The following is a 72,089-nucleotide window of genomic DNA, read 5'->3' as shown; positions in this document are numbered from 1 at the left end:
GGTGCCTGTGTGCTAAGAATTTCATTACATTGCAGAATTACCACATAAAGAACATCTTTGTATTTGTCACAAACATTGCTACATACAAAAATAATTGCCACAACTTGACAACTTATAAACTTTTCTTTACAAGTTCCCACTTGAACTCACAGAGCCCTTGACCTGATAGAAACTGTTTTTCATCATGATTTATTCTTTCCAAAATAGATTTTTTAAAAGAGTAAAATTCAAGTGGATTTTGGATTCATCTTTAAGTCCTAAGCAGTTACTGATTGCCCCACTCCATGTGGTTCCATTAAAAAAAAAAGAGAAAGAAAGAAAAGAAAACCTTAAAATGTGGTCCTTGCCCTCCAGAAGTTTATAAGTTGGTTCTAGTTAATAAAATGGGTAGGGTTAAAAAATATTAGTGCTATTTACACAGCAAAATACAAATGAACATAATACAGAATCATTAAGTAATGAGAAAATAATTGGTAAAAGGATTCTTAGTATTTGATACTTGACCCATCAGGAGTAAACAGGTTAGTCAAGAAGAGTTGCTTAAAACCCAAAGTCACAAAATACTCCAAAATGAATGATTATATCATTATCTATTCGACAAATGATTACATACATTCTATGTGTTAGGTGCTGTGTTAGATGCCCTTGGTTGCTGCTGTTTTATTTAGTTTTGTATTTTGGATGCACATCAGTCACACAGAATCATTATCCTTGGTTCATGACACGTTACCATCGACTATTCAAAGGCCACAATCGGGTTGTTTCCAGTGTGAGGCACATGCATGTGATTCTTAGAACACACGACTATATATACATAAGGAAGTGGAATTGCTGTATCAAATGATATACAAATGCTCTAATGTACAAGACAACACAAATTTTCAAAAGTAGTTGAATCCATTTATATTCTTCCCAGCAATGAATAAGAAATCCAGTTGATCCACATCCTCACTAACACTTGGTATTGTTAGACTGCGTAAGTTCTGCTAGTGTTATTTTGTGTAAAATGATATCTCATTGTGGTCTTAATTTGTTTACCTAATTATAACTAAGTTGAGCATCTCTTCATACATTTTCTGATAATATGAGTTTTTTTCCTTCTCCATTTTTGACTCTGTTAATATGCTTAATATTACATAGCTACAGATAGAAATATACAATAGTAAATATATGATTCTAGCAAGTCTGACAAAATACAGAGGATCACTTAAGAGCTAAAAGCTTCTTGTATTCTTTTCTTCTTGAGGGATATGGGAAAGAACACTTGCACTTTGACCGAGTAATTAAGGGAAATCTCAGTCTCCAACTATGATTCACATTACATGACATAGGCAAGTCTGCATTAGATTCCTTAATTTCCCAGCCTTGCCCATGCCTTCTGTCATTCCCAAGACTTGTAAAATTCCAATCAAATCAAAGAGGAGGATATAGGGAGGAAAGCCCTGTTTTACACAGAATGACTCTGGGTGATCTGAGCCCAAGACCTTTACAGACAGGATGGCTCGAGAGTTCTGGTCAGGATTTGAAGACTGACTGACTGGTGAGGACCACAGAATTCTCAAGCACCCTGGAGCCACCCCTGGTAGCCACATCAGGATGATCTGGACTGAGAGACTATAGAAAACCACTTCAAACAAAAGTAGAATTGGAATATATGTTAGAGGCAGAGAAGCAAGGAACCTTTGCTTTGGGCACATGGCAGAATATGAATGAAAGTCATACCCTTTCATTTTTCCAATTTCCAAATATGAAAGATAGAAAAGAAAATGATGGCACAAAATGTTTTGCTTCACTAAGTGACTGATGCTAATTGAAAAGCATGATAAAATATTAGAGACAACTATTTTATAACTATAAAGACATGCCAAAAATACAGTCCACACAGTACAATGTATATTATTATTATATAGCTATAAAGCCAAACCAAAAAACATTTAATAAATTAGCATAAACATTTTAAAAAGTATTTTAAAAGGTGGAAAGAAAAGTTTACATATTCTATCCATATTCAGAATTGCTAAACTCTTAAGATCATGAGGAGTTTCTTTTCCTCAAATGAAAGCAAGAAATTACAAAGCTTCTGAATCCAGAGCTCCATAGTAAGCACAAAAGATGGTATCAGTCTCAAATGTAACGATCTTTCTTTGCACTCATGGACTATCTTTCTAGCATATTTTCTTCTTCAACATTTCAGTGTCTTTGGAATAGAGAGGTATTTAAATTTTCTTCTTTGTCAGTGGAAAAATTGAGTCAAAAAGAAATGAGATAACTTTCCCAAAGCCACAAGGGGTAACCCCACAAACAGACCTAGAAGTCACATCTCCTGCATCCTACTATGGCTATGATTGGGCAAACCTCTTTATGCTCTTCTTGTGATAAATATTTGGTTAGGGAAAAAAGATACAATTCTAATATTACAATAATTCAAACCTCTTTTTTAAAAAAGAGCATAAAAGTGACATGTGATCAGCTATTTTAATTCTATGTCTACACAAGGAATCTTTGGAAAGCTTATGCAATCAGTTCCCAGCCACCTCACCTCTTTTGTGCATAGCCTTATAAAAATCCCCAGATGTCACAATTGACACACCTACTTGTTAAACTGGAGAAATTCTTGAACCACAGTAAGCAGATGCTAGAACAGATGGAAATTTTCTTTTTGGGCTGAGAAAAAGAAATTTCCAATTAAGAAATGCCTGGACACTATTTTATCTCCCTTCTAGTTGACTGAACTATGAGATTTCCTTATGTCACAGCTTAGAATTTTAAAAAGCCTTTCTATTTCCCTCAAAATCTTTATTTCTTCATTTATCCATAAGCATTAGCTTAAAAATCTGCTCATTTTTATGTCCTTCTTATAGATTCTCTATGGCACTTTCAAAAAAATGAAATGAAATATTTTCACACAACGGTTATAGTTACTACTTTTATCCTCATCCATCTGGCCTCAAGTTTGCCACTTACATTTTCTCTTCATTCACTTATAGCTTTATATAGTATCTATTAATATTATCTGGCTAACACTAATATTTCTTCCACATATTATTCTTCATTAATTCAAATAAAGGCATTACAGATGCAAAATAAAATAGATCCTTTTCACAAGTATGGAAGCAGATGTCAGCTTTTCTATCAACTCTCTTCCCAGTACCCAAGTGCAGTCTCCAACAGTCAGCTTCATCAGTATCCTTCGTGGGGGAGAAGGGAGGTGGTCTCCAACCACTCCTGAGCCATCCCCCCGCAGCTGCTTCTCTGAAAGGTACTCTTGCCATGCCCTGATTCTTCCTGGCCTTTTCCATGCTTTGCTTTCCTGCCACCATCCCAAGCTCTTTATTCCCTCCAAATGACCACTAACCTCGGGAAACACAGAGCAGCCTTTGTGGAAGGTCTGAGACAGTGGAGAGGGTGTACATTTGCTCACAGCCTAACAAGTATTTTAAGATAAAATGTCAGTCCTGTTCTTTAGAAGTCCTCAGCCATTGTGTTAATAAACTTTATTCATTTTAGTTTCAAAGCAAAACTGAGCAGAAGATAGAGCGTTCATACAGCCCCTCCCCACGCCACATGCGTAGCTTGCCCTGTTATCAACATCCTGCCCCATAGCAGCCCATTTGTTACAATCAAAGGACCTACACTGACACATCATCATCACTCCAAGTCCATAGTTTACAGGGGGTTCACTCTTAGTGCCGTGGGTTTTGACACATATATACTGACATGTATCCACCACTATATCATACAGAATAGACTTACTGCCCTAAAAATCCTTTGTTCTCACCTATTCATCCCTCTCTTCTCCTTCTTCCTGGAAACTACTGAGCTTTTTTACTGTCTCCATAGTTCTGCCTCTTCCAGAAGGTCATAGACTTGGAATCATACAGTTTGTTGCCTTCTCAGACTGGCTTATTTCACTTAGTATGCATTTAAGATTCTTCCATGTCTTTTCATAGTTTCAGAGCTCATTTGTCTTTAGTGCTAAATGATAATCTATTGGTGTGATGTACCACAGTTTATCCATTTACTTACTGAAGGATATCTACTATCTTCATTGCTTTTAAGTTTTGGCAATTATGAATACAACTGTTATAAACATCCATGTGCTGGTTTTTGTGTGGACATAAGTTATCAGTCACTTGGCTAAATACCAAGATTGCTGGATTGTATGGCAAGAGCATGGTTAGTTTTGTAGAAAACTGCCAAACTATCTTCCAAAGTGGCTGGATCATTTTGAATTCCCATCAGCAATAAGAGTTCCTGTTGCTCCACATCTTCACAGAGTTTGGTGTTTTGGATTTTGGTCATTCTAAAAGGTATACAGTGATACTTCATTGTTGTTTCAATTTGCAATTCCCTAATGACATATGTTAAACAACTTTTCATATGCTTATTTACATCTGTCTACCTTCTTTGGTAAAGTAGGTCTATTTGGGTCTTTTGTTAATTTTGTATTGAGTTCTTCTTTTCTTATTAAGAGGGTTTTTTTTGGTATATTTTGGATAACAGTCCTTTATCAGATGTCATTTACAAATTTTTTTCTCCCAGTCCATGGCTTGGTTTGTGTTCTCATTCTCTTGACATTGTCTTTCATAGACAAGCTTTAAGCTTTAATGAAGTCCAGCTTATCAATTATTTCTTTCACAAATGGTGCTCTGGTGTTGTACCTAACGAAGTCACTGCCGTACTCAAGGTCATTCAGATTTTCTCCTATGTTATCTTCCAGGAGTTTCATAGTTTGAGATTCTACATTTAGGTCTATGATCTATCTTGAGTTAATAGTGAAGGGTGTGAAGTCTGTGTCTATATGCATGTTTTTGCATGTGGATGTCCAGTGGTTCCAGCACCCTCAGCCATTTTTTCAATGACTGAATTTTCAGCTTCCCTAAGCTCTCAAAATTCCTGCTTAATTTTTATTGTGAAATAGTTTTCTTATTGTTCATCTCACCAAGTCATTCCTGATTTTTCTAGAGGGCATCATTTTTATATTCACATTCACTGATTAAACCAAATAGCTAAGTATTTGCGATGTGATCTGACTGTATGTCCTCGATTGCAATATGTTAGTGACCATCTAGGGGGAAGGGGTTGGTCATTGACCTTGCCATAGTTTCATCCCAACTTCACATAAAACAGACCTAATACTATCATGGATGTAAAAATAATAAAATGTGCCTGACAGCTGAGTTTCATATTATATCTCATGCTACTTCCTTCTTGTCTTTCTTTCTTCTCTTTTTCTATGTTTTGTGAAACGAAACCACAAAGCAGCTTGATAACTAAATTCTGCTTGAAGAAACTGAGAGGGAATTACTTACTGTGAGATATACAGAGAGAGAGAGAGAGACAGAGTCTCCATATTTTATACTTAAAAACTTGTCAATATATAATAAACCCTCTTGATTATCAAATTTCAAATTTTACTCTTTTATCTTGATTCTGACAATTCTTAGCACTTCCTTTTCTAAGATGTATTTGAAATAAGTCAACACACTGTAAAAAAAAATTTAATAAGTGAGAAAAGCATCTTCCCACCTGTTTTCCAACTTCAATGGGGGCATTTTAAAGAACAAGTATTACATTTCTTGTAAGTATGTATACTATGTAAGAAATGATTTGAGGGACCAATTATGGCTATTTATAAAACATAAAAGTTTATCAATAAATTATGTATCATCCCTATCCTTGATAAAGACATAAATACGAGGAAAGCTAAAGTATAAGAGAAAGTAATAAATGGCTATCACAATATAACAGAACCCTTAGAAGTGTGAAAAGAACATTAAAACAAAGTGGCTGTATAATTAAAGAGGTGAGGATTACTCAATGAGCTCTTTTTCTTGGAATTCCAACTACATCAGGGCCCATTAATTTTGGGTAAATGAAGTTCCACTAATGTTCCTTAGAGTCTTCAGCTTTGAGCTTCTATAAAAATACACCTTAATTGATTTTGAAGATTCAGGAGTATTTCACAGACACTACTTCCTAATGAAATAGGAATAATCATTATTCATCTTGTTTCAGCATCACTTGTCCAGGCCTTTCGAACTATTAATTTCAGCCAATAGTATTTATAAGTATTTATAGAGAGCTTCCTCATATCCTGGAGTTAGTTTGTTGTTATCCTGCCTTGTATAAAAGCTAGTAAACAGAAACATGGAGAAATTAAATGCATTTTTATAGGCAAAAGAAAGCTAATCTAAACTATCTTCCCTAGAAATTATTTCCTTTCTACCAAGAGTCTTAAAACAAAAGGGTTTTACAATTTAAAAAAAGGCAAATATCTAAAATTTAACAAAGAAGGCAACATATAAATATCAACATATTATTTTCCTCTGACAATTCAAGCAATAAATTCAAGTTAAGGCTCTGAAAGACCAGCTCTAAATTAAGATTTAGTACCAATATAAAAAACTAAAACACAAAACTTTAACTTCATTACAGCGTTAAACTGTAGTTACTTCTTTTTCCTTTTAACCTCCATTTAATTTTATATACAGTTTTTAAATATTCTGCTATTTTTCAATAATGCCTTTGTTTTCCCCAAATGACATAATGATCTCACAATTCTTTCCAAATTAAAGTTTTACTGTAAAACTGCCATTACCTCTTTGTGTTCATTGCTTTTCTTCAGAAAACAAGTTTGAAAGTTAAATACCTCTATTACAAGCCAACAAAATAAGATCACTTCTTAAACTTGTGCCCAAAGCTGCATTTGGGGCCTCCTATGCAAGGGCCTGATTACATTTTCATGCAATGGAAGCAATAACAATTCTCCTCCAAATTACTTTGTATCCCTACAGCCATGTGGACTTTAGTATGTAGAAACAGAAGTTTACTGAGTTTGGAGGGATGGTCCTGTTCATAATCTTGGCTGCTTTAATTTGAAATGAACTCCTCTTCATTTTTTTACCAACTGCAAACAAAGAACTCCTGGCTTTTTAAGTAGCAACAAAGGGACACAGTTAAAGACTGGTGAGCAGCTTTCCAAGTTATCAGCCTAGCTGAGGAATTGGCTCTCAACAGCTGTGCTGATGGAATATGAGTCATCAAAGGAAGCCCATAAGAACCATACGGGGTGACGCACCACCACTTTTCACGTGCCCAAGGGAAACTCCCACAGGTGATGGCGTTCACACAGCTGTAGATTATTAAGAAGGAGCCTTGAATGAATGAGGGGGCCCGTTAGGGTCATTCACTATCATAATAATGTTAACTAAAACCTGCTGGTGGTGAAGCAACTTAGTGGAGAAGAAGAATATATCACTGTTTTTTGACAGCTGACATAAGCTATAGGGAGCTCTATCTCTTCTTTCTGTGTGTTTTGAGAAATTAATTTTATCTCTGAGTTTTATAGTTATCTCCGAGGGCTAATAAATGTGGCTTTTTATCTGACTTGTATAGCTGTTAAAATTCTAACATATGCCTTGGCTAAACAGATTTTTATTTGAATTATAATGCAAAACAAAAAAAATCATCTCTGAAATTTTTTTGAAAAGCTCAAATGAATAATAAAATAAAATTATAATTTACAACTGACATTGTAAAGTCAAGTTTTGAAATACCATTGTAAAGTTTTGAAATACCATCATGGGTAGTAAATGCTCTACCTTTGAAATGGATTTATAGGGCTAAATATACTTCTCCTATATTCTTTTTTTTTTTTTTCTTTTTTTTTTCCAGAGACAGGGTCTCACTCTATTGCCCAGGCTGGAGTGCCTTGGAGCCATCATAATTCACTGCATCTTTGAACTCCTGAGCTCAAGTGGTCCTCCTGCCTCAGCCTCCAGAGTAGCTGGGACTAGAGGTGCATACCACCACACCTGGCTAATTTTTATTTTATTTTATTTTATTTTTTTATTTTTTGGCTGGGGTGGGGGAGTCTCACCATGTTGACCAGGCCTGTTTTGAATTCCTGGCTCCAAGCAATCCTCCTACCTCAGCCTCCCAAAGTGCTGGGATTACAGGCATGAGCCACTGTGCCCACTCCCAAATTATTTCTTTAATGTTATTGATAACAAGTTAAAAATATATTACTTATTAGTAAAACTCAATCATTAAGTAAAAATAGCTGTAAGATAAACTCAACCTAAAACTGTCATTTTACAATAGAGAAGCCAATTTCTTTTCCTCCTTTGAATTTCAAGTGTGCATTTTCAGAAAAATTTCATGCTAAAATAAGGATCACATCAGAGTCTAAAAATAATTGATGACTTCCTCTATTGTTCCTTCAACAAACAGTATTAAATAAGCACCTGTTATATTCAAGAGCCTAAGATCCTCTGTGATTAATAATGGTGGCTCCATTTATAGAGCTTCTGTTTCTGGACGTGGCTAAGAGAAAAGAAGTCAAGTGTTAAGCCAAATGTCTTGACTTCTGCTTCAGTCTAAAGAGGGAATGCAAAAAAACCACTCTTACATTTCATTATAAGATAATGATCACATTTTTCCCATATGTGTACACTGCTTCACTCAATGAGGTAAATATTGTTGAATCTATAAAAGTATTTAATCAAAAACACAATTAAGAAACCTATGAAATACAAGAAAGTAATGTTTTTAAGTTTTCAATTGCAGTGCTTCTCTATAAATGAATAGCACTTAAATCAGTACCAATCCTAATAGAAAATTGATTAACACTGCGGTGCACATATAGAAGTGAAACTCAATGGAAATCAAGCAGGTGGGAGGAGGGAGAAGGGGATGGGTACAATGCACACTATCTGGGTGAAGGGCACACTTATAACTTTGGCTCAAACTACACAAAAGCAAATTATGTAACCAAAATATGTGTGCCCCTATGATATCCTGAAATAAAAAAAGAAATGTATTACTTCTTTTAATTTCACAATATTAAGGGGGTACAAATGTTTTAGGTTACATGGATCATTTTTATAATGCTTGAGTCCTGGCTATAAGTATGCTCATCATCCAAATATCATTCATAGTACCCATTCGGTTGGTTTATTCCCCTCCCCTCATTCCCTTGCCCCCCTAGTTGCTTTCCACTGAGTTTTACTTTCCTCTGTGCTATTGTGACAAATGGCCAAGAAACATACGAAAAAATGCTCAATGTCACTAATCATCAGGGAAATGCAAATTAAAGCCACAATGAGATATCACTTTACCCCAGTTAGAAATGTGTTACTTGCAGGCAATACCATTCTTCCTCTTTATTGTGCACAGTTGTCATTCTTCATCCACAGACAATAGCAGGTGGCATTCATGGCAGACGATGTGTTGCGGGTTGAGGGGCAAATTTAGCTGCTGCTGACAATCTGACATGTACATCTGAGGAGGACCTTTTGCTGCTGTTTTTTGGACGATGTCTCCAAAACCCCAAAATACTCCATCGATTTGCCATTGATTTTTAAATATTTCTGTTTTCAAAATTCTGGCCTTGGAATGAATCCCATCAAAAAAAGTTAGACAAAGAAAAACAAACCTTATGTTAATTTATTTTTTCACAAAAATAGTAGTAAATAGTGACCGCTTACACAAAACATGCTGTTTTGGGGTGCTTTAAGAAAACTGATGGTAATTTGTTCCCCATCCCAGATATTTTTGAGCAGCAATTTTTATAAGTCAGCAGAAAAGCCAAATAGGGACTCAGAAGTCCCCTCAGAAGTCTCAGCTTCAGAGCTCTCTCACTTTTGAGCTATGAAGTTCAGAAACCCCATTATTTTTTCTTTCATCTTATACTGAGTGATGGCTTGGGTATATATTTGTTTCTGTCTAAAAGGGAGCTTGGGTATATAATGTTTGTTTCTATCTAAAAGGGCCAACCAATTCTTTTGACACACACAGGTGTAGTACCGAGACTTCTCTGGCAGAAATCCAGATGTCACCAGAAGACTCAGAGCAAGGAATTTTTGAGGCCCACTTTGGCGAGGCTCCAAGTGCTGGGTCCTGCCCTCTTCTGATGTCTAAATGCATGAATGATTGTTGTTGGTGAAGTGGAAAGGGACTCACTATAAATTTCCACAAATTGAAGGATGTGAACACCCACCCACCAGTTACAGATTATGTCCACTAGTTCCAAAGTGATAAAAATCCTTGGAAGATTTTGCTTTCTGTTTGTTGCATGGCTAGGTGGTTACACATCTTATTAATAATTGGCCTGATTCCCTGCTGGCTTACACCTGTTCTCCCAGAGTGTTTTGAAGAGCATCCCATTTTGTTTTCAAGTATTCTGACAGCTTGAGTTTGGATTCTGGCTCCATTATTTTCTAGGAGAACTAGGACAAGTTGCTTGACCTCTATGCCATTTTTATCACGTGTAAATAAGAATAGTGGTGCCTACCTCATAGGGTTGCTGTGAGATCTGTATGTATGATACTAATGCCTGTGAGATGCTTAAGATAGTGCTTGGCACTTAGCAAGTATTCAAGAAGAGTTAGCCCTGATTTTATGAGATGGCATTTATTTCATGACTGTGAAAGTATCACGTAATGATTTCTTACATTTTGGATTCATCATTAGTTCATCTGGCTAAAAATATATGTGAAATAATTATCAGGAGGTATGTTTCTAGAGAGAACATATGCTCTCATTATGTATAAGGTATAATTTTTTGGCTTGGAAAAAACAGAAAATTATCAGTTAGCTCTTTAAAATTCGTGTTTTTTCTTCTGGGAAGAGGCTTTAAAAAACTGGAGTTTTGCATATAAAAAATAAATCCGCAATATTTACTCGACTGAAGTGTAATTTTTCTTTTAATAGTTCTCAACTCAAAAAACAATTTTTAATCAGTGTATATACATACTTCAGTATCCCCATCCTACAAATAACTTGTTTTAGGAATCATGAAAATAATGGCAAAGGAAAAAATATATATATAATATAGAGAGACACACATGTATTTATATGCATATATGTCAAATACCATATTTCCATATGTGTATGTGCATGTTTGTGTGTGAAGTGGCTTAATTCTAATAAAGGAAGATATTGATAAATTTCATATTAAAATTAAAGGATATTATAAAGAGAATGACTAGCCACAAAATGGGAGAAGATATTTACAACATATATACTGAAGGATTGGTATAAAATATACATAAAAAGTCATATAGATCAACAAAAATAAAAGCCCAATAGAAAAATGAGGAAAAGACAGGAATAAGTATGTTATACAAAAGAAATACATTTGGATAATAAACAGATGAAGTCGATCAATCTCATGAAAAATGTTGCAAATATATATCAGATCACAATACAATATCATTTTCAAGATATTTGGCAAAAATTAAGAAGTCTGGGCCAGATACAGTGGCTCACGCCTGTAATCCTAGGACTCTGGGAGGCCGAGGTGAGAGGATTGCCTGAGCTCAGGAGTCTGAGACCAGTCTAAGCAAAAGTGAGACCCCCATCTCTAATAAAAATAGAAAAATTAGCCAGAACCCACCTGTAGTCTCAGCTACTTGGATGGCAAAGGCAGGAGGATTGCTTGAGCCTAGGAGTTTGAGGTTGCTGTGAGCTAGGCTGACTCCACTGCACTCTACCCAGGGTGACAGAGCGAGACTCCGTCTTAAAAAAAAAAAAAATGAAATTGAATCCCCCTCTCTCCCCACCTTTCATAAAGAAAAAAAAAAGTCTGACAATACCAACTGTTAGAGAGTAAAGCTAAATCAGATTTTTAAAATTGATTTGTAAAGTTGTAAATCTTGTAAGTTTAACATTTTTATGCCCTATGGCCCTGCAATTGCCTTGCAAGATATAAACACAAGGGAAACATTTGCATGTGTGCACCAGAGACACACATAAGATAGCTCCTGTATCACAGTTCAGAATAACAAAAGCTTTGAAAATTCCAAATGCCTAGTGACAGGAAAACAGAAAAATAAGTTGTTGTGTATGTTTACCACATATTATAAAGCAGTAAAAAATGAATGAATTACAGATATAACAGCATGGATGAATCTTAACAACAATGCTAAATAAAAAGCAGCAAAACCAACCAAACAAAAAACAATGTATTGTTTAGATATTTGCATGTCTTTTTGTTTATGTGTATGTGATAAAACTAAAAAAGAATAATAGATACAAAATTTGCGATAGTCCTTATCTCTGCAGGGAGAGAAGGGGGTCAGAAAGTAGTGCACAGATAAACTTAAGAGATATATTTCAAATACACACACACACATATAAAGTATTCCAGTGGGTAGGTTGTAGGCTCATGGGACTTTTCATATTATTAAAACAAATAAATAAAAGATGGCCATTCTTAGTCAAATGATGATAGTGTATCCTGAACCAAGAATTATAATTAATCCAATTTCAGATATTGGGCATGCAGAAAAGATGGTGGCTCCCTTTAGACCTTTAGAAAGGTTACTGGTAAGTGGGTTATTTGCCTTTTTGTTTTGTTTTATTTTTTTTTTTTACAGACTTTGCACGTTGCATTTTATGTTGTACTTAGTATCTTGTGAGAGTCACTCTACATATCATTACTTCTTTTTATAGTAAATATAAAAAAGATAAAATTTCACAGAGTAGAAAAGTGTTTCCTTTTACACTTTACAAAATCTACTATGGTGATCACTGCTAAGTTGGTGATGAATGTTATTGCTGATGCCTTCAAAGATTTGCCTAGTGATCGGGGAATTTGATGAGATGGCAGAAATAACAAACATATTTGTTTTAAAAAAAAACCAAAAACTAGAGAAGCCTGTTTACTTTCTTTTTCTTCTCACCAATCATCTTTAATTCGCCTTTCATTAGCTGCTGCAGAGCCCATGTAATCCACATTCCTAGTAATAAGTACTATTCAGGAAGAGGAGAGTAAGGTCTGCCGTCAAATTTCAAAATCTAAATATATATATATATCTATTTGTAGATACAATCAGAGAAAATACATGGCACGAATGGTTTTGGAAAAGACTAAAAAAAAAACTTTTGAAGTTCATTAATCTTCTAATTGTTACTACCTACATTTAGATTAAAATGTTATAGAAAAGCACAGCTTTTAGGCATGTTATGCTTTGCACTTCATAATTTTAAGTTTGAAATTAAAAATTGCTACTGTGATCAACCAAATTCCTGGCAATTGATCAAAGAATACAGAATTTAGAGAGATTATAAATGTCAAGGAAATATCATGGGCAGACCCATATAGAGAATATAGAATCATAAACCCATAAATTTGAATCAACCTAACAAAACTGTTCATAAATATGTGCCTGATTATTCACTCGACATAATATGGTCATGAGTAATTCCATAAATGAAAGAGCAGGAATGTTCTCCCCCTAGAACTTTAAGCAGTCTATGACCACAGAGTTGGCATTTAATCATCATCTCTACATTGATGATGTCTAGTTCAGCTGAGAAGCATATGTGCGTTTGTTTCTTCACATGGCTGCTCCTGTAGACACGCTTCATGACTCATCTGGTTTTAGCCAGAGAGCTTTCTCTCGCTTATTTCAGAGGAGATTGGAGTGAGTAATAATGAGTAGGAGAAGGAGGAAAGACCTACATGTCATTCCTTCACTCATGCAAAAAATATTTATTCTCTATCCTTTATATGTGATGTATTGTGTTGAATGCCAGAGTGTAACTGTCAAGCAAAAATGCCTTCATGCAATTTACAGCTGTGTGGGGAATGCAGGCACGTGGACTGAAGAATGGGATGTGCTGTAAAAAGAGAAGCACTAAGTGCTACAATACTTCCAGCACTCTGGACTTTAAGAATCCACAAACACATCCCCAAATCCAAGTCTCCTTGTGTAAGAGAAAGACTTCCAAATTGAGTGGAAGAAGTCTCATGGCTTGGTGCTTCTCAGAAACTGCAAGCTTAGGTGGAGATGGGCTGGGCTGACCAGAGTTAGTCTGAAGAAGCAATGGTTAGAACATCAAGAAACTTCTAAATAGACTTCATCCTGAAGGCTGTGAGAATCTTTGCATGATCAACATGTGGATTGATCGCATTCATATTTTAGGAATATCACTCTAGCCATTTTGTGAAGAATATGTTAAAGGGAACAAGTTAGGATGCAGGGAAACCAGTTAGAAAACAATTACAGTAATCCAGGTAAGAGATGCTGGTCTGAACTAGGATATTGGGGAGAAGCAAGAGATCCAAGTGCCCTACAGAATCTACTGGACCAGGAGAGTGGTTAGAGAAAGAGAGTCACGGTTTCTAGCTTACCTGCATGTATAACCTTAAGAATAAAATCAAGTTTTGTCAGGATGTGGAAGAGGTATTTTAAACTTTGTTTAGCTTCTACTTACAGGGAAGCATGGAAAAACACACTGTGCCTAAAACACCAATCTGGCATATGGTAAAGAAATATATTCAGATATTTCTCCATCTAATAAGTATGTACATACATATATATGTACATCTAATTATACATAATTCACAAAATAATTTCTATTTAATGCAATTTATATGGTAATAAGACTGCATTTTGCAAACAAATACTTGTTATAAGATCTGTCAGAAAAAATTTTACAGAGTTGTTTTTGCTTTTTGTTTGGTTTTGGAGCACAACTGTCACATAATAGCAAGTAAGTTATAATATCAAAAAATGTATTTGGCTTTTTTTCAGTTCAAAAGTAGTCATTATGAGTAGATGTCTTCTTGTTTGAAAAGGCACAGAAATGATTCATGTTATTTATGCATTGACAGTCCACTGGAAGTGTTCTAGAGTAGTATTCCCAAACATCTGCACACAGGACCTTGCTGTGATCACACACAGAATGAAGGCAAGAGAGGATGAACTCAGTCAAGTCTCTTTATAATCCCATTCACCAAGGAGGAGCCCTCATGGCCTAACCACCTCTTAAAGGCCCACCTCTGAATACTACCTCATTGGCAACACCTGAATTTTGAAGAGGCCTATTCAAATCATGAGGACCTGGGAATCTTTTAAAAACCTTGCAAAACCCAGTTCACACTGTAGATCAGTTAAAATGACAGTCTCTGGGGATGGGATGCAGGCTTTGGTAGCTTTTTGAGCTCCTCAGGTGATACCAATGTTTAGACAAATTTGGGAACCACTGATCTAGAACAGGAAGATAAATAAAAGAGAACTGAAAGTGCTCTCTATATATGGGAGCTGGTATAATTTTCAGGTCACAAACCCAATGTGTAAGAATTATGTCTTTCTATAAATGATTGCAATATCTCTTTTAAGCTCCCTATTCTGCAGGGTGGCTGAAGTTTGTTCTTGGTCAATCCAGGGCCTCTCTCCCTTGTTCCCTCTGTCATTTCTTAATTGGGTCTGGGATGAGGGGAGTTATAAACTACTAAAACAGGAGAGTGGGACTGGCAGGGATGAGCATCCACCTAATCCCCAGCTTCTGAGCATCCTGCACGTAGCCTCTCCAGGTGTCAGCTTCTGAGGTCCCTAGAGCAGCTGCCCCCTCCCACCCACAGGCCCTCTGGGGTCCCCAGGCTGGCCAGTCATAGCCTCACTGCTCCTGGCCACACAGCAGGCCTTCTGACCCTTCCCCTTCACACTGAAGTTAGGGAATGGAGGTAGTATTTAAAAATCATGTAGAAAGGGATTATTGAAAATGAAGAACACCATTTAATAACATATTGAAATGTAAATCATGATACTTATTGAATACTTCTCCTTATTATCTGCCAATAATGCAAACAAATTTTTATGTTTGTTAAAATTTGCTTGGCTTTTGTTGTTAGCATTATCTTCAACCCTTTCTTTCTTTCCTGAACTCTTTTTATGCTACTTGTCCACTTTGTGAGGGAGGGTGAATTTTTTTTAATTAAAAAATACAACCCACAAATCTACTTAACGCACAAAACTGTATTATTATGTAATATATCAAAAACTAACAGTGAGGAGGATGGACCTGTTAAGCCTCTGCACTTTGGAGAATTTGCAGTATTCCCTCAGGAAACCTCCTGAAAAAAACTCCTCACCTATGTGTGACTTATGACTGCCTGATATAGCACCAGTGTAAGTTCTTTTTTAAGAATACTCAAATTTTTCACAAATACAAGCTAAACCTATCAATATTTAAAGACAGATACTGGCCAGCGCCTTGCAATATTTCTTCAGCTCCTATACAAATCTCTAATCTGTATGCTCATCTCAGCACTGGGTTTCTAGCATCAGCAAATAACAATACGCATTGAAGTAAGAGCCTATATTTATAGTGGGAGCCTAAACTGTTAATTTATGATTTTATAATTTTTCTCTTGATTCCTAGAAAAATTGAATACTTCAAAATATACATATTCAGGTCCTAGATCTCTAGATTACTTTCCATTCAAAGATGCAACAATCAACTAGAGTCGAGGGGGAGCATCTTTGTTGGGTTAGGAAATACTCAACATAGAAAAGCAGTTTAGCAAAAGTTTACATGAAGTATACTCAAAACTAGGTAACAGGTATTTGCATATTTGATGTAAAACTGGAAGGAAACAAGAAGAAACCAACTAATGATTATATGTTAGGTGGTTGGAACTTGGGTGTTTTTCTTTTAAATTTCCTTGAAACTGTTAACAATTATTTTAACTCTGAATAATTTTAATAGTCCCTTGATGTTTATTATGCTAGATATAAACTACAACTCTGCTCATTAGAATATAGTTTAGGGCATGTCCTGGGTTTAGTAAAGTTTCTTAAACTATAAATGAAGCTCCTAGCCTGGTTAGCCAGTAGAATAAGAGCGCTACTTCCTATAGAGGATTTCTTTGCAACTGCAGGTTGAAAGACTAACTACTGTGGTGGGTTTATATTTAAGTAGCAATATGCTGGCATAGGTATGCCAAAGCACTTGCCAGTCATCAATAAAAATGTGTTCAGGCTGGGCGCTTTTAAATATGCATGACTAAGTTCCCAATGCACTCTGCGGTCCTTTACTTGCTACGTGGCAGCCTGCCTGATTGCCTGTTATCTGATCAGTAGTTCAAAAGTTGATGTGGTATAGTAAAGAAAGTACAGGTTCAAAACACCAACTCCAAAGATTGAATGATATACATGGTATCTGAAATGGGAATTAAAAGGGCTTGAAATGAGAAGAAGAATGAGCAAATGTGTTGCCTCTTTATTGATAAGAAATAGCCACATAATGAACTTTCTATATACCAGATAATCTTCAAGTATAGCGATGCTTTTCCTCCATAAAGTAAGCAGATTCCATGTCACATTCTGTGCCACACAATGAGTTTTTACAGACACAGTGGACGTGGTAGGGGATTGGATGAACCACCTACTTTTGATAACAAGCAGATAGCCCGCAGTTTCTAAATGGAAATAAAAATGCTCAAATACACAGAATCTTCCATTCCATCTTTGGCAAGTTCAAAATCAGATGTATTGAGCTTCAGCTATATTTAGGCTCTTGTTGCAAAGACTGCGGGGTCCCAAAGATGGTCTGGCCTCATACCTCTCACAGTCAAGTAGGAGCATATACATATAAACAGCTCACACGCAAGGCAGAGCGGAGGAGGGGCTACAAAAGAGATGACTCAGGAAGTTTGTAAGAAAGTAAGATGCCTGGCAAGAGGGTCAGGAGAGCTTTTCAGAGGAATAAAATTTAAGGCAGATCATGACAACAGGTAAGTTTTCAGTAAACTAGCCGTGAAGAAGGCTTTGCTTGAGACAAGAACTACAAGAGCAGCCATCACCGTAGGAGAGAGGTGGGGCATGGGACATAAAGCCCATAGAGGTGAAAGACAGAAACATTCCACACGGAGGGTGCAAACGTCAGACCATGAGCTTAACTGAGCCAACCAATGATGGGTTTGGCCCGCTCAATGTTTAGTTTTCTTTTCTAACTGCAGAAAGAGACTGAAAATGAGAGAATGAATGTCAGTGGTTTATTTGAATTAGCTACCATTATTTAAATCAGGGGTCCTCAAACTTTTTAAACAGGGGGCCAGTTCACTGTCCCTCAGACTGTTGGAGGCCATTGGAGAGTGCAGCGCACATTCCACACATGTGCACTGTGGGCCCAGGACAAGTTGGTTGCTAAGCAGGACAGGCAGCGGCGGCAAAAACACCCAGCGGGCTGGATAAATGTCCTCGGCAGGCCGCATTGAGGATGCCTGATTTAAATATTGGAAGATTACACATAAAACTCTGAATGTTTGGTTTTCTCTCAGAAAACCTAAAGTTCTGACAGCAATGCTAAACTTACACTCCCACATGTCAGTAATCACCAAACATGAAAAGTGAACTTCCGCATGGGGCATAAACTCTGCTGATGGCCACAGTCCCTGGCACTCCCTATGGCTTCTGCAAATGCCAACTGCATTAATTATTATTATTATTATTATTGTGTGAGGCTGGGTTTATGATTGTTGTTGTTTTATAGTAAAGACAAAAGTTTTTCTTAAACCTCTTAAACCTTACTTGCAGGAGGACTTGGACCTTTTATGTCCAATTCATCATTCAAGTAAGAGGTAAGAGGGTTGGAGTTTGGGAGGCATGAGAAGCAACAGAAAGAAAAAAAATGCATGTCAGAGACATTACAGACATAAAATCAGGTGACTTACTAAATTGGAAGAAAAGATAAGAAGTGACAGGCAATTAAAAATGACACTAAGATTGCAGACCAGGATAGAATGGTGGTTACGTCAACAGAAATAGAGGTGATTGAAATCTGCTGATTTTCCCAGGGAAGATTATCACTTGCTTTGGGGCTTGGTGAGTTTGTGTTGCCTGCTGAACATCCTGATGGAGAAATTCATCAAGAGGTAGAGCCATGCCTAAAAGTTAATAGAGCATAACAGTTAAAAGCATTGGTTTTAGGATCAGACAGAACTCAGATTCCTCATCATAAAAGGACTGTAATATTAATATTAGATCTTCCTTTCTTTGGGAGGCCTAATTGAGGAACTATGTAATGCATAGTACTGCTCAGTAAAAAACTCTTAGTTATTAGAGTTGAGAAAGAGATACATGTAAATGTTCACTGAAGCTATGAGAATGGAAGAAATAACCAAAGAAAAGACTGTAGAAAGCGAACATGTGGTATGTATAGCATTCAAAAAAACAACTGGAAATACAATAATAACTAAGGCAACCTTTTGGTGATTCTGGGTTCAGGAAAACCTGAGTGTCAGTGGTTGCAGCATTGAAGACCAAAACGCCCAGAGACACAAGATACCTGCCCTTAAACTCCCAGGTAGCCTCTGCTTTTCGGCACATTGACTGTTTAGCTCTGTTCCTATGTAGATGACTGGTGCACTTACCTCCTCCAGTAGTGTCTACTGACCTCAAGACACACCACTTGCTAGAAAGGACTGCAAAGCCAGGAAGCCTTAATGCCTAGATATTAATAAGTGGATGGATGGATGGATAAATATACAAGATAAATGGATGAAATAGTGTATTGCATGGTACTGCCTGAAATTAAAAGAATTCTGTCAAAAGATCTTATACTAGGTTAATTAATTTATAGATACAGTAGATTCCTGGCATTAGTAAATTTAACATTTATATTTTCAACCTCTCACAAAAGTCAGCAATACTCAGACAAAATTGGCAAGTCAAACTAAGCATCTATATCTCAACATATCTCTCTTTAAAAACAAAAAAATCCATTTCCTACCTCAAGATACTTAGCCTTAGAGCCAGAAATAGAAGAAGCCAATGAGAGCACAGATTGTAAGATCAGTGACTTAGTGCGTTACAATGCTATGAATGCTTCATGTAGACACAGGTAAAAGCAATGGATGAACAGCTTTCACCTAAACTCCAGTGAGCGCAAAACTATTCATTAAGTGAGAAAGAAAACTTTCTTCAAAGTTGAAGTTATTAAAATATGGTAAGTTGCACAAATGTTTTGCTTGCTAATTTAAGAATTCATGAGATGTCGTATGTCAAGGATGTGCAATATTGGTTGGTTATGGGCATGCACTTTTATAAAGCCCATTGCCTGGAAAGACAATTAATCATTAGGGAAATAGAAACCTAAGTCTCGGTTTGCCATTTAGCCAATTGCTTCTGCACCTTTTCACATAAATAAGTTTTGGCAAAGATGCCCTGAATCACCCGTCCTCAGTTTACTTCATGCATAAGAAAAGGAGGTAACTAGTTTGGACCAAGTGACTTCTAATTCTATGAACTTCCATGACTGACAATTTACAACTCTTTCTATGCATAGATATTACATATTCTTAAACAGGTATTATGTTTTTGTCACATTCTTGTTTTACACTCCTCGGGAATGTTACACTCCTCTAAAATGTATGTCTGGAATGAGTAAAAGGGTCTCCGCTGCCTTCACAGGTGACCTTAACTTCTGTTCATTTTCCCTAGTGCTAGGTTTCAGCTAAAATAGAGCCATCAGCTGAAGGCAATTTTCCAAGGCCTCTCCTTAGGGGTGAGTCTAGAGTAGGCGTCCTCAAACTACAGCCCGCGGGCCACATGCGGGTTGTTTATGCTCATTTGTTTTTTTACTTCAAAATAAGATATGTGCAGGGTGCATAGGAATTTGTTCATAGTTTTTTTTTTTAAAACTGTAGTCCGGCCATCCAACGGTCTGAGGGACAGTGAACTGGCCCCCTGTTTAAAAAGTTTCAGGACCCCTGGTCTAGAGATCACTTCCTAAGAACAAGACATAATTTTAAGGAATTTCTAACTAGCCAAGAGAAGCATAAGTCCCCTCCTAGCCACTCCTTCCACACAGGTGAGTTTAGCCTGCAGCCTGCTCCTAGTTCATCACCAGAGGCCAGCATCCACCTGGATTTTGCTGTGTTTGTCAAAGTTCCTTCATTTAAGCAAGAGGCAGTGGTGCAAAGGTTCTCCCCAACAAAACTCAAAAGTCCCTGAATTAGGACATATAATCTGTTTTTATAGCTCAGTTATAGTTCTGGGCCAAACCTTTTTCTAGAGAGGGCAACACTGGTTTTCCAGACCCCATCTCTAGCTTCCTCACACATACTTAGACTCAGATTGAACAAATCTAAATAAAATCTTCAGAACTGTTTTTTTTTTCTGCAAAGATACATTGATTGTTCTCGTTCCACTTAATTCTGTTCATCTTAATATACTGAAAAGTGGCTTGTAGTAAGAAAAAATAGATATTTCTCAACAATATTTTTTATACTTTTAAAGTTGAGGAACTGAAAATCTACTTTGAAATATTTAACCTAAATAGGTTAAGTTTTGACTAACTTTAGAATACACATTCGTAGGGCAAAGCTTCATTCTTTTCGGCTTCCACTACAAAAATGTTCACAATTCACAAAGCTCCAACCCAAGACCATTCAATATCAGACTCAGTAATCTGCTCTGCTCAGTGGATCTGACTGCTAACACAGAATTATATTCAATACACAAAACATTTTATTGACTTGAAAGGGGCAAGGATACCTTGGAGATATCACAAGGCGTGCCAAACTGACTTCAAACAATTAAGATCATAGTAAGAAGTACATCCAGGATTTATAAGAAGGAGGCATTTATTTCTGACAACTTTATGCCATTTACTTTTCATGAGTTCTGGTATTTCTTCCTTGACTAAAATGTTCACAGTGAAATTGGATAATCAGAATTACTCTCATCCTCTTTGCCTGGGTCACACGAGTACTTGTGAAAAGTTTTGGAGCAACATCTGAAAGTAGTGATGCTACTAAATACTCCCTTCAAGATTGTAGCCCTTTAAATTTAATACATGAATCAAGCAAAATAATTTGGAGGCTCCTGATTTCTCTTGCTTCTGTAGCTTATTTTATTCATTACCTCACTTCAATCAGGTTCTGGATGACTTGTTTCTGCACTAGGTAGGGCCTGTGTAAGAATGGTTTAATCATACTAATAACTATTGGCCTGATTCTCCCATCCCTCTGCCCATGTAACTTCCATAAAGTCAAAAATCCCTTTCAAAGTGCTTTCACCTTGAGAATTCACATGCTGTCCGTATGGGAATATCTGTACATCTTTAAGATGATTGCTTCTCTGTTGCTATTATTATCTTCTTCTCAAAACAAATAGAACAAACAGTGCATGTCATGCCCATTTTTTTTCAGAGAAGAAATCTCCAGAAAGTACTTAATGGTCCAACTGGAAAATGTTCTAACAATAGAATCTTTCCTGGTTTTTCAATTTACTACAGGTGGATAATCTCTGAAAAACCCAAGACAGTGAACAGATTGAATCACTTTTAACAATTTGAATCTTGAATGAATTCCAAAGTGCTTAGAGTCAAGCTGTTTCTGCCTTTCTTAAATTAATACTTCAAATAAAGATTAAATAATTTTTCTTTGAAAGCTGGCTTAAAGTGCTGGAAAATTGTGTGCTTTGAAAAACCACATTCATTATAAAATGAGCGTTTTGGCATTGTAATTACACTGATATTTTAATTGGTGTTGCCATAAATTTGGGGGGGCAGGGACTGTCTCTTTAAATCTTTCCTTGGTATGCTGATATTCTCTTAAAAGGGACACAATCCAATAAATTTAGAAATTAAAACATTATAGGAATATTTCATTATATAAATATAATGGGGCTTTGAAAAGAAAAGTACACTTTGAACACTGAATACACTAAAGTATTAATATTTTCCAATCTTGCAATTGGGCCTTAGAATTCTAGTTTGGAATAAAGTCCTCCAATAGCATGATATGACTACTCTAAATTTAGCACTGAGCATAGTTTTAAGCTGAATTTTCAATCAACTGAAACAAAGGCAGAAAAGTAAAAGTATGCACGTGGCATAAAAAGATGGCATATATTCTATTAAATTATGCATGTAGCAAAACAAAAATATAAAACTTGACCAACTAGCATGCAATCTCTAATAGATATCTGATTTCAGTATACTTGAAAATGATTTTTTTAAATGTACATGTAGATGCCTTCAAAATTTGCTTTGAATTTCCATTGTTGATGAGCATAGCCAAAACCACATCTTACCTCTTTAATTTAAATAGAGGAAATGCTAAGGAGAAAGATGACTGATTCTGGACATAAAGTTAGCATTAGCAAAAATGCGCAGGTTTATCATACTGTATGAAGAAAATGTTATTTTTATAGTCATCTTGTGTCAAGGAAAACCCTTCAACTGAGCCATACCCATTCTACCATCTGCACAGGAAACGTTTATCATCATAATCACGAGGGTCACTGGACACTCTAGAAACCATGTCAGGAGCTAAATGAGCACAGACTTTGCCATCACTATCAGGCTGGTAAAGTCCTGGCAAAACTTACATTGACTTGGAAGAATATGAGTTATCTGTGGAGAGGATGGGGCACAGCATAAAGATAATTTATCCTAGCAGTTGCTTTGGAATTTTAACATTTGGAAAAAAATCTAAAAATTGGCACCTGTGTTGTATAAAATGCATAGCTACTTAAGAAAATCTCATCCTTTTTTTTTTTTTGGTAAAAACTTCTGTTTCCCCAGTTGCACTATTTGAAAGTGAATCATGGTACCAGAAGGTTGTTCAGGATTATGAAACTTAATGCATTTTATCACAAGCAAATATAAACATTTTCAAGGAAAGCACAGGCAAGAGACATGAAAGACCATATGCTTTCAATGCTCTCCATGTCAAAACAATACAGTCTCCAGAAAATAACTACTAGTCATATTGAATTATTTTGCCAGATATCTTCCAAAAGTTACTTGGAAGAAAGTACAGCACACTCCATGTACCATGTAATGGATAAAAATAGATTTCCCCAGACCAAACATATTACATTCATGAATTATTTTATTGGCCATAATACTTTATAAGATTTCCCAGTTTTATTGCTCAGGGGTTAGTGGCAAAGTTAAAAATGAAATAAAAGAAAATAGAGGCTTAATTTTCTGGAAAATGTTTTTCAACAAGCTGTGTAAACTCTCTTTATTAAACATATATGTGTATGTGTGTGTGTATACACACACACACACACACACACACACACACACACACATTTTTTTGGGTAGGAGACAGGTCTTCCTCTAGTTGCCCAAGCTGGAAGGCTGGAATGCATAAACTGATATTCTTAATACACAGAAATAGGTCATTTTCCCTTCTCAGAAGCGAGATTTTTTTTTCCGTTTTCTAGTGAGAGCCTGTAACCATTTACAGGTTCACACTGCTCTTGCCATGCTCTACTTTGAAACACACACACACACACACACACACACACACACACACCCAAAAGCAAATCCGCCAGAGAAAGGAGAGGCTGAAATAGAAGTTCTCTGAGCAGCCTTCTGGCTTTAACATTCCACCAGTCTAACCTTTTTAACTTGTGTCAAAATACTGCACAGGTGATTAGATGAGACACTGCTAAATGATCTGTTCAACCTATAATCCTTTCACACTGCTCTCAGAAATGGCCTCTTGCATTGCCAAACAACTTCCTAAATAATTATAACAAAAACTTGGTGAATAACTCCTCAAAATAACCTTGAATATCAAAGGAACAAACCACGCCCTAGAAACAGCCACCCATGCTGAAGGGAGGAGCAGGGAAGGGAGATCAAAAGGTAAGGATCCCTCCCCAGTGACTCTGGTGGGATTATTTGTCCCTTCAAGAATGGTCTTCCTTATGTTTTTCTGTTTTGAGGGCCCACAATTTACTTCCTATAATCCCTCTATTTAATGAAGACCTACTGTGTGCCAGCCCCTTTGCTAGACGCTTACTGCCCCGTACCTCATTTAACCTTTTCAGCAACCCTATGCACATCTTGACGCACAGCACGGACTAAATGATTTGCAGAGCTCAACGCCAAGTGAAAATGTGGGGTCTACAGTTTAAAACGCATTTCAAAATTGTCATTACAGACACTGAAATATAAAGTGTTTGCTTTTTTTTTTCCTCCTGGTCTCTCTCTCTCAGGACATTCTTCATTTGCTATTTAGTGTTGCGCCTCTTGGGCATCAGAATATTCACCAGACTGGAGCAGAGCCTCACAGGTGCCCGGGTCCTCGCCCTGTCACGTGGCGTGTGTGCTCACCTGCGCACGTGCCATGCATCAGGTGCCAGGTTCCTCCTTTTCCCAACCGCCCGATCCACACGCTGTGCCCAAGCTGAGAGCAGGGGTCTCGAGACAGTCACCTTCCCTTCCTAGGAGCTCCACTCCAACCCAAGGCAGGTGGGATGCACCAGCTAGATGCTTGATTGGACTGGGTAAAAGACTCGCTTCCACCTGTACAACACCCCATGGCCCCAGTCCAAGACACTGCAGGGCTCGCAGGACCCTCCCCGCACCTGTGTCCTGGCCCCTGCCAAAGGAGGAGGGCCCCAGCAAGCCCAGGCAGGTGGGGGAAGGCCAGTCAGGGCTTGTGGGGACGGGGTGTGGTGTGGGTCTGGGAGCTGATAGCCAGGAACCCACCTGGGGTGGGTGGGGAGCCCCCAGCACTTGCACCGTTGTCATTTTCAACTTCATTTATAAATTACAGAATCAAAGATCAAATTACTAAGAATTTAGAATGGTGACAATAAACCAAGCGTGGAGCCCAGTGTGACTGCCCTGGTCACATGGTCGTGAAGCTAGCCTTGCTGACATGGAGAAGGCATCCAATAAATATTAGTTCCTTTTCTTCCCTCAACTATTCTCTCTGATAACCCTCACCAACCGCCCCAACTCACCCACCTGATTGAAGGAATGGGGTTTCTTAGACAAAAATATAGCAGATATATTTCCACAAAGGAAAGGAAGAATCATGTTTTTCTCCTTTTTCCGTTTTTACAAATGATGAAACTGATCCTGAGAGATTAAGTGATATGCTAAAAGATCCATCTGGCATGTATGTGGTAGACCTGAGTCTAAACCCAGAGTCCTCAACCTTTCATTACGTGCAGCTGTCAGGTAGAAGGAGTGGCAAACGCATGATGAACACTCCTAATACAAATTTTGATACCTGGCAATGTCACAACCCTACTTTTCCAATTGACTTTTAGGGGAAAAATAAAACATTTTGACACTTTGAGCAAATGTTTATGAAATGTCCCCTTTGTGTGTTATGGCTTTAATATGAATGCAACACTTATTTAGAAAAATAAAAGTCTCCTCCCCATAGATGGCCATCATTAACTTGTTAATTGTTCATGTATCGTACAATGTATAGATGATGTTTTTCATTGATTTATGCTTTAGAAATAAGAGGTAACTAATTGAAAACTTATTCTTGAAATAGTCTTGGAATGTGTTGTAAGCTTAATTTTGTAATAGTCTTGAAATGCACATACATGTCATTATGTGAGCCCATATATTTTAGATAAGTTTTTGTTTTATTCTTTAATTACTATTAAAACAGGCCGGGCGCTGTGGCTCACGCCTGTAATCCTAGCTCTTGGGAGGCCGAGGCGGGCGGATTGCTCAAGGTCAGGAGTTCAAAACCAGCCTGAGCGAGACCCCGTCTCTACTATAAATAGAAACAAATTAATTGGCCAACTGATATATATATATAAAATTAGCCGGGCATGGTGGCGCATGCCTGTAGTCCCAGCTACCCGGGAGGCTGAGGCAGAAGGATCACTCGAGCCCAGGAGTCTGAGGTTGCTGTGAGCTAGGCTGACGCCACGGCACTCACTCTAGCCCGGGCAACAAAGCGAGACTCTGTCTCAAAAAAAAAAAAAAAAAAAATTACTATTAAAACAATGATCACATGGAAAATTTGATTATAAGAAAAAGATAATAAATCACTCATACTTTTGCTATTCTCACACAACAGCACTTAATTTTGGTGTATTTTTCCAGTATTGTTACTGTAATAAAAATATTCGATTTACAATAATGCTTTCTTTTAAATAAAAGGAAAGTCTACAACCAAAAAGAAAAGGCCACACACCATGATTTTATTATTTTGCCAAAGGCAGAGATATGGACTAGATCTTTTTGAAAGATCTTTTCTATATTGGAACTAAAATTATAACTTTCTATTTTGAAAAATACTAAAAAGAAAAACGTAAAAAATCTCCCAAAGCTTACTTAAGAAGTAAAATTGTCTCCCTACTTCACCTATCCAATCCCATACCCTAGTCTAGACTACTCTTACAACTTGGTATATATATTGCTGAAAAGTTTTCCAAATCTAGATAGATATGTGTATATATACATGAATGTATGAATTATTATAAAATATGAATCATATTGTACATACTGGTCTGTAGCTTTATTTGTATGCTCAGTAGTTTATAACTATATGTGGTATTAAAATGTTAAATCATAATTTTGACCTAATGTATTTATTAAAGTCTATATAAATAAGTAAAACCTAAAGGGTAAAATATTTTAAAGTCAGAAGATAACATTTCTCACACTGGCATATCTAGAAGTCTTTTTAGCATGAAAATATTTTTATTGACCCATCATCCTTCCTAGGCAAAAATATTTTGTCAGCTACCTCCTAACTTCCTAGACCTTCATTTGTACCTCCCTGGTAAAACTTATTGTAGTCTCTTTTTATTCCAGTTAAGTACCCAAGAGTCAAATATTCTCAACTAAACTGCAAAGTATTGAGAAAAGAACAATGTATCTTGTTTCTCCTATAATCCTTAGAATGCCATCTTGCACAAAACATGTCCTTAATATTTGTTGCTCAAACAAGTACATAAATGACCAACCCATTTTACTTTGAGTTGTTTCACTAACAGTAGCATTAGGTTTGCACTAACCAATCTAGATGCTCATGAAGTCTTTCTTTGTGACCAGTATTTTAGATGACATGCCAAGTTCAGTGTGTGAGTACTGCCAAAACAACTAATAGAACCATATAACAACTAAACCCGAAGCCTCGGTCACATATCCTGACAATTATCAAGGAAATTTCATTATGTTGTAGCCTTTTAAAATATCCCTTCACACCTGACCATTTTGAATCTACTTGAATAGACCATGACAGTGATAAGCTTCTAACAACTTGAGCCTTTTTTGTCTCCATAAATAATCATTCAAATAAATACTTTATAAAGATTTGGAACTTAGTTTTATCAAATTATGCACACATGCCTTAATTTCTTAGTAAATACATGCATCATGTCTTCATATCTATTTTAGTTTTTCTATTCTTACACATATGCAACCTTATAAATAGTATTTTTCCTAATTGTGATTTCCAATTTCTTTTAGATTTTGATTATGCAAATTTTCAAATATATAAAAAAAGTAATAGTATAATAAACTCATCCCCAAATTAAAGTCCTAAGAGTGATTTAATTTTAGGACAATTCTAGGACAAGAAATTTAGGGAATTCTAGGGTAGTTTTTGTCAGACTCCATTTCAAACTCTACACAAAAGTAAACAGAAGAAGAGTCACCTAAAAACAATCTTCAGGAAGTGAAAATCAGAAGCACATGTGCACCCAAAACTGCAGCTTTCATTGCAGAACAAGCCTTATACTTAGCTCTTGTTTGCAAAATAAAGCAGTGGAATGAAGAGGTAAAAGCAGAAAAAGATGTATGTGATCAAAATGTCCTAAACTCTAGTGACTGTGCACCCAGAACTGCACTGGAGCCTGTAGAAGCAGGTTCACTTACCATTTCTAAATGATATATATACTCGTGGATTCATTTGATTTAGTAATGTTTTACATATAAATCTTGGGTTTAAAGACTAACCCTTTTAGCTGTTCTCCTTTAAAATTAATACTTGGAGATAAGACCTTTGATTTCTAGAAATCAATTAGAAGTCTCAGCTAGAAAAGAAAGTCATTTCACATTTCCATAATAAGCAACAGATTTATCTATGTTTCTGTGTAATACTTAGAAAGAGAAAGTGAAGAAAGATTAAATATTAAAGCCAAACATTAGACAGAATAAGTAGAAATCTTGGGGCATTAGCATACTCTAACCCAAGCAATTTTGAAAACACACACACACAATTTCACAGCACCTTCCATAGCTATTTCAGAGAGCAAATATGGATTTTGTCTGTAAAACCTTTCATTTTCTGAATATCTGCAAAATACTTTCAATTGTAGAAAAATGAGAAGGCTAAAGTGCTTTTTATTTTACTACATTGTCTCCTTTGCATTTTAGCAATTCTGAACTCTGGTGTTTAAAATTATTTAAACATGACTAAAATAAATGTTTTAGTCCACTGTTTCTACATATTAATATATTTGCATTTCAGCAATGTTAGATGCATATGGTCTCTTCTATCTGGGTTGAAATACATAAGTCATAACTGTCTTTATCAGTCTACGAAATAGTCAACAAACCTTTCCAGATTTATTACTGTCATTCAAAAAACACATATATGATTTCAATAAACTAACAAGTCCTTAGGAAAACTGCAATTTGATGGTGTAGAAATGAGATGAACTCATAGAACCATAGGTGAGTGTGGCTTTGGTGGTAAGTGAATGGACACATCCAGACATTAGTCATGTGGTCAGCTCTAGGGTGGGAGGAGAGGTGGTAAAGAAATTGAGACAACTCTCTTGCTTCTTCCTCCTCCTTCCCTTCTCCTCCCTTTCCTCCACCACTATCTCCTACACTCTTGTCTTCACAGATCAAAGACTTCTGTTCTCACCACTTAGGAAAGGCCAAGAAACATCTTATGACTGACTATTCCTGAAAATTAGCCACAGCAGTTTATTAGGAACTGTCCCCAAAGACAGAGAAATCTGGTAGCATCAGTTGTAAATTAATCACATTCATGTTTTTAACTGACACAAAATCACAGATATGATCTTAGTAGTTATGAACTCCCTTAACATCTTTATTAGGATGCATATGTACCCAATATTGAATCATTAACATAAGAGCAATTCAGCATCAGCCTTGCCAAAACTTAAGCTGCCTGAGAAAGAGATAAGGCAAACATAGGGCTAAGAAATGAAATTAACTTCATCATGGTTCCAGAGGATATGGGCAGAAGTCTAACTTAGAACCTCCAAAAAGAATATGGAAAGGTCAGCTTATGCTTGGCCCATATGTATCCATAAGCAATGGGATCCAAAACTGTGGTAGGCAGCAGAGCTGCAGGTAGGGGCAATCCCATAGGACAGCCAGGTGGTGGCATTCTTCTGAAATCTTTTTCTTCTTTTGTTGAATGATTCTATTCCCAAACTCTATAAATTGAGATCATATATTAATATATCTTCAATTTTAAATTCCCCATATTTTTGGTGAGGCTTTGCAAAGCCTTACAGGCTTATACAACCTAGCCAAAACTACCTTGCTCCTCTCCACATCTCAGTGGTGATAGAAATCAAGAAAACCCCTAGGAGCTACAGGGTTACTTCTAAAGCTTGGGGTACTCAAGTACTCCACCTTGAGGATCAGTGTCTACCACAGACACAGAACATCTTGGCAGCTGTCTCTATCACACAAATATCAATCAATGACAGGAAGAACAACAATATAGTCCATCAGAGTGTCTTTAACTCAAGCAAACAGGGTGTGGTTGATTCACACTCATAAGTACCACCCGCCATCACTGACAGTAAGCTGGGTGACCTAACTCGTTACACACCGTTGGGAAGAGGTGAAGACAGGAGGTATAGCCAAGCAGTACACCAAACCTGCTAGAACATTGCACAGGTAACTCAGGAACAGCAGTCCTCTCCCTGGAATGTTCAAGGATCAATCCTTGAGGACCCAGAGACAGGCTCATAAGCTAGGCCTAGGACCCCCAGGTCCCAATCAAGAGGCCAGATGAGAAGGAATCAGCAAAAGAACTTCAGAAACATGAAAAATCAGAGGAAAAGGACACCCCAAAGGAAAACTATAATTCATTACCAATGGATACCAACAAAATCGAAAAGACTGAAATGATAGATGAAGAATTTCAAATATGGATTATAATGAAGCTCAATGAAATATAAGAGAAAATAGAAACCCAACACAAAGAAATCACAAATGTAGTTCAGGAAATCAATAAAAAATTTACTAAAGAAATTGAATTATTTAAAAAAAAGTAAACAGAACTTCTGAAAATGAAAAATTTATTCAAGGGAATACAAAACACAGTGGGAGATCTTAAGAATAGGCTAGATCAGGCAGAAGAAAGAACCTCAAAACTTAAAGACAACACCTTCAAATTAAGTCAAAGAGAAAGCACTGAGAAACAAAAAGAATGAATAAGACCTATAAGAAATATGGGACTATGTAAAGAGGCCCAACATAAGAATCATAAGCATCCCAGAGGGTGAAGAAGAAAATACACAGGGTTGAAAAACCAATCTGGGGGGATAATTGAAGAAATTTCCTGGTATTGCTAGAAATCTAGATTTCCAGGTTCAAGAGCTCAAAGAACCCCTGTGAGACTCATCTTAAAGAGGCAATCACCATGACACACAGTCATTAGACTGGTGAAAGTAACCATGAAAGAGGCACTCCTACAAGCTATAAGGTGAAAATAGCAGGTAACTTATAAAGGAAAACCCATCAAACTAACTGCAGATTTCTCTATAGAGAACTTACAAGCCAGAAGTTATCAGGGCCCCATTCTCAGTCCTCTCAAACAGAATAATGCCCAGCCTAGAACTCTGTATCCTGCAAACTAAGTTTCTTTATGAGGAAGAAATAAAGTCTTTCTCAGACAAGCAAACACTGAGGGAATTTCTCAAGACCAGACTTGCCCTACAGAAAGTACTTAGAACTACATTATACATGTATCAGTACAATAAACACCCACCAATGTAAAGCCACCCAAAAGCTAAAAGTCAGAGGAAGGATGCCACAATGGCTTAAGAGGTTAAAAAAGCAATAATCATAATTATAATAAAGTTATACTCAACAGGACCAACAAAAATGTGTGCCATTTACTATTTCTTCCAGTAAATGTGATAGCTTGAACTCCCCACTCAAGATACATAGGCTGGCTGAATGGTTAAAAAAATACAAACCAAGTATCTAATATCTACAGGAAATACAACTAACCCACAAGGACTCATTCAGACTCAAGGTGAAGTTATGGAAAACAATATTCCATGTAAATGGAAACCAAAAGAAAGCTGTTGAAGCCATTGTCATATCAGATAACATAGACTTCAAATCAGCAAAGGTAAAGAAAGAGAAAGATGGTCATTATATAATGGCAAAGGGAACAATTCAATGTAAAGTCCTAACAATATTTATGCACCTAACACAGGTGTACCGAGATTCAAAAAGCAAACCCTACTTGATCTAAACAAAATGATAAACAGCAGCATGATAATAGCCAGGGACTTCAACACCTCACCGACAGAGTGGGACAGATCCTCCAAGCAGAAAATAAGCAAAGAAACAGTAGACTTAAATGATATTCTAGAACAAATGGGCCTTACAGGCATTTATAGAACATTCTACCCCAAAACCACTGAATATACATTATTCTCAGCAGCTCATGGAACATTCTCTAAGAATGATTATATCTTAGACCACAAAAATAGGCTTCAACAAATTTTTAAAAATATAAATTATATCATGTATTTTCTCAGACCACAGTGGAATAAAATTAAAAATCAATTCCAACAGAAACATTCAACTCTACACAAAGTTATGGAAATACCTGCTGCTGAATAGGTATTGGGTCAAGGAAGAAATTAAGATGGAAATCAAAAGATTCTTTGAAATAAATGACAAAGGGGATACAAGTTATCAAAATCTGTGGGATTCAGCAAAAGTAGTCATAACAGGAAAATCATAGCCACAAATGCCTACATCCAAAAGACAGAAAGATCACAAATCAACAATTTAATGAATCATCTCAAGGAATTAGAAAAGAAATAGCAAACCAATCCCAAACCCAGCAGAAGAAAAAAAAAACCAACTAAGGTCACAGCATAAGTAAATAAAGTTGATAACAAAAGAATTATACAGAAGATTAATGAAACAAAAGAAAAGTCCCTAATAAGCTCAATCAGAAATGAAAAAGGAGACATTACAACTGATGCCACAGAAATACAAAATACCATCTCTGAATACTATAAAAATCTCTATGCATATAAACTTGAAAATGTTGAGGAAATAGACAAATTCTTGGAAACATACAACTTCTCTAGGCTCAATCAGGAAGAAATAGAACTCCTGAACAGACCAATATCAAATAACAAAATTGAAGCACCAATACAAAAAATCTCCCAACAAAAAAACTCCTAGACCAGATGGTTTCACAACTAAATTTTACCAGACCTACAAAGAAGAACTGGTATCTATACTATAGAAATTATTTCATAACATAGAGAAAGAAGGAATCCTCCCCAACTTGTTCTACCAAGCAAGTATCACCTTCATACCAAAGCTAGGAAAGGACACAACAATAAAAGAAAACTACAGATCAATATCCCTTATGAATACAGATGGAAAAATTCTCAATAAAATCCTAACAAACCAAATTCAGCTGCACATCAAAAAAATAATCCACCATGATCAAGTGGGCTTCATCCCAGATATGTGAGAATGGTTCAACATATGCAAGTCTATAAATGTGATTCACCACATAAATAGAAGCAAAAACAAAGTTCATATGATCCTCTTAATAGATGCATAAAAAGCATTTGACCAAATTGAAACAAAAAGTTGATTCTTTGAAAAGATGAACAAAATCAACAGGTGTCTCACTAGATTAACCAGAAGCAGAAAAGAAAGGACTCTCATAAGCTCAATCGGGAATGAAAAAGGAGAAATAACTTTGATTCAAACTGTACAAAAGCAATTCATGTAACCAAAACATTTGTATCCCATAATATTCTGAATGCATGAATAAATAAATAAATTGTCTTTATTTGGAAAGTGAAACATGGGATATCCAAGGCTATGATAATAGTTTCTAATTGTTTTTTCTCCTGAGAAATATTTGGCATTGTCCTTCTTTTGCTTTGACTATGCCTAACCCTCTCATTTCTTAGTTTAAATACTCTTCTCCAATCTGAGATTATCTTGACAGGCTTGCATACTATAACGAGATGCTGCCTCTTCCTGACAGACCCATGTGTTTTTCATCATAAGCAATGGTATCAAAAAATTTATATTCTTCGTCATTATTTGTGAAGTCAGTGTTTCACTTCCCTTAATTTTCTTTCTATGCCACTCTTGACAAATGCAGGAAGAGTTATGTTTTTTAAATTGCACCTGTAAACTCAAACTTTTCCATTTCTACCTTAGAATTAAAATTTATAAGAAACACATTCTAAATATTTTTCTTGGTGGTATTACTTTATTTGTGTATTAACAGAAGCTTTTTGTGTATTCTTTGTGTATTAACATACATCAACTTTATGGTGTATGTAGAACTTGGTGGTTTGTAATAATCTCCATGCATCTCATGATTTGCCATGGAAACTACTTACAACAGGTGGTCTCCAAATAGCACTATGAAATTTTTTCTGTAGTGATGACATCAAAAATCGTTAATATTCCATAGACAATGAGAAACTTATGCCTCATCAAAAGTTCAGAGTTCATACTTTATGAGAAGAGCCTTATTTAACTCCATAAGCACTGCTGCTGCTTCATTTTTTTCTCTGTGGAATAGCATGTACATTCGTTTTCCTAGATTTTAACCCTAATATTTGTTTTCCTCTATCTCCTCAAGCTGTTTTATAATTTTCTTTTTGTTTCTGTTTTGTGTGTGTTAACACTTTGTCTAGGAGCTCTGCATCCTCCTAAATAAATTGGAGCAACACCAGCCATTCCTCAAGAGCTTTCTCAAAGTTTTGTTGTATTTTTTTCTACTAGGTAATAATAACATTCATTATATACTTCTATCACATTATGTTTTTATGCTTTCTATATATTTAAGCTTTTAATCTCTTCCAAAAGAGTATATTCTCCCCAGAAGATACTGCTTATTTTTAACTACCACCTTCACCCCCATCACCACCACTACACCTAACATATTCATGACATCAACTAGGAATCCAACAAGAGTTTACTGAATTATAAAACAGAAGAAGAACTGTTCCTTTGGTGGCCATTATTCCTTCAGCTCCAAGTGGATTATAATCCTGTTTCGTAGAACATAACTGCAAATTATTGAATGAAGCCAGTAGAGTTGTGGTTTGAACTCTGAATATCCATTCCTTCAGTCCAAAAGGTGTTAATCTTCTGAGTAATAGAAATTAGCACTGATGTGCATCACCCAGTGAGCCCAAGCTCCTTCAGTAACCACAATGGTGATGGAACAAAACTTTTTATTCACCTCTTCCTGCCTTTCTCTGTATCTCTTATTGCCTCTTGCTTTTAGGATATCAAATTCCTAGGAACACTGTTTTAAAGGTTAACTTCACTACTTTACAATCCCTTGATTCTTCCATTTAGAAGTTTTAAATTTTTAATTTAAGAATAAATTAAGTTCCAAAGTATAAGTAAAGTATATTTATGCCTTATATTTACGTTTTACTATTCCATAATCACAGCGAAATAGAAAATAAAACTATTTATCTTTGTGTAATATTTTGGCGGCTTTACCTTGGTTTTAAATATCTTTAAAAGCTTCATTTATAGTTGTATAACATCAACAGGAAAAAAATATTAAGAGATTCCTAAATGGATCAGAGAAATAGAAGTAAACAGTTACAGTTAGAATTAGAAATCAAATTCCAAGGAATTCATAACTCGATAAATACTAAATATCACCAACATACTGTTCACTGAAAGCTACTCATTGATCTATAAATCTTTACAAAAACTATTCATCTTGAAACCTCCAGGACCTATTGTGGCATCTATTATATAATAAGTTTAATTAACCTATAGACAGTAATGCATCAGATACTGAGGAGAGTTATGACAGAAGAGAAAACATTGACTTATTCTTACGAAATTTGTAGTTTGGCAAAGCTTCAATATATAACAAATGTAATACAAATATTAGAGAATATATATTTATAAGATTGAATATAAAATTAAATTAGTTTCTTTATTTAAAATGTACTTAGAACCTTTAATACATTTAAGCATCCTGAGAAAGGTGGCTAGAGTGAGCAGAATTACCCAAAGTTAGTTGACCACAACTTTCTTTCCCGACCTCTCCAAAGGAACATTTATTAACATGTTTCAAATAAGCAATATTCCATTAAGAAAAACCTTTCAGAAATTAAACTAATGTGGTGGCAGTGGCTAAAACAAGATATGACTAATTAGGAAAAGATTCATAGACAGGAGTCCTGAATTGTGTTTTTATTTTGTTTTGTTTTTAGGATTTTTTAATTTCAGCATATTATGGGGGTACAAATGTTTAGGTTATGGATACTGCCCTTGCCCCACCCAAGTCAGAGCTTCAAGCATGTCCATCCCCCAGATGGTGCACACTGCACCCATTATGTGTGTATATACCAATCCTCTCCTTCCCTCTCCCATCTGCCTGACACCTGATGAATGTTATTACTATATATGCATTTAAGTATTGATCAGTTAATACCAATGTATGGTGAGTACATGCGGTGCTCTGGATTGTGTTTTGAAGAAGGATGACATGTTTGGAGAAGATGGAAAAAGGTATGACAAGGCTAATACATGTTCTTTAACACTCATTTATAAGGTTGTGAATAATTGAATATGGATTAGCTTAACTTTGGTTTAACAGTAAACCAAAGATGCCAAGAAAGGAATATTTAGGTAGAATTTACTAGAATAGATGAACAACAGTCCCAATTTTTGAAAAAGAGGTTTCACAAAGATTTTCCTTAAGGGTATACTTATATGGATGTGATTAAGGGTTCACAAACTATAAAAATATGAAAATAAATGCAGTTTGTTAACTACACTAAGTAACATGAAGAGAGTACTGTGTCCTGCTGGTCCAAAAGTGGGTTCCATTTCTGTTTGAGGGACTGGGTATCATGTTCCAAAGTGCCCATTTGGATAAGTTGAAATGCATTGGAGCTTTTGTACTTTTTTACTGAAAGGAGGATTACAGAGGTATCTGGGGGTTGAGGATTGAAGGGGGCTAGGAAAAGATAGGAGAAAAATTATAAATAATGGGATGTCCTTGGGGTCATTCTGCCAAACAGTTGTAAGAATGGGTTGTGCAACACATGAGGAGGAATAATTAAGTTGAGAGCTAAAGATGCTGTTGGCTAGTAAAACTCTGAGATTATGGGCTCTGGTACCTAAGTACCTAGTTTAAAACTAATATGGAAAAAGGAACATTGCCACCTCTAGACTGAAAGGGTGACATCTGGCGGGGCCTACAGAGCAATGGCCATCAGTGGTAGCCACCCTTGAGATCAGTGGAGTTTACCAGCAGCTACTTTCCACAGGAGGGCATCAGCTGCAGTGGTTATGGTACAGTGCCTCCCTCAAAAGACTTGCTGGTAGTCAGGTAAAAAACATAAGTAGATTTTTTTTTCTTTTACACATATGCGATATCCTGGATACATGCAGAAATAAGTGGTGCAGAAGTCCTACAATCATATATGTAGAGTAAAAGAAACATAATTATTTCATTTTAATGTTAATGAGACTTTATTTGAACTTACAGGTTGGTCACACTTGCTGATATTTATGTCATGTAAAGATATGATGTTTTTTTCTGGGACTTGAAGACACACTTCTGGATTAGGGATTGCAAATGCTAGTATCTACAGGGGATGTGCTATAAACATAAATATTTGCAAGGTGCTAGGTAGCACACAGTAGGTGCAAAACGCTTATATTCTATCAAGCATTACTCTTGTCATGGGATATTACAATCATGGGATATTGGTGATATTAAAACACCATCCAGGTATAATCAGAAGGCTATATAAAGCTAAAAGGCCTCTACTATTTCATCTTTACTCTTGATGCTTCTTTTGATCCTTTAATTGATACTCTAGAATCCAGCTGAAAATACATGATGAATGGATAAATAATAAATACATTTCTTTCCTCACTGGTAGGAGCATGGAAGTGATAAAAATTAAATTACACAGCTTTTCATCAAGAGTTTGATGCTGTATTTCTCCATGAAATGGGTATAGACTATAGAACAAGAATATGACCTAATTAATGCTACAAGGAAAGGTAAGAGGACTTCTGATTCATTTGCAGTATGACACCATTTAACTAAGAGACTTACGTGCACCAAGATTCCTGCTTCCAACTGTTCACAAAGCTGCAAAACCTTCCAAAATGGCTCTGCATTCTTTTTTCATCCATTCAAAGCTGGAGAAGCTGGAGAGACTGGGCCTGTGAACAGACCACATAATATCTTCCTCATTTCAGCATAACCCTCTTCCATGGCCCCAATATCCAATGTATAAAACTTCATCCCTGTAGATCCTTTCTATTCTGTCCAAATAGGTCCATACTGAGGGCAATCACCATCCCCAAACGCCCGATTTCAATGCAGGCTGTATTAGCTACAAGTCTATAAAAGTAATTATTGTCAATTTGTTTCCAGTTTGCCTGAATTAATAATGTTAATGATTCCCATCTCATATCCTTCTGTCTATGCTATAATAGTTATTGAAATAAAATCCATGCACAATTAAAAAAAAAGATTGTAGCTTTGAACACATTCTGTCTTCATGACAGAAAAATACTACTACATTTTAGCCTTTCTTTTTCTTTTTTTTATTTCAGCATATTATGGGGGTACAAATTTTAAGGTTTCAAATAATGCCCTTATCCCCCTCCCCCACAAGTCTGAGCTTCAAGCGTGACCATCCCCCAGACCTTTTGCCAAAGGATATCAGCATGTTGTTTACAGTAGTGTTAAAAAATCAAGGTGTTTGACACTCATATGTAAGCACAGAGGTTTAAATTTGTATAAAATATTTTGAATTCCATATACAAATAATCATGTATATATAGCATGTTATATCCTTAGAAACATTTAATATTATTATAATATTAATAAATGAGAGAATTGCTATATCCATTGTTAACTCCATCTTTCCTAAATTTACCAAATAAAAATCTTCTTGTAAGAAATCTGATACAGAGAAATTTTTCTTTTTACTTGTGTTTTCTTTCCACAACTGTGAATCCTTAGTGAGAAGAAAATCCTAAGTGTTTAATGGCCTTTTCATGCTTGAAGATTTGCTAAGATTCCTGAAACATATTTTTTTTCCTTAAACATATGGATGTGAAACCAGAAATGCTAACTGATTTCCAAGTTTGAGAATCAAGTAAGCAAAATTTTTGTCCTAGTGATGCTTATTTTAGAGAATCTCCACTCGCATGTCTGGTGGGAGTAGTGAGTGTGGAACTGAGGCCAGCCACATGGAGAATTCTGTGGGTAACTGGAAGGGCCTCAGCCAAGTAATGTTTGGGGAGTTTTGACTTTGCGGGTTGGTTTTATACATCAACCATCTCACGTTACATTCACTAGTCTTGACCCTGATATGAACTCTTTAAAATTGAAGAGTAATTTTAAATAAGTATTTTCCCACTACACAAAGTATTCTGTTAGAACTCTGTAATCACAAACCACTTACTAAAATTGATGTGTTTGCAACTCTTCCCTCATATTGGTTGTTTTTCATTCTCTTAAGTCCCACTACCCTGAGTTATTCAAAAATAACCAACTCAGTACTTATTCAAGAACCTCAAATTATTTTCTTTGTTTTAGCATTTTTTAAGCCATACTTTGCTTTTGAAACTCAAATTATATATTACGTGATCACTAGAATTGGGGAAATAGATTGAGAAGACTAAGATTTAGGGAAATTAAGCAAAGTACTCAAAGTTATATAGTTAGTAAGGGGCAGACTTAAGCTCTGAAACCATGTAGTTGATCTTACTAGTTCTACTACACCGATTTTCTATTGTCTCTTTTTTATAGAATATGATAATCCATAATATTTAATATAATATTTAATCAAATTGTATATATTATATAAAACTATATAACTATACATATATATGCTTATATAAGCCAGTATTACATAATATATATGAACAATTATATATTATGTTCATATAGTATAACAATATGTGATATAATTTATCAAATGGATAATATAATTTATCAAATGGATAAATTATAGTTCAAAAATTATATAACATAATATTCAAATATATTATATAAGCCATACATGTATAAATATAGTATCTACATTCTAAACAATTAGTATGTTTGTAATAATCTGAAAGTATAAACTCTTGAGCACTAAAGTGCTTTTGTAAGGATAATTATAACACTGTGAGTCAGTGTACTTTAATCACATATCATATGTTGAAAACACTCTCACACCAGACCTATGTAGCACCTCAAATTATGATTACTTCTCCACACAGTTCAGTCTAATAATGACCTTGTCGATTATGCTATTCTAGAAGAACTATGACTAATTATTTCAGGCAATAGTAGGTGAAGAGATAATTTCTAAGGCAGCTTGTCTTGATTACATTGAAAAATTAGGATAAGATTTCACTTATTAACTTAGTCATTTTCTTGAGAATGATGTTAAGCCACGGTTTGATAACAAGGAAATATAATAACCCGCTGGCAAAACAAATGTGTTACTACTTTTTGCTTCTGACAGTGAGCTAATGGTGTGCACCAGAACAGTATACAGGGAAGTAACGTGTGTCTGTTAAAGTCGGATGTTGCCTGTGCTTTACTCGTCACTAAGTATTTTGAATAGTAACCCTTGTTGTATACCTTTATACAGCTTAAATTTTTCTGTTCTTGTGTTAAAGAAGATAAAACTTTAATAAATAGCTCTAACACTCATGTTTTACGTATTATAAACATTTGGTTAGAAATAGCAGCATGTGTTTTCTTTGTGGGCCCTTTAACTCACTTTCAAAGCACATGAGTTTAACTTAATATTTTGACAGGATCAACTTGTTTCTGCCAGATAAAAGTACATAGTCTGATGAAACATGGCATTGAAATAAAGGAGATTGAAGCAACAACATTTTAAAGAATCAGCTTGAAAAAGGCTGTTCGGTTTTTAACATGCATGCACCAGCATAGATGTACATATATGTGGGTTTGATAAATATACCTGCACTTTCTGTGATAGATGAAAAAGATTAGAAATTGAAATTTCACAGTTTGAAACTTTCCTTATATAAGCTGATGCTTGGATTTTTTTTTTTAAGTTGAGATCTTAACTTGCCAGGAATGAGCTCCTTTTTTAAATCTACACCATTCCTTAGTAGTATGGTACCTCAAACAAAAATGTCATTGTTTTCTGCATGGCTTTTGGTGGAGCAGGCTGTCTCATGGGGCTTAATCCAGGAGTGATGCAGGCAGAGTATAGGAAGTAAAACTAATGAGCTCTGGTATGAAAAAATTAAGTGTGAAGCCAAGTTAGCAGTTAGTGAGAAAAATATATATGAAAAAAATATAAGAGCAAGCACAGAAGATATGCAGGCATTAGTTTACTCATAGGTGTGAATATAACTTAAAATGCTTGTGGGGAAAAAAGTGTAAAACAGGGTGTAAAATAAATTAAGCACATGCTTAAAACTGTGATTCCTAAAAGAATTCTCACTAACCAGACTGAGTAGAGGTCATGGGGCTTTATAGATACTGCCCACCCAGAAATGGCATAATTTCCACAGTAGTAACAAGTAATAGTACTCCTTAAAAGGCTATAAGCTACACATCATCATTGGGTTACTGGCTGAGGGAAACTTGGAGTTTCCAGTTAGGCATTTTAATATCTTAAAACTGCTCTGTTTGACTTACCATTGAGCAATGAAGAATCACAGTATTCATTTCATTCCCAAGAGATAGAAAGTATGTCTAAGTGGGAAGACACAGTTTAATTTGCAATCTGGAAGAAGTGTGGGACACATGAAAAAAATGATGAGTAAATACTTGAAATGTTCGAGGATTTTCTCCCCCCCCCCAGTTTAGATTTGCCTTATAATTTTCATTATTAACAAAATCTGTACTTGCTCTTATGCAATTACTTAAATTTTTGGCTGTAAAATAGCTTATAATCCCTTGTGATCAGTGAAAGTCATTGTTTCTTATTTCAGACTCTTCCATCTTAACTTCACCATTCCATACATGTATCTTCTCTCTTTCTTCATTATGAATATTGGAAACATAAATGACTTCTGATAAAAAGTAAAAACTGGATTTCTGGGTTGACTGAATGAGTGACCTCTACGTGAGTTACTTAAATCTACATTTTGCTTCTAAAGACACCTTTCTCCAGTGACAATGATTAAGCAGTTTTCACCATGTGGTCTCCAAGGAACATAGGTTCCATGTCCCCCTTGATCACACGTGGAGGGCTTTCTTTTCCAGTTATCCGTCTACTATATTTTTCTGTCTACATAGAAGAGCAAAATTATCACATGAAAGGGACAGAACTATTTTTAGACTTTTCCACATTAATTTTCTGAAGATCTTCTGTGAGGAAATTCTAGAATGACATAGAACATAACTCTTCTATATGCTTGATGGTGTCCCTCAATCCATCCTTCACAGGGATAGCAGGGTAGCCTCTCTAAAATGGAAGGTGAGGGCTTAAAACTCTCCAGTGATTTCCCCTCTCCTCTTTAGAACAATATCCAGTCTTCTCACTTCAGAGATTATGCACCAACAATACAGTACTAACACACCATGCTGCTTGTGGGTTCCAGGGTTTGGTTCATATGTCTTCTTCCAACTTCCATTATACCTAAGTTCTCATAGTCAGACAGTTCGGTGTCTCCTCCCCAGGAATCCTTCTCTGAAACTGTGCTCTCCCTCCCTGTCTCAGGTGATACTACATTTCATTTTCTCCTGGATGTTCGAATAACCTATGTTGAACACTATCTGTGCTTTTGCCGTGTTGCATTTTAATTATCTGTGTATCTGTCTTCACCATTACGCTGTGATCTGGAGGGCAGAAACTTCATGAGTTCTTTTATTTTTAAATCCAAATATCTAATATTCTAGTAGACACTTAAAAATATTTCTTGAATGAAAAAAAATAAATATATTGAAAGTAAGCTCAGCTGAACCATCCAAATTTAAAGACAGTTAACTAGAATTCTTAAAGTTCCATGCCTTAGGTTTAAGTCTGTTATCCATTGTGAATTAATTTTTGTTTATAGCGGTATAATTCACAATCACAAAGATGTGGAAACAACCCAAGTACCCATCAATATATGAGTGGATTAATAAAATGTGGTATATGTATCCATGGAGTATTACTCAGCCATTAAATAAAAATGGTGAACTGATACATTTTGTAACAACCTGGATGAAAATGGAGACCAGCCTCCTAAGCAAAGTATCACAAGAATGGAAAAACAAACACCACATGTACTCACTATTAAATTGGAACTAAAAGATCAACACTCATGTGTACATACGGTAGTAAAATTCCATGGAAATCAAGCAGGTGGGTGGCAGGGAGGAAGGAATCGGTAAATTCACACCTGATGGATACAATGCACACTATCTGGGTGATGAACACTTATGACTTTGATTCAAACCGTACAAAAGCAATTCATGTAACCGAAACGTTTGTACCCCCATAAAATTCTGAAAAATAAAACAAAACAAAACAAGAACAAAAACCAAAGAAAAGAAAAATTTCTGCATTCTTAAAGCTGAGAGTTTTGTCAAGTTTTCTTCTTCAACCTCAAATTTTCATAGCTATCTTTCCCTCCTACAATTAAAGGATAGGGACAAACAATATACGTGAGGACAGAACATTTTGATTGTTTATAAAGTACCTGAGTAAATGATACCTGATCTGGTGATAGGATTAAAGCAAAAGATGGCTGTTCTTATGATAGTTTTTAGTATCGAAGGGTAAAAGTCTTCATCACATAAAAGTGTAAGGCAAAGGCTGTGCATATATTATACTGCAAAGCAAATAAAACAAAACACATAAATCAAGCAGAAAAATCCCACATCGTGGCACAAATAAAATACTCATGTATCCTCTTTGTGAGATATATATTTTACACATGCATATGTGGGCGTGTGTATGTAAGTATAAGTGTAAAGAATAATAGTTTGAATTAAATTTTAGTATGGGAATGCTAGCAATATCCAAAAATTAAAGTAAGACATGATCAATACCAAATTACATTCCTACTATATGCCTTAAATAATATAATAAAATGCATGGAAGGAAAAATAAATAGAAATACATCAAAATGTTAACAATATTTATCTTTGAGTAAAAGAAATATAGAGTTTTTTCTTCTTTCTGCTTTTCTGTATTTTTCAGTTTAAAAAAAACCTATTCAAATGAAAAACATAACTTCGATTTAAAAAAAGGAGCAAGGTCATGATCTTTGCCTTTCTAGAGTTCCACTTCAAGCTATAACTCTAATCATATACTGTACTTTGCAGGTTTTGAAGTATTTTCATATTTAATATATCATTTGATCTGCACAAGAAAGCAGAGTCCTACAAAATGAAAAACATAGGCTGAAAAATTAAAGAATTTTCTCAAGATTGCCCAGCTATTAAGTGGCAGAGACATTTTTAAAACAAATTCTGTATATATTTTAAGTACCTACTGTTTTGATGAAAAAGAGAATCACAGAACTGTGAAGAGAGCATAGTAGGGAGAGCGAAAGCCAGATACAGAGAACAGGGGAGCGCACTGAGGAGGAAGACAAGGAAAAGATCACATTTAATGAGTGTAGACCATGTGCCCCCTGACTTCTAAGCACTTGGTACACATAATGCCTTTAATTTTCTGTGAGATACTTAATAATGCCATGCCCATTTTACAAGTACAGAGAGGCTTAGTAAGTTGGTTGAAGTCACAGAGAGGTAAGAGGCAGAGCAGGGACTCAAACCCAGGCATGGGGCATCGTGACCCATCATCCCAGACTCTCAATCACTTCCCTACACTGCTCCAGCATGAGCCGCAGAAGTCTCCATCTAACAGGCTCCATCGAGTTGCAGCGTTTTCTGAGAGACCCAAAGGTCCAGAAGTGAATCAATTTTCAATCCTTTCAGTAAACTACAAATTTATCATTTTCTTAGAATATTAGTCTTAATTCCTTCTGACAGGTGAAAGAAAATCAAAGGATTAATTAGCAAAATGTAGTGTTTTAGCAATCTAATTTTTTTAAATCACTACTTTATGGGGAAAAATGCTTTTATTGCATGGAGATATAAATCATCTGGATATATTGATCATAAACTAGATCCAATAGCTAAATATCAACAAACTAAGTAAGAGAATAAAGAATTACCTAATACTGAAACCACAAGATAGAAACACCTTCAACATGCTCATTTTTCTATAAATCCAACATGCCACCTTTGGCTTTCCTTCTGCTGCTCAGAGTTGTAGCTGTGATCATTTTAAATGCAGGCAAGGTAGTAATAAACACACAGTCCTCCGTCCCGGAATTTGTGCAGGTATCCAGGACCCCACTCAGATACCCAAATCCATAGATGTTCCAGTCCCTTGTATAAAATGATGTAGCATTTGGTTTTAACCTACGCACACTCTTCCTAATACTTTAAATAATCTTTGGATTACTCATAATAGCTAATGCAATGTAAATACTATGTATTAATAAATAGTTATGCTATATTGTTTAGGGAATGACAGGAAGAAATTTATACATGTTCAGTATAGATGCAATTATTCTATATTTTCCAAATATTTTCTATCCATGGTTGGTTGAATACAGGGTTACGGGACCCTTACATATGAAAGGCCGTGTGTGTGTAACAGAAATATATTGAGAAAGATTTTTTTAGGAGTCTTGTCTTCTCACACTAAACCAGCAAGTGGAATAGTTTTAATGTTGGACTTTACTAGATTTTGTTGCAAATAAACAGATTTTCTCACCCATGACTACTCATTGAATCAAAAAGACATTTAAGTCTTTGAGCTCTGTAAAACTAGATTTGAATTTAACCACTTAGCCATTCCAGATTATATGACTCTGTTCCTACTGGCTCTAGACCAAGTGAATATAAATGATTATCTATTTCAGTGATACTTGCACATGATACACTTAGTATTAACTAGCATAAGCATAACGCAACTAAACACTAATGCAAATACAAAGTTTCAAGTTTATTTCATTTCCTTTAGGCTTTCTCATAGAATTTTGTGAATTAATTATTAAATATTAGTGTCACTCACTGAGCTTCATTGTTCTAGTCTTATCTATTTACTTCCTTTGTCTGGACTGATTTTTCACAGATAGAGACACAATATTAATTGCTTGGCTAGATTTAAAGCTCTTTACCTTTAGGCATTTTCTTTACTAGTCTTTTTTTTTAATCCTTGCAAATTTAGACACCATAGAAAACTGTTATTTGCCTCATAATGGCCTCTTCAGTGTGTTTCACAGTCTTTTGTGGAAAATAATGACATAATGATAGTGTTCTCAGACCTATATTTTCTACTTGATAAACTAGCAATTACATGATTAAAGCATTTTTAGAAACTCACATTAAGTATATGATACTCTAGAAACCAGTCCATCATGTAATTACACAGTCAGGAGAGAAATAATTTACATAACTAAAAACCATCTGAAACAGTATTCATGACCAGTATGTGACTTTGTAATGACTAAATATTTAATAAATATTAAATAATTTTATATATAATGTACCTTCAATGTTATTTAGAACTATAAATTCTGTATTTTATAAATTACGTTTAAACTATTATTTTCTGTCGTTAGTAAAGGAAGCTATGCTAGACTCTCCTGGAAATCTGCTAATGTGCTGGATAAATTAAGACAAACCCAGATAAACCTGATGATTTCTCTCCAGAAAACAGAGACAGGCAGGTAATGCCTGGGTATTTTAGCTGTGATGAACACAAATTTTGCTAAAGACTTTACTTAGATATATATTAAAGACAAATTTAACTATTCAATAGATCTTTGTGATTTTCTTAAATATCAAATCGTTACATCAGCAGCATTGTGATGAGTTGGAAGAGATAAAAATATATTCATACACATAATTTTCTTTAGAAAACACAAAGGACATTTAACAGGATGTGCAAGGTGTTCAAAGAGCGTGTATTCGGAGGACTCATCCTCAAAAAACTATACTAATAACTCTTTTCATTTTTTTGCTCAACTTTTGGAAAAAACAGTTACCATGTTTTCCTCAGTTCATTAAGGAAGACTGTGGAAAGTTACAGAAGTATAACTAGAACCAACCCTTCCAAGGGATAATCTCACACAATCATGTGGGCAAGTATTGCCTAAAAAAGGAAGCTTGAGTTACATTAAGTAAAAATTATCAAGGAGCCAAAACTTGTGGGTCTTTTTAAGAAAAAAAAAATATATGTATATTTATATTCGGTTGCAGCTATAAACAATATCTCTGTTAGAATACACAAGAAACCTGTAACAGGGGTTGCCTGTCTGTGGTCATGGTAGAGAAGGATATGTGGAAGTTAAACATGGAGGCAGGGAAGGGAAGAAGACTTTCACAGATACCTATACACTTTTTTGGGTTTTCAATCATTTGAATGTATTACCTACTTGAAAACTATGTTATTCTTAAATTAAAAAAAAAAAAAAGAAAGAGAAAGAGAAGAGTCTTGGTCCTTGTGTGGAGTAGGCACTCTGTGCTACATCAAATATATTCTTATGTTGCCCAATGATGATGAAGAGTGACAGGCACCACAGTTAGATGACTCTTGTTACTGGTTTATTTCACTACTATGACCACCCCTCAGTGGTATTGGCTTCAGTGTTTTCTACCTCAAGAAAAGTTAAAAAACACACTACATTTTATAGTATAATGATAGCATCATGATGGTAAGGAAACCAGTAATGGCTAACAACTAAGCGCCACCATCCTATATAATGCTTAACAGCCCTCAGTAGTGTCTCAAAACCTCCACCATTCAAAGCACTATTAATACAAGGGCTGAGAATGAAAACAAAGATATCTTACAAAATACACCAATACCACAACAATTTTGCTGATCTCACCAGACTTATTGGCAATTGTCTGGTTCTTCCAGATCTATGCTTCTGAGTCATTCATTTTGGAACAGGGGAATCATCCACCCTGATATTAGGAAACAAGGTAAAGGAACTGTTAATCTGTCAGTCCCTGTGCAAATGGTAAACATGATGGAGAGACCATGTGACTCACCATGTGAGACCATGTGACCAGGTGTAAAGCTTCTCAGAAGCATCTCACGCAGGATGTTGCGGCTCAACTACAGTAGTGGGAATTAGGCAGGGTGGGGATCGTTAGCTGTATGTTTCCTATCCCTGAGGGGTGAAGACCCTGTCTCAAGGCTAGCAGTGGCAGGACTAGGACTCCATCCCAGGTCTCTGAGCTCATGTTCACTGCTACAACATGCCATGTGTCCTCTTCAGTGTCTGAGTTTTCTCCATCTCCAAATAGCAAAGGCTTTCCACAATTGTGTTGCAAAGCCCCCACCAGAAGTGAGACATATAATATTTGATAAAACTTTCCTGCTACACTGAGGGAAGAGTCCAACAAGATTCAGGTTTTGGGTCTACAATATAATTTCTTTGTGATGGTCAAAACTATTAAAAAGGAACTAGTGTATTTTGCAAAATGAAACAAACATCAATCGTAACATTTGAGCTTTCAACTCAAAACACAAGTACGCTGCATCTTGTAATTTTGATTTTAGATAACCAACTGCAATTACTAATATAACTCCTGGCTGACCTTATCAGTTTATATGTACGGAAGTTTGAATAAAAACATATTGAATCATTTCCTTATCCTACTTCTAGCCGGCCATAAATTTCCCATCTTCCTAGCCATGGAAGCAATATGGCAGCATACCAATATCACACACTGTGGAAAAGAGTCAAACCTGATGGGAAATGTGAATCATACTATACTTTGGGCTATTCAAATATGAAAAAAACCCCACAAACTTGCGAGAGTTTTTTCTGATTTTGTTTCCACTGCACTTTGCTATATGCGGGTAGAGTGTTAATGCATACGAGTGCTGAGACCTTCAAAGTAAAAACGTGGAGGTCTTGTGGTCAGGCTGGCTACCCTGTTGTCACTCATTTCCTGTGCTAATATTATGCTGAAGAAAGTTTTAATGCTTTGCTGTAAACAAAACAAGATTAAAATGAAAGCTTTTGGAAAACAGACTTTCAGAAAATCAAAGGCAATAACTATTGCATTAAAAACTCCATCATTTATGCCTTAATAATATGACCTATCACAAAATGCCATTTTAATTGTTTTACCATCTATTTAAATGTTTGGTATTAATATTATTGTTATTCCCAGCAGCTAACAATAAGAAAATAGCAATGTGAAGCTCAGTTTGAGATCATTTTTTACTAGAAATCATGATACTAATGAGTATCATTTTCTGAAGAAAAATGATGTTAATCATATTTCTTTTGCAGTCTTTTCAAATAATTACTAATGCTTATGTATAAAGGATATATAAAGTAAATATGTTTGTGCAAGTGTATCTTGACAGGTGAACTTTTATCCTGCAAGCAGATAGTCCTATAGGTTTTGTATAATTGAAGGGTTCTGTGAATATGAACCCTGGGTGCTGGACTTAAAGTCAGAAAATCCAGGGTTTAGCCCTGATTTAGCCATCTACTGTATGCTCCAGAGCACTAACTCTCACCTTCATGTGTTAAAAATGGAGATAATTCCTATCTTATGAAGTATTCAGGAGAATTTAATTCAGTAGATAAGCAAAAACACCTAATAAACTATAGAATGATAACACAAATGTAAGGTATTCATATTATTAATAATACCTGAACTTTAATACCAAAGATAGTATAACAGATTAAAACAAATGAAAAAAATTTTAAGTGAGTTTAAATAAGACAGGATAGCATTTTAACTTTTATTTCATTATATTTTTGGAAATATAATACAGATAATATTTATATTTGGGAGAGAGAAAAAATCTGCACTTATTCTTAAAGTATGTATCTCATATTTATTTGACAAAACAGAAAATGTTCATTTCCTAATCCTACTTGCTAGACAAAATACAAACATGCTAACTTTTTTTTTTTAATTAGGCAATACAAGAGCTAGGTTCTAGAATCCTACAAATCTCTCAGCTCCGCCAACTAACTCTGTAACCTCCAGTAAGTTACTTAACCTGTTACAGTTTCTTCATTTATGAAATATGCGTTATAATAGTACCAACACTTCGGAAGACTGCCATGGATATAAATGAGTTATTATAGGTTTAGGACTTAGCACAGTGTCTGACACATAGTAAGAACTCGATAAACATTTGTTGTTACAATATGACTATGTATTTCCTCATGGGCATTTTGGGCATGCTGACCAATTCCCAATCTGTATTTGTAAAGACCAAAAAGATTAGAATTAGAGTCTATCCCAGATTGGTCTTTTTTCACGAGTCAAGGCACTTGGCCCACAGAGTCTATTCAAATGAAATCACAGCGATCCCCTCTTTCAAGTTCAATTTGATTACTCAAATTATCTGACCCAAAAAAATTCAAATGCACTTTAATAGCTTAAATGGCCATACTTTCTAGTCTTAAACAATCACAACAGACTTAGTAAAGATTTATTGCAAATTCTTAGCATGTGACTTCATTTTTTCACTTATCTTAAAAAAAAAAAATTATGGAAACCCTACCACAACCCAGGCACTATATTAGGTTGTGGGATACAAAGTTTCAAGCAAAAAATAAATACAACCTCTGAGTACAATGAACACTATTTAGGGTGATGATTACACTAACAACTCTGATTTAAGCATTATAAAAGCTATCCATGTAACAAAAACAGTTGTACCCCTTTAATATTTTAAAATAAATAAAAATAAACAAAATCTCTGCCTTCATGTACTAAGGAAGATAAATATTAATCAAAGTCATTACACAAAATGAATGTCAAATTGCATCTGCATTCAGTGATGTAAAAGAGAAAAGCCCAGTGCTATGGGAGTATAACTCTATGGGGAAAGAACAAATTGTGTTGGTGAGGGAAAGCTTCTCTAAGGAAGTGATAACTGAGTTGATATTGGAAGGCAGAGTGAAGCTAAGAGAGTAAAAAGTGTGAACAACAATGTTCAAGTATCTACATGTGGGTAAGAGGGAGCCTGGCGCTTTCCAGGCTTGGAAAGAGGCAGGTGAGATGGCAGCTCAGAGAAGGGGAAGCATGGAGTGAACGAACGTGCTGAGACTGGAAGAGGGAGCCGAGCCTTGTAAGCTGTGCTGAAGCATGTATGTTCTTATCCTTAGAACAAAAAGAAGCCATTAAAAAATTTTAAGCATGGGTCTGTGGTCAGTTTTGAGGAGAGGAAGGGGTTGGTATAATCTGATGTGAGTTCTGCACGTGAAGAACAATTTAGAGGGGGTCATAGTCATGGGGAAACCAGTTGGGAGGTTGCTGCCGGGGTGCAAGAGAGAGAATGTGGAAGCTTAGATGAGGGCAGTGGAGCTAGAAGTTTTGCAAGTTATGGAGGAATAGCTTGGTTTTCCATAAAACATAAATTCTTCTCTTTCCTTGCCCAGGTACATGTTTTTATGTAAAGACATTTCCCTTTAGAAATGTTCTGAAGAAACCAAGTATATCTTAATGGCAGGTAAAAAGAGTCCATCTACATCTGAAGTCATGAGGCTACAGTGAAAATGGCAATTTCTTAATAACCAGTATTTTTTCCCTCCAGGTAAAAGCCCTTGTTTAGTATTACTATAAAACATATAACACTGAAAATGAACCAAAGGAAACAATTTCCATTGAAACATGTTTTTATTATGAAAATGCCATAGATAAAAAAAAATCATTCATGAGAAATTACATCAAAAAGTAGTAATACCTTTGAATTCAAGTGGAAAGGAAGGAAAACACAGTCAGGAAGTTGAGAGAGTCACAGGCAACAAGTCCAACAGTAATAATTCTAAAATAACCCAAGGCATCATCTTTGTAACTGCCATAAGACTAGCTATTGCCTAAGGGAGCATATCTCCATAGTATGGCTACTAAGCAACCATGCTTTATGTGCAAAAGCAATATGTATAATATCCAAAGCACCTTCCTAGTACTTCACAGCAAATGAACAAGCGCAAACACACACACACACGCACACACACACTTACAAATAGCCTTAAAATATATAAGCTCACACATCTCTCAGGATTGAGCAGAAAAACAAAGGAACAGCACAAAACAGACATGTCCTTGCACAAAATACACATGCAGAAACATCCATAACAATTTTCTCTATGATAAATTGTCTCTCTCCCCTAAAAGGAAAAAAAAATGAAATAATTGGCAGCCTAGTTCTCCCTGAGTAGAAGTGAGACATTAATTTAGATCATTGTGCACATTGAAAAGTTATTGCACTGCAGGGATTTCCAATTACATAATGCAGAATCAGAACTCTGTTCGGGTGTCACTTGGCTGCCAGCATCCATGGGTGAGCTGTATAACACTCCTCTGTCATGTAGCTCATGTGAGAAAAGACTTCTGCTGTTCCAAGAAATGGCACTCATCTTGGAGACCTTCCCAGTTACACAAAAGAGCATAATTTCCACATTATCCCCAGGCATACTGTCTAGGATGATAAGTCTATGATAGCTTTATGTGTAAATTATATACACAGTTCTACTAATGACAGGCATATGGGCTGCTTTTTGGTGGTGGCAGTGCAGAAAAACAAAACCAATTTGTTTTTCAATTTTTATAAAATGACACCTGAGCTATCTATTATAATCAACAGAGATTATGTGAGGATTAGATGGTAGATAGGGCAATTGCACCGTGATTATCTAACAGATCAGGACTAGAGTTAGCAAGCAATGTCAAAAGGGTACAGACTTACCGACTGCCTTATAACTGGCTTATTTCAGTATTTTCATTTTAAGTTCTCCAAACTTTTAATTTCATCCTTATCTCGGGTTTCATCAGGAACTGTATTATTTTGCATCATGGTTTAATTTTCTACATATGAAGGAATACTTGCAAAAGAGAGAAAGTAAAAGAAGAATTAATATCTCATATATTTATTATTTATTTGGTGATAAAATTACATATGTAGTGCACACTGTGTGCCAGATATAGGGAATAAACTGGATGACAGGACAGTGTTCTTTTCCCATACAAGTTCACAACTCCTTTATTAAGAAGTCTAAAACATGAAAACTTTTATATACTGGTATCATTTACAAGATTTCTTTTTAGTTTATTAAATCCAACAATTTTAAACCAAATAAAAAAATGTAAACTAGAAAATAGAAGTGGCTACAATAATATTTCTTGAGCACTTACTATGTACGCAAGTTTTGCACAAGTTTAATCCTTATGACAAATTTATTATTAGATTTTAATCTTCATTTTGAAGAGGAGGAAATTGAGGCTCACACAAGTTAAGTAACTTGCACAACATCACGCATCTCACAAATTTAAACCATTGTTATCCGATTCCACGGTTCTCTGTCTTATTCATTATTCTCTACTGCTCCATTTTAACAGTTACCATAACCTCAACATTCAGGCGTTAATACCTCAGGTTTTTGTGTTTATGTAATTGTATTGCTTGATTTGGAAAATTTTCCTCAAACCATTCTCCTTTTCTCTTCTCTTGAGGATCCTAGTGAGAAAGTGTCTGGACTATTCCATTATAGTTGAAAATATAATCATGTAGCTTTCTCAAACTACTCTTGTCTTGCTTTGATGCTATAATATATTTACTGAGCCCCTGTTATATGCCAAGTGCTGTGCTAGATGCTTTAAGAGTAAAATGTGGTCCTTGACTTACACTTACAGGAAAACCAGAATCAAGTAATAAATAAAATAAAGGTCTGATGGATGACATGGTAGCAAGAGCACAGGGTGCTAAAGAAGCACCTGCCAGCAGGGGGCTCCGCTGAGGCTTCCTGTGGGGAATGGGATTTGAACTGCCACCTGAAACTTGTGGAGGACTATGGGCAAGCTTTAATCTTCATTTTTCCCAACTTGACCTCACCTCCCAGAATTTGGCTTCTATCCATACATTCAAATGAATTTGCATTCTCAATGGCTTCCAACCATCATCTAACTTCCAAATGCAACAAGTCATCATATGCCAATCTACACAGATCACTACTGCAGCTTCTCTAGATTTTCTCTTCCCTTTCTCTTCTCTGCTTCTTCACCAGTCTGTTTTCTCCATCTGTCCCTAACCACCTGCATCCAGTTTTCTTTCTCCTTATTGCTACCCTTCCTCTTTACACTTCTAACCAGGAAACTGTCCTCAGGTCCACTTTTTCTACTTTCTCCTAAACTCTCTCTTTTAAATTCATGGTTTAAATCATTTCGATGCCTTTTTATTTTTATGTTTATTTTCCCTTGAATACCATAGAGAATATTCATACATATTTGTATATAAGACATAATATATATTACATATATATTCTATATATGACATAAGTAAACCAAAGTATAAATTTGGTTTAAAATGATTAAAATTATATTGCTATCTTTAAAAAAAATCTTTAGTAAATTATGACTCATTTTTGCATTATGTGATAGAAAAATGGTCTCACTGTTTTAAAATTTACCCTGTAGCCTATTTTCAACACAGAAGCCAGCGTGACCCTTTAAAATTTGTCATATCCTATCACTAACCTTCTTAAAACCTTCTAATGGCTTCTTATTTCAAAGCGTAAAAGCCAAAATATATACAATGCTCTGTAAAGCCCTATATAATCTGTTATTTAGTACATTTTTTTTTTTTTTTGCTGCACCTTATGGTACTTCCTCCTTGCTCACTGCATTCTAGTCCCTCTGACCTCCTTGCTGCATCTGGAGTATTCTAGGAATGCTCCTACCTTAGAGCACTTGCTATTCCTTGTAACTGGAAAACTTTTCTAGGTAACTACATGGATCTCTCCCTTACCTCTTTCATATCTTAACTCAAATGTCATGTTTTCAGCAAGGCCTTCCCTGATTACCCTGTTTTCAATTGCAGCTCTTCCCATCCGCCAAGCCACTACTGGCTCACTAAATCTCCTTTCCTGCTTTTTTTTCCATAGTGCATAACACTATCTAATATACTATGTAATTTACTTGTTTATTTTGTTTAATGTTTATCTCCCTACTAGAATATGAACTCCATAAGCACATATCTTTATTTATTTTTTTGTGTCCTACAATATTCCTATCAATAGATTAGTTCCTGGAACATGATAGATATTTATGGAATGAATGAAGCTTAATGGGAAAGCAATAAACTAAAGTAGGTCACCTAGAAACCAGAACTTGATGGACAACATAGTAGGGAAGGCAAAAGAAAGTGGAAACTATTCCTTTATATTGCATAACTATGACACACAACTGGTCAATAAGGTCAGTGTGCCCAGGTGAATAAGAATTAAACCTTAATTATCTCTGACCTGGCTAGTGCAATCTGGTCTCTATTGAGAGAAGGAAAGGGCCAAGAGTTTAGATCATAAACTTTTAGAAACCAATCTTTATATGAAATTTCAGATATTAAAGTATACCACATTTTTAAATAGTCCGAGAGGCTAATCTCTCAACCCACATTCTAACAGACAGATAACCATGCAGGAGTAAACAAACAAAAAATCAGCACACACACTTGTTAGTTTTCTACCTGTGCTCTTATCAATTCTCAATATTTCAGGAGAGCTGGACTCATCATTAGCTAGCTACTAACTCACAGAATCTTGACATTTTTATACATATTCTGTTCTAGTTACTGTAACATTGGTGTATAATTTGATCTCAGGGAGTGTGATATCTCTAGGTGTGTGCTTTTTCCTCAGAACTGCTTTAGTTATTTGGGGTCTTTAGTGATTATGTAAAATTTTTAGGATTATTTTTACTATATTTGTGAAGAATGTCATTGGTATTTTGATAAGGATTGCATAGATCACCTTGGGTAGTATGGACATTTTAATAATATTAATTCTTCTAATCCATGAACATGGGATATCTTTCCTGTGTGTGGGGTGTGTGTGTGTGTGTGTGTGTGTGTGTGTGTGTGTGTGTGTATGTGTGTCCTCTTCAGTTTCTTTCATCAGGGTTTTATAGTTTTCCTTGCAGAAATTTTTGTTTGTTAAATTTATTCCTAGGTATTTTATTTGTATAGCTATTGTAAATGGGATTGCTTTCTTAATTTTTTTCAGATTGATTGCTCTTAGCATATAGAAATGTTATTGATTTTTGTATGTTGATATTGTATCTTTCAACTTTACCAAATTTGTTTATCAATTCTAGTAAGTTTTGGATGGAGTCTTTAGGTTTTTCTAAATATGAGATCATGTTATCTGCAAACAAGGATAATTTGACCTCTTCCTTTCTAATTTAGATGCCCTTTATTTCTTTCGCTTGCCTAATTGCTTGGGCTGGGACTCCAGAACTATGTTGAATAAAAGTGAAAATGAGCATCCTTTCCTTGTTCCTGGTTTTAGAGGAATGACTTTCAATTTTGTTCCTTTTCAGTATATTAATAGTGGTTTTGTTATATATGGCTTTTCTGTACTCTGTTCTATTCCATTGATCTGTGTATTTTCATGCCAAAACCATGCTGCCTTGATTACTATAGCTTATCTCCATCTTGAAATCAATTAAAATTAAATGCTGACCGTACCAAATGTTGACAAGAACGTGAAACAACTAGTGCTCTCATATATTGCTGGTGGGAATGAAAAATAGTACATTAGAAAACAGTTTATCAGCTTCCTAAAAATTTAAACATACACCTACTGTGTGATTCAGCCATTCCTAGGTATTTGCCCAAGATGATCAAAACATATGTCCATACAAAGGCTCGTATGCAAATATTCATAGCAGTTTTATATATAATGGCCCCAAACTGGAAGCAACTCAAATGCCCGCTAACAGGTAAATGGGTAAACAAATTGTGGTATATTCATACAATGTGATACTACTACTCAGCAATAAAAATGAATAACTTACTAATACATGTAACAACATGGATGAATTTTAGAATAATTATGTTGAATGAAAAAAGCCAAAGAAAGATTGCAAAATGATTTGAAATGGCTGTTTAAATTAATCTTGTTTATTTTATCATCTTTGTATTTTGTATTCTCTATTTTGTCATCTTGTAGCTATATCCCTAAAACCTTCTAAATACTATAGAAACATTCTATTCATTATATCAAATTATTCCATTTTTATAAAATTCTAGAATATATTAACATATACATAAAGCAGATTTTTTATTGCTTGGAGACTCAGAGGGGACAAGGAGAATGGGAGGAATTATAAAAGGCATGAGGAAACTTTTGGTATGATCATAATTTTGTTTGTAGTGATGATTTCATAGGTGAGTACATATATCAAAAATTCACAAAATTGTACATATTAAATGTGTGTAGTTTATTGTATGTCAATTATTTTTTGATTAAGCTGGCAGAAGAAAAAAGAAGGCAGAAAAGAAGAGGAGGAAGAAGAGGAGAAAATAGATAACATGAGTTTAGAGAAATGGTTTTTGCTAGAAATATATATTTGGTAGTAGTCATCAGGTATAGATGGCACTTCAAACCTTGAGAATGAATGAAATCACCTAGGGAGAGATTAGCTGGAAAGGGGAAGGAATTTAGGATACTGCTGCAAGAAGACACCAAAATGTAGACGTTTAGGATGAAGAAGGTCATGACAAACTGTTCAGTTTTCTTAAATTTTTTAAATCCAACAACAAGCTTGAAGTGCCTGATTGTCATTTGTTCACTACAGGCTGAACCAGTAGGACTACAGGTTTATAAGTTCATAGCATTTATCATTATTATTGATTCTAATTTATGAGAATTATCTTTTCTCCCTCAACTTTAGTCTTTATAAAATTTCCATTCAAAATTCTCTATCGTAGTGAAAATATGTCTCATATTTCTATGAAATGCTAGCATATGTAACACATGTTAAACTAACAGCATTATGCATGGTGTGAGCCATCAACAAAGCATAGAATATAAAGTATTTACAGAAATGAATATGTGGAAATTGTCATTTTAATTGATATTTATGAGGGATGTGCCAGTATATACTAAATCAATATTATTAGAGTTCAAAAATAAGTAAATTTTTCTGGTTAAGCTTAATTGTTTATAATTAATTAATTAATAATACTTTAATTGTAACTAATTCAAGTGGCTATTTAAGTTAATTTTGTCTGTTTATTTCTATTTTGTTATCTTAAAGCTAGAGCCCCCAAAACCTCCTAAATATTAATACTCCAGGAACATATCAGATGAAATCCATGTATTTATATAAGAAATGGAATTATATTTTCAAAATCTGAAAAATCAAATGCCTCTCTTGCTTCAACCTTCTTTCCCGCTCAGAATATTCACTCCGTCTCTCCCAGCTTCTCACCAAATTTAATACTTCTGGAAGCGTGTTTACGCTCACTGGCTCCACTTCCCAGCCCTCTCAGCCTTGTCACTCTTCTAAGACTGCTCTCTAAAGCCCACCATGAAATCTCAGCAGTCAGCGACCCCAGCACTCTCCCTTCTCCTGTTACTGGAGCTTACTGCAACATTTGATGCCGCAGATGGCTCCATTCTTCTCACAACTCCTCCACTTTTTTCTTTTCTTTTTCTCTTCTGGGATACTATTTCCTCTTACTTTGCTGGCTATCCCTTTTCAGTTTGTGAGTTTTTCTTCTCAGTTTAAATTGTGAATTTGCATGGTTCTATTTTCTACCCTCTTCCTTCTCTACCCTCTTCCTGGACAGTCTTATCCCCACCCATGTTTTTAACTCCAGCCTCCTAAATTATTTGCATTTTCATAAAATAAAGACTATCCTCCCTCTTAGAGCCAAAAACACACTTGCCTACCTCAGTTTCTTGGCTAACTCCTATTGAACTTGGAAGACTCAGGTCAAGGAAAAATGTAATTCTGAACAGCTTAGAAGCCAGGTCTATTCAACAATAGACAAGTCTGTTAGCAAAGAATAAACCTTACCAAATAAAGTGACAACCAGACAATTCATTCCAATGTTTAACACATTTACTAGAGAGGTAGTTTTCAGAAAAACAAATGAATACATAAACTTGTGGTTGTCAGTCACTGGGCAGTATATAAAAGCTGTGGGAAAAGGCATTAGAGAGTAAAATATAGGAAAGGGTATGAAATCACTTGGTCTGGAGCCAGGGCTCAGTCTACATTAATCTGATATTGAACATGCTGTCTAGTTGAAACTAAACAAAAGTAAATTAAGAAAAAATTTGCTACCAAAGCTTATAGCATCATACTCAAGCTTAGAGAAGTGCTGTTCCCAGCATTTGTGACATTTCACTTTTATAGATGAAACCAACTTAAAATGCTGACATTTTCAGTTATAAAATTCCCTGGACAAGATCCAAGATATTACTACCGAGAGGTCCATTTTAGTGGTTAGGGAACCCAGAGGTTTTGGAAATGCTTTTTTCATGTAGATGCTGCTAATGGAAGAATATGTCTTATTGTCACAAAGAAACAAAAGTAAATTTCTCTTAATTTTTAAATAGAATTACTCACTGAATAAATTATTCACCTAAGTCATAGTTGATGAGTAATAAAGCATGTATAATTTGCATCTGTGTATTATATAATCACTAAAATTAGCCTGTACCTAGTAATCAACTATATTTTTTATTTCTTAAGAATACTTTCTTTGCATCTTCTAAACAAAATTTTAGTATTTATATCTGTCATAATCTAAAATTTTATATAAACCTCAATTTTAAATTTTATTTCAGAATATTACAGGGGTACAAATGTTTTGGTTATATAAATTGTTTTGTGTATGCTTTGAGTCAAAGTTACAAGTGTGGGAGAAGAGGATGGGTAAATTTTTTAATTTCTATCAAAAAATTCCATGTTTGCATTGGTAGAGAAAAAGTTATATATGTATGTGTAGAAAGAGAGACAGAGACAGAGAGACTGGGACAGAGAGAATACAAAAGAGAATGGGATTAAGAGATAGCACAGAAATTAAGCATTTATTCAAATTAATTTTGTACATAAGATAACTAATATGTAGGTCATAAAATAAAATATACAATTTTGCTATATGTAATAGATTTCAAATTATAATTTTAAAAATGCTTATTTTAAAGATTTCCATATTCATGTGTAAAAACACTTGTACACTAGCTCATTGTGTTTATAGTAACATGACTTTCTCTATTTCATATTATTTGATGGAGCTATACTAGAAATAAATTATCTTCATGGGCTTTAACATGAGATTAGAAAATTATAAATCTTAGTGGAGTGACTACAGGTATGAGGTAGGTAGGTCAGCGACATTTATAAAGAACATTATCTTACACAGCTGTCCATTAATAATCCTCTGAGCTTACTACTTGGCAGACACATTTATAAGACAGTGCAGAGCCTGCTAAGGTCTTCATTTCAATTACTCTCAAGTTTCTCCTGGGGTGACCTTAGATGTCCTAGATGAAAGGCCACTGTAGTAAGTCAATACATTTTCTACTACTAATTTTCTCCACTATGAAGACTGAAGTACATTATTTGAATGTGTTTTAGGTTTCAAGATTTCAAAATGGGTAAAGATGTTAGACTTTACTGTTAAGTAAAACCCCAAGGTATTCGAGAGCCCTTTCAGTAGAAACCTGTTTTGTCAAGAGTTATTGAGTTGGTGTCTAATAACTATACTGACTTTTATCAGAACACAACTGGAATTACTGTTGCATAGTAATAGTGAAAGCAAGTTTCTCAGCTAATCAACAGATGCAAACTTCCCCTATGATTCTAACAATGTGGGCTTTCAGCATGCTTATATGATTCAAGAAGTCTAGCTCATTAATTTTGAAAAGGACACTGCAAAACACACACACTTTGCAGAGGAGTTAACGTAAAGCAACGAAGGTGAAAGGTCAACCCTGAGTCTGATGGACTGCTCTTTATGTACTGCTCATCCCCTTAATTCCTGCTTAAAAAAGATAAAGGAATAGTGAAAAGTATATTTGCATTTCTTTATTGATTTACATGATTCTTTTGAGCTCTGCCAGTTCACATAATCAAAAGACTCTGTCCTAAACAAGTGATCATTAAAGCCCAGCATTTATCAGGACAGAAAACAAGTTTATGGTTGCAATTTGTTGCTGTTTGGTGATATTTAAGCATGCATGCTATGAACTTAGAATGTGGAATGACAGACAATTGAGATGAGGGTGAGGGGAGAGGAGGGTGGATGATGAGAAATTACTTAATGGGTCCAAGATACATTATTTGGGTGATGGATCCCCTAAAAGCCCTGACTTCACCACTAGGCAATTTATCCAGGTAATAAAATTATACTTGTAGCTCATAAATTTATACAAATATAATTTTTTTAAAAAAAGACACAATTTAGACTTCTATGGACCAATAAAATTGCAAGCAACATGAATTCACAATCTTTAGATGCCTGAGAAAACAAGCTACCACAAGTGAGAGTCAGCAGAAACAGCAAACCATAGTCAGCCCACAAACCCACAGCTATTGGGATAGTAAGATGATGATTAGAAATTAAATGTTTTACATATTTAAAGAAATTTTTAAATGTTTTCAAAATTATGATGATTAAGATATTACCAACTATTACCAATAGATTGTTAAAAGAACTAGAGTATTTAAAATGTAAAATTGAAATTGAAAACAAAATCAATTACATATAAAGTAAATCTAATAAGAGTTTCAGATAAATAAATTAGAAGAGGTGAGGAAGAAGCAAGTATCCAGAGCTGAAAAATATCTATCACCCTTCAGATTTGGGAATCCTAGTGAATCTCTAGAAGGATTAATAAAACTAGAATTCACTAATCACATTGTAGAGAAGAAAAGCAATAGCAAAGTAAAGATTTCAAAAACAGCCTGAAAGAAAAAGTAGTTCACCTACAATTACATTAATGCATACAACATTAAAACCCAGAAGATAGTGGAATAATAACTTCATTGAACAGAGAGAAAATAACTCTCAACCTAGAATTTTGAAGACTTTCAATAATAAGAGCAAAATAAACACGTTTTCTAAAAGAAGAAAGTAACTGAGGCATTTCCTAACAATTGACTCTCACGAAATGAAATTCTAGAGCATGTCTTTTGGAAAGAATGAAAATTATACCAGGGTAGGATCTAGAACACAAGAAGACATGAAAGAATGGTGAGAAAACAAAATCATTAACCATATAAAACAATAAAATGCCTAATCTGTTGGGTTGAAAACAAACAAGGTGGAACTAAAGGTATCTCATCTATGTCAGAAGAGGACAACTCTTTCTTCTTCTTCTTCTTAGTCTTCTTAGGTTTTGAATGCCTGACAGGATGCCAAATATAATAAATGTAGACCATATTAAGTTGCATGTATGCATGTTAAAATTATTAGGATAAACACTGAAAGAAAGGAAATAGTGTATATTACTTCTGTAGTGTAGAAAAATTAATATGTTTTTCTCATATATAACAAGGCTCATGAATGAGATCCCTATAACAAAACATTAACAGAAGAAAAGCATAACAAATTTGTAATATAAAATTTATATGACATAGGAGCCTTCAAAAATGAAGACTGCCAAAAACAGGAAAAATGTATATTTTTATGCTTAGGTTTGATGAAAAGTGGACGGTCACATAGTAGCATGATTAGAAAGTGGTATGATCTAATGGTCATAAACTGAGGGAAATGTAAAAACAAAAGCACGCATGTTAGAAATTCAGAATTCTTTTATTTCAGGGAGAAGAGAGGAGGGTAGTTCAGTTTCTTCAGCTTCTTTCTTTTTTTCTCTTTGAGACAGAATTTTATTCTGTCACCCTGGGTAGAGTGCAGAGGCATCACAGTAGCTCTCAGCAGCCTCAAATGTCTGGGTTTAAGTGATCCTCCTGCCTCATCCTCCCAAGTAGCTGGGACTACAGGCACCACCACACCCAGTTAATATTTCTATTTTTAGTAGAGATGGGTCGCACTCTTGCACAGGCTGGTCTTGAACCCTTGAGCTCAAGCAATCCTCCTGCCTGGGCCTCCCAGCATGCTAGGATTATAAGCATGAGCCACCACACTGGCTGAAATTCAAAATTCTTACACTCATTAGTCTGTCAATACCTCCATTTCTCCTCTTTGTGTTATGTATATTTTTTGAGAAAAGGAAAGAATTTGGTTTATGAATATGTTGATAGAAGAAATTGCTCAAAGAAAATCTAAATTTAAAAAATAGACTCAGGATTTTTTTCTCCAAATTTCAGGGCTTAAACATCTTTTTTTTTCTCTCTCTCAGAAAACATAGTTTTAAAACTAGTTTTATAATGTCCAAAATGGCTTTGGCATGGGTTGGTGCAGTTTCTTACTGTACTAGGATTATTTTTAAATGTTCTCCCTAAATTATACCATTGATGTATGTCAGTAAAAGACAAATGTCTTTTTTAGGGAATGCATAGAGATTCCAAGAGGTAGGCAAAGAGGAGATGGGTATACTACCTAGAACTCGTGCTTCAGTATGCCAAAGCATTAACACAGAATTCCAAATGAAGGTAATTCATGGGGCCAAATCAGCAACCAGAAATCAGAGTTTGACACTAAGTCATGGTAGGGGTGGGGAGTGGAGAAAGATTTGAGTGAAGTTGCTGTGAAGTATATCTAGCAGAAGCCAATGATGCTGTCTCACATTATCAATCATTTTATATCCCTTTTAGCCAACTTTTAGCCTCTGGTGTCCTTTTCCTTACCCTGCTCAACTCTGCACAATTTCCCTGGATAGCCAATGCTTACAATGGGGTGAATATTGTCTGTCTCCATGCTGGTGGAATTATGTGTAGATAGATAGGTGATTGATAAGTAGATCATTGCTCGGGGTCCTATTATGTACATTTTTCTGCATCTGCACTTCTTCCTTAATGACTTTTGGAAATCTCTCAATGATGTAGCTCTAATTCCATTCTTCTCAGTGACTACATGCATAATACTCATGTTATTGATATACCACAGTTCGTCCAATCATTCTCTTAACAAATGACACCCTCTTTGCTTGTTTTTCTGTTCATTTGCTACCACAAACCATTCACACAAAAGATCCTTATTTTAATACCCTCTATGTGCCTGTTCAACTCTAGAAATAGAGTAGTAAACAAAACAAAGACCACACTCTCATGGAGTAAAGGGGACGGCCAAGAATTTAATATGTAACCTAATGTTATATTTGTATGAAGCTAAATAAGGTGTTAGAAAGTTACAGAAATTACTTATTACTTTAGATGAGTTGGTCAGGGAAGACCTCTCTGAGGAGATGTTTGATTGGAAACCCGAATGATTTCAGGGAGTAAGCCACAGGAAGGATTAAGAGCAATCCAGTCAGAAGGTACAGCAAGCACAAGAGCTCTGAGGGAGAGCCACTGAGAGTGATGAGAAGAAACAGAGCACCATTGTGGCTGATGCATCATGGGAAGCAGGCAAGCAGAGGGCTCACACAGGCATCTTGTGAGGGGCCAGAATGACATAGGGCTTGGTAGCCTGTGGAAGGAACTTTAGAAAATGGCACAGTAAACATCCACAGATATTGCTATATTAGTCTCCAAAAAGGCTATCAGAATTCACATTCCTGTAAGTAGTCTATAAACCTGGGCAGTTGGGCTCCAGAGTCTATGTAGCCGTTTGTCAGCCATTTGAGTTTGTTCTTTCTACAATTTACCTATAGCTTGAAAGGGTATTAGGAGAATAAAATATTTGTATATAAAAGCTATACAAATGCAAACATTCTTGTTAGTTTATCAAGTCTATCAAACCCAGAGAGATATGGATATTGTACTCATCAATGGGAAACAGGACAATTTCACAGTAAAAAAACAAAACAAAACAAAACAAAAAAACCTGGGCTGAGGAAAAAATGAAATACTAGTATAATTTTAGGTCCAATGGCCTCTAGAATAACAGTTCTCAGGGCTAGAACTGGGAAATTCAAATTGGCAGTGTCAACACAAAAGTATAGGACAGAGTAAATTGCTAAAAGACCTGACATTCACAAGAGATAGACTTTTGTAGGTTGGAAGGACACAGTCTTTTAAATATGCCAAAATGCTGACTTTTGACTATAATAAAGTGACTTACATCAGTAAAAATGTATAACACGGGTAAATTTCAAAACAAAAGGAGCTTGTTTTAATCCTTATTGTCCAATCTTTTCTCAGAATTTCTAGTTTCATCTTCTACTGTTGACATCTTACAGTCTGTGAGGGAGAAAGTCATGGGGCAGTGGGAACAGGTTGGACAAATCACAGAAGGCCTGAAGGTCAAGGGGAAGGGCAAATCCTTGAAGCTCAAGAACCACAAATATCTGTTAAAGTTGATGTTGCCTTTTCATGAAAAAGGTATAAGGAACTCTTAATAATCTAATATTTACAATGTAGGAAAAAAACTATTTTAAACTTGTAGCATTTTTAGGTGATTATGAAACACTCATTTAAAATAACCATGTAACCATATGAGACTATTGAAAAATATTAGACATGACACTGATTCCCCAAGTTTAAAAATCCTGATGGGAAAAAAATGCCAGAGGATGCCTGTTGTGTAAGAAGGCCTACATCTCCTTGGAATCACTAATTTAATCAACTTTTAATTTGTGTCTTGGGCTTAAAGATAGACATTTAGAATGAAACAAAACATCTTCTAAAAACAAAGCAGTAGATCCAATTTCAGTTAGACTCTCTTGCCATCATTTGGCTTTTAAAATTTTGATAACCTTCCCTCAAAAAGTGAAGCATTTCCTCTTGTCTAGACGGCATAACCTGCTTCCGTCTCCAATAGGTCATTTGGGAACCTGGGATCTCTTATTAATGTTTCCCTCACACCATATATGATTCCATATAAACCAGGGCTGTCTGTCCCTTCTGCACCCCAAATGGGGATCCCTGCAAGGCGGTGCTTCCAGTCATTCTTGGGCCAATGCCTTCACCAAATTCTGTTTAAAAAGGCATTTGTTCCTGTTTTCTTTGCACTTACCTTGTGAAGTCTCATCCCCATGACATCCGACAGTGGCTTTGGGTGTTGGCTAAAGAGAAAGCAGCAAGCAGCAGTTAGGGAGGTGGTTTCCTGTGGAGCCAGCAACTTAACACAGCTAAGTTCAGGTCAACCTCTGAATACTAAAAGTGAGAAGTCAAAGATAGTGTAACCAGACAGCTAACTGTTTTCATTACACCTACACATGCAGTAGCAAAGCATTTTGGCTGCTGAATTTTCTTTAAGTACAGAGTGCTGCTTCTTAAAAAAATACTTTTTTCAACTTACAAAGACTTTTATAACAAACTACACTTTTGAAAAAGAAAAGCCTTCTTTCTTTAAAATATATTATCCAGAAACCATTGTACACATTCCATATAAGGCATTGCTGTTACATCTTAGAAGTACCTTCTGGAAAGAATCCCATCTTATATTTCTTTGCATTTCTTACTTTACTGGCACAATGTGTTCCTAGGAGTTGAAGGCATGCACGCATATGCCATTTGCTTGTTTGTTCTTTGATTCATTCCTCCATACATTTTTCCCTCAATGAATTCATTGAACATATATTGAGCTTCTCTTTTTCATGAGGAGTATAACCATGAATAAGACATAATCACTGTCCTCAATAAGTTTATTAAATCTATTACAGCTGGGTAAAGAAAACTGAACAAATAATTGTGACTACCATGTGAGAATGACAATAGAAATTTAAACAGAATACATTTGGCCCTAAATGGGGAAATGGGCATTCTAACTGGGATAAAAGAGTTGATTAAAAGAGATGATTCTTGAACTGTGGTAAAGAGTATTGCAAGGGCATTTTCTATGCAAGAAAATACATTTCCAGCTGAGGGTCTATGCAAAGATCCAGAGGCACAAAACAATACATATTTTTTGGTAACTATAGCTAGCGCTATACTGATAAAGTGTAGAGGACCCTGACAAGGGATTAGACTGATATATTAACAAAATTATTTTTAGTATCATGAGGCATTTTTTATGCAGAACAAAAATAAATGGCATATGTTATATATCCATGTAATAATTCTTAAGAAATATTTTGGTTAAAGATTGAACACTTTAAAGAAGACTGTTAATGAAAAGTATTAAGATGCTTTCAATACTTGGCCCATATCTGAAAAATGCATGCATATTACAGATGTTCACAATGGTGAATGTTCATACTAAGTGCTAACACATGAAGCAGAACTAGATTATAAAATACTAATCCCTCTTGAGGAAACTATATTCACTTTATTTTTATGTATCAGAATGGCTTTGATCCAATAGAAAATCACACCATCTATAAGAGTGTCTAGCACAGAGTAAGTTTTCAATAAATAAGTGTTTATGGAAATACTACATTGAAGCAGCTTTTGCCCAGCAAAGAAATGCTTTGGGCATTGACCCAGCTCTCCAGTTTGTAAGTGTTACTGATCATTTGGTAATCAGAATCTTCTTCCCTTGGGAAGAGGGCACTCTAGAGAGGGTTGTACTCATTAAGTCTCTTTTTGGCCTTAACTCCTGATTAAACTTTCCCCTATCTGACATATATCTGGAGATACCTGGAAATGTTTTCTCTAGGTGTGTCTGAGCATGTTTGAAGGATATAGCTATCAAACTATTAGACTTGGACATGCAAACCAAAGGGGCACAGTTGTAGTTGCTGCTATCAGTGGCAATTCAAAATGCTCAAGTCAAAAGAGGAAAAGCAAGAGGTCCATGGACAACCACAATAAAAGTAGCAGAACACCATCTCCTCTCTACTCTACTTCCTTACTGTTTGGGTGCATGAAGTTAGAGGGTGGGGTGGATATGACAGTGAAGGAAGTATTAGAGAGAGAAGAGAATAATTAGCAAACAAGTATGTATACCAGAAGGGGGTCTAAGATACACAATCTCAGGGCCAGACCCAGATACCATTTCAAAATACAGAAACACCCCATGAGACTCACTTGTGCCTCTACACAGCTCACCACTTTTACTAGTCAGACTGAGGACATATCTATTGCCATTTCAGTTTTATATGCGAAAATTTATATATAGAATTCTAGAATACTGAAGTACAAATAAACATTTGGAACAAAATCTGTTTATACACTTGGGACTGGTTTCAGCTCGATCTTATTTAGTGAAATCAATGTTCTTGAACTTATTTTTCTAAATAGAATGTGGTTATACATTTGAGTGTACCTATAATTGTACCTTGATTGGTCCCATAAGAAGGAACAGAGCTTGATTAGCATCAGTTTGCAATTTCTTTCCAAAATCTCTTTTATTCCCTCAGGAAGAAATCAACCACTACATAGCACTTAATACATGTTAACGCTCAGCACAAACTTTACTTCTATATGTGAAAAATTTAAATACTGTAAAGTGTTATTTGTAATTTAAGGTTTGGTTATTTATATTCACTTTTAACAACCAAATGCAGTAGTGAATTATATTCATTTTGAATTGAAGCAAAACTCATTCACTTAGTTCAGTTCAATTTAAGCTAATTTACCTCAGCTAAAAACAAATACTGCTGAAGCTTTATTAATAGTTTAATATCTTGCTCTTATATACAATTATATCTTACCTAAAATGATAACTTGTATATATCCTACACACATCTTGCTATGTAAAAGTACAACAATAAAGGTTTTATTTTAACTTATTACATGAAGGAACATGTACCATTGTAATCTCAAACAGTCAGTTGAGTTTGAAATAGAAAGATCTTCTCTGCTCTCACTTAACCTTTATGACTTGCTAGGGTAATATCTGATGTTTTTATCCACATTACTCAGAGGGAATCTAGGCAAAATGATTGGACTCAACTTTTTAGAGCAAAATATCAAGGAAGCATTATACTAGTGGGATGGTATAGAAGAAAGAGTTCAGTCTTTGGAGAGAGACAGATATAGATTCAAATCCTGGCTCTGCCTTCTGTTAACTATGTGGTTCTTGAACAAGTTAATTAACTTCTCTAAGCCACTACCATCTTCATCTGCAAAATAATGCCTGCCTGTGGGACTAATGCTCAGTCAGCACACTAGAGGTACTGCCATGCCTGTTAATAAATAGTAAAGCACTTCTATACATGGGTAAATATCTGCTGCCCAAAGTCCACCAGTCCCCCCGTGTCCCATTCGACACCAGAATCCTCTGGACCTTCCCAAATTCAGGAACCAAAGGGACAATACCTCACCAAATAGAGCGCTTCTGGTATTTTACTCCAGTGCTGCCATTCTGATTGGTCAGAACCCTTACCCCACTGGTTGTTAAATATTTTTACTATCTCCTGTACCTACCTCATAGAGTTTGTTATGCTTTGATTTGTTTTTAGGGTCTCGTGAGGTAATAATATCTAGCATTTAGTAAGGATTTGCTGTCTTATCTGTGCCCAATATCACAATGCAAGATTTGTCTGCTGTGACTTATCAAGAAAATTCTCCCTTGATAAGGTCATAGAAGCTTTTACTCCCAAATTATTCCCTTCTTTCTTAGATCACTGGCAATGCTGACCACATATCTTTAGCATACATGTCTGTAGCAATCTTAAAATGCAGGAAAAATAAACCGTTTCTAAACTCCATCAAAATAAGTTAGCAGATTAAATTTGGATTTCAAGATGACTTGTTTTTTGCTTTTATACCAATTCATTTAATTAATGAAAGTCTCTACATTGCTTATGTTTGTATGGTTTGTTGACTTATAGAATCATAAGTTAAATACACATAAAATTAAAGGGAGAAAAAAGTGTTAACCTGGTTTAACTATAAAGTATTAACCCGAATAATTATAATTTCTTTCTTTCAGTGAAAGGAAAGTTTAGTTCTCAAAATAAATCATAAAATAAATTCCCTTTCCCAGGTTTATGATTAAAGAAAATGGCTAATTCAGAAATACAAAAATCTGGCCGGGTGCCATGGCTCATGCCTGTAATTCTAACACTCTGGGAGGCTGAGATGGGAGGATTGCTTGAGGCCAGGAGTTTGAAACTAGCCTGAGCAAGAGTGAGACCCCATCTCTACAAAAAATAGAAAAATTAGTAAAGTGTGGTGGTACACACCTGTAGTCCTAGCTACTTGGGAGGCTGAGGCAGGAGGATCACTGGAGCCCAGGAGCTTGAGGTTGTTGTGAGCTATGATGACCTGACTGCACTCTAGCCCAGGTGACAGAGCAAGACCCCATCTCGGGAAAAAAAAGAAAGAAATATAAAAATCCAAGAACCATGTAAATATTTGACTTTGAAAAGATCAAATGTATAATTAAGTCAACAGATTCATTGCAAAGATGTTTGTTTCTTCCTAGGTTTACTGCTACTCCCTTTAACCATAGGATGATAACGTGAATGTACATCCCTATGTATTTGTACTCAAAACTGACCTGTGTGCATTGGATTTGAAGCACTTCAGCTCCCTCAATATTCTTGCTGGCCTGATAGAGTATAATTAGCATAGGATATTAGGTAGGGCAGAAAGCAGGGAGTTTGCCAATCAGATTTGCTATCGAAACAGTAGGTGTTGCCACTTCTAGCCATTCCTGACAGTACTGTTAGGAATTAAATTATGGCATTAGCTGAGCACTATTTGGCTGTAGAAATCTAGTGGGTCATCAGTTTATGCCCCCACCCTGCAGACAAGTGGCAGGTGGAGCAGCACCGGCCCCTGCTAATGCCATGAGCTGGAGGCTCTGGCCAGTAGGGGAGAGTTTGCAGGGTTTTGTTTTTTTTTAATTCATCAGGCCATATGCTGCCAGGCTCTCATGCAAATAGAAAAAATTGCAAATAATAAAAAAGAACCAACTGTTTTAGTGGTTGGCTGTTTTCTGTCATCATTACCGTCTATGCGAGAGGCCAGTTAATGAAAGAGGGGTCTTGGACTCCCAGTGACATCAACCTAAAGAGATAGACACTTCAAAATCCAGGCTTCATTCAAACCATGTTAAACCTCTGCCCTAGGGTAACTCGGTGCCAAGTGTCTCTTTGGCTGCAAAGCAAGGGAACTGGCCTTCCAGCTGGCCTCGAGACTGGGCAAGCTTCGCTAATGCTTTCTGCAGCTGAGGCCCATTGTCCACTGATGTGATAAGAGAGAAAAGGTTAAGTTTTGCTTAGGTTGGGTTAAGTTGGGGCTCATGGGTTTATCAGATTCAGACATGCTTTGAATAAGCAGCTTTAGAAATAGAAAAGATTAATCAATGCAATTTTCTGTTTTAAAAATTATAAGAAAATTGGCTTTTATAGGCTGTTCAGAAATCCTTAACTTTTTAATATCAAAGACTGCAAGAAAATCTCTCCAAGCAGATTCTAAACTCTTGAAATACATGCATTTAAAATTAAAATGTTGCTAAACTTTTGTATAATTTCTACTATTGCTATATTCATAATTATTACCAAGTTTCCAGTCTGTACAAATGGAGAATTTCACACCCTTGATAGAATTCACACATTTATTTCCCATTTTAAGTCAGTAAACCTCCAACCAAAAAATGAAGTAGACCAATTCTGAATTCATATCTGTATGCATATATTTTAAATAACTCCATTTTAGAAATGTGCTAACATTCATTTGCACCTCTATCAGGTCACTTTGAAACCACAATTTGCACCTTTTTAAAAGACAATTCAAACCACTTTTACTCAATTAATATGCAATGTGTTATATTTCAAAAATTGTCAAAATAAAAATATCATAGAAATATGTATACATACATGTACGATAGTGGGAGAAGTTCATGATGAAAGTCTCTTGTTCATTCCTTGCTATGTGACAAGGACATACTGAAGAGCCAAGGAACAACAAATATCTTACAGGCAAACAAAAGCAGATCATTTTCTGTTCTGTTTTTTCCTACCTGTCACCAAAACCTGTGCCCCTTAGTGTCTCATTGGGTTTGCTTCTACCTCCTGGCTAATTTGTAATCTAAAGTGTGATTATGAAACACACGTGAGCTTAGCTCTACTGTCAGGAATTGTTCCCAGATCCACTGAGAGACAAATCATAATAGAAGGCTGCAAAGATTTGCCTCCAATAAACTGTCATAGATATATAACTTGACAGCTTTTCAATGAAGAAAAATTGTTAGTTCATAGATGAAGTTAACATTGGTAGAAAAACTATTTCATGTTGTATATAAACAATGAGGACAATGAAAGATAATGCTCCCTTTAATTTTTCAAGAGAATGTTATTAGAGAGTCCCATAACAGGGAATAATAGGCTCTATTGTCACTGATTTTCGTGATTCTGTATACCAAATCAATTTGAATTTTTTTTTCTAATTTGAAAGGGTTTTTACTTCACTTAGAGACAAGGTTTGTTGGTAATGCCCACTGTGTAATGTCTTACAAAGAAAGGTCTCGCTCTCCAACAAATTTAAAGCTGAGTTATAGCACCTAGACTGACCGTAATGTGAATGTATATTGAAGCAAGAAGTAATTCATTCAGTTCACAAAGAATAAATGACAAAATTTTCAAACATTTTCATGTTATAAGATACCATA

The 72,089-nt window shown here is 35.5% G+C and overlaps 1 long non-coding RNA gene across 1 annotated transcript; it reads right to left on the bottom strand.

The window, feature by feature from the left end:
• Positions 1–33,451: 33,451 nt before the first annotated feature.
• On the bottom strand, positions 33,452–65,916 carry LOC105883006 (uncharacterized). The gene is made up of 5 exons (XR_012920582.1): positions 65,601–65,916; positions 52,479–52,614; positions 41,426–41,513; positions 37,856–37,965; positions 33,452–37,199 (listed from the first exon to the last, which is right to left on the bottom strand). It is a non-coding gene; the product is annotated as an uncharacterized LOC105883006 (long non-coding RNA).
• Positions 65,917–72,089: the final 6,173 nt, after the last annotated feature.

This window comes from Microcebus murinus, chromosome 8, assembly GCF_040939455.1.
Source record: "Microcebus murinus isolate Inina chromosome 8, M.murinus_Inina_mat1.0, whole genome shotgun sequence".
NCBI classification, from domain to species: Eukaryota; Metazoa; Chordata; class Mammalia; order Primates; family Cheirogaleidae; genus Microcebus; species Microcebus murinus.
This window is presented reverse-complemented; position numbering and strand designations above follow the sequence as displayed.